The sequence below is a fragment of the Schistocerca americana genome, chromosome 7, assembly GCF_021461395.2.
Source record: "Schistocerca americana isolate TAMUIC-IGC-003095 chromosome 7, iqSchAmer2.1, whole genome shotgun sequence".
Taxonomy (NCBI): Eukaryota; Metazoa; Arthropoda; class Insecta; order Orthoptera; family Acrididae; genus Schistocerca; species Schistocerca americana.
Genome location: NC_060125.1, coordinates 428,408,869 through 428,460,298, shown reverse-complemented (window position 1 = coordinate 428,460,298; position 51,430 = coordinate 428,408,869). Strand labels below are relative to the sequence as shown.

General features: G+C 42.5%; 1 protein-coding gene across 1 annotated transcript; it reads left to right on the top strand.

Moving 5' to 3' along the window:
* Positions 1–6,980: 6,980 nt before the first annotated feature.
* Positions 6,981–44,717, top strand: LOC124622985 (juvenile hormone esterase-like). Its single transcript, XM_047148775.1, has 4 exons — positions 6,981–7,080; positions 25,468–25,602; positions 42,856–43,144; positions 44,389–44,717. Exons 1-4 carry the CDS (start codon positions 7,012–7,014, stop codon positions 44,715–44,717), a joined length of 822 nt encoding a protein of 273 aa, XP_047004731.1. The 5' UTR covers positions 6,981–7,011.
* The last annotated feature ends 6,713 nt before the right edge of the window (positions 44,718–51,430 follow it).

Genomic DNA, 51,430 nt, shown 5'->3' with positions numbered 1-51,430 from the left:
TCCATAGAACTATGAGGAAAGTTATTGGCTTCGTTCATCTGTTGTGGTTTAAAAACAGCGCAGTCCTCTGCTTCTGCAGCCAAAGGGTGCTGAGGTCAAGAACAGATGGAAAAATTTAATAATGGAAATAAAGAACACAGACACTGCTGTCCTGCAGTAAACTTCAACACGTATGGCGGGAACATTTCTACCGACATAATTTGTGTGTTGCTTGCCTATCAACTTCCTCTTTATTACATTTTTCTTCCTTTCGTGAAGTTTCTGCGATTTAGACCACTGAACATTGTGCTCGGAATTCATTACAGAAGTACAGATACTGAACTGTCTCTTGCCGAAGCGTAGACTGAAATAATCCAAAAAGTGTTATGAAGGCGACAATGAACACTGAGGTCCATTGTCGCATGCTTTCACACTAAAATAGTCGTTCTCAAATGACTAAGGCTGTTTTTGGCAGAAATTATTTTGACAGAACTTGTTTTTGTAGAACCATCACATTTTTGAGCTGCAGTAAGTCAGGAGAAGGGATGTAAGCATATCTGATTAGAACATATCGTCAGTCTCGTGGATGGCTACAAGATTTCGCTGAAATAACGAAAATGAGAAAAAAAAGTTAGCTCGGGTTTTTTTTGCAATGGAGTCTTCATTATAGTTGACAATGTGTAAGAAGGAAGGAAGATTAGGGTATAATGTCCCGACAACATCGAGGTCATTAGACACAGAGCATAAGCTAGGACTTATTTAAGGATGGGGAAGGAGATTGGCAGTGCTGTGTCAAGGGAGGAACCATCCCGGCATTTTCCGGAGTAATTTAGAGAAATCACAGAAAACCTAAATAAATCACGAGGCAAGGCGTGGGTTTTCACGAATCTACAACCTTGTTATGTAATGGAAGAAGTGGCCACTTATGATATTATTTGAATAGACATGGAATAAGTTGAGGCTGTATTACTGTCTTGGCACCCTAATGTCCCCGAGCAGGGCGACATTGGATATTTCTCTATTGATCATATTGGTCTTATAATCTCAGTCTTTCTTAACCACCCCTTAGTTAGAGAATTCTGAATGTGCATCTTGTCGTTCCGATACATCCTTAGAAGGGAGAGGAAGCCCCGTCAACTAACAAGATCGTCTAAATAGTGATAAATGTAGCCAAAATTTGGGTCCGAAATGACATTATCCAATACACGAGATAGCACCACCCCTTCTATTGACAGGCTGAGGGCATCTTGTTGTAGTCGAAAATATTCCAATCAGTCACAAAAGCCGTTACTTGTTTGACCCCTGAGCCAAGGGTAGTTGAAAATAAGCCTGATTAAGGTCAAAGTTAATAACAACTTCGGCTTACTGAAAAGATAAAAAAACATGGGTTTAAATGAGGCGCCAAACTATAGTGCAGAATGATCGTCGACCTGTGATATCATGACCAGAAAAGTAGGTGAAGGATACGGAGTCTTGAGGGGATCTATAACTCCATCTCACAGTATTCCAGGTAGTGTGACCATTAACTGCTTCATTCACAGGGAACACAGACGATATGGAGGATGTGTGACTGGAATATTGTCAGTTAGTACTATTTTACATTACCTGCAACTTACAAGTCCTAGACGATTAGTGAGAACGTCTCCAACCCTTTCGCAGAAGTTACCAAACTGTTCGTGCTGATAAAGCAATACCTTAGTGCCACTATCAGTGACTGCGGAATGCGCAACCGAATGCCTACCCCTCTGCAGAATTCAGTCAAATTTCTGGGAACAAAATCAGAGCTAAGCCTTTTCTCATTGCGTAGCGTTACCCGACAGACAAAATCCCCCCACCACCCAAGAAACGTAATTACCTTAAATAAAAGCACCTGAGTGACCAGGTCACACAACAACGGCCGTTTGCTTGAACTGGCCACCTAACATGGTTCACCTCTCGTGGATAATGCCACAAATTTACAAAGATCCTTATGCAATATATAAAGGTACCAGAACTGCTTATATTGAGCAGTGAAGATAATGGTTCTCCGTTAACACTAACATATATAAAAGGGTCCTGTAACACCCCAGGACTGCTTGCTGCACTCGTTTTCTCCACCATCACCTGCTGGCGTCTCTAACTTTATCTTGACAGTTCCTGGATAAATGTCCATGCCTCAACATATTCCACAATGTTGCAGGGTATACTTCGTGTTCCCATCTCTCCCATATGATGATACTCCAGCATTGTCTAATGAAGTATTGGCAGAAGAGCCAACACCGTTTTGCTAGAGGAGGCCCAAATGCACGCTTTTAAAGCTCACGCAGATTGGCGTGAGGTCTGGAACAGTTAAGGGAATTAATAGTAGCAAATGAAGTACATAGTTGATGTAATACTTAACTTTAATTCATAATTATAGAACATCGCTCTTGATGATACATGCTTCACATAATAAATATCAATTGAATACGGCGCCTTGTTAGGTCGTAGCAAATGACGTAGCTGAAGGCTATGCTAACTATTGTCTCGGCAAATGAGAGCGTATTTGTCAGTGTAGCGTCGCTAGCAAAGTCGGCTGTACAACTGGGGCGAGTGCTAGTAAGTCTCTTTAGACCTGCCGTGTGGTGGCGCTCGGTCTGCAATCACTGACAGTGATGACACGCGGGTCCGACGTATACTAATGGACCGCGGCCGATTTAAAGGCTACCACCTAGCAAGTGTGGTGTCTGGCGGTGAAACCACATCTTACATGATCGGTTTGGTGGTCCGGGTGTCATTGCGTGGGGTGCATAATGTTGGATGTTTTCAGTGACCTCCTAATCCATCAATACGGTACACTTGTGGTCAGCTTTAATGTGTCAAGATCCTTCTTCCCCATGAGCCAAAATTCGGGGGTCCATCCGACCCTGACTTCATGTTTGGAGTTCAGTACCTCAATCTTTACAAACTTGTACTTGTCCATCTGTCTGCCTGTCTGTCTTTCCCACGCTTATGACCTATTTTTCTCAGGAAAGGGTAGATGAATCAAGTCGAACGTTATGTCACGTACGTGTACTGTTCCTTGGCGGTGCAAAAAAATTTCAGCTTCTAAGTCAATGCAATCAAAAGGTATTGCAACTTCTTGATACTCGCAAACTCACTCATCAACGCCTATAGGGTACTTCATGTTGCTGTAGGTTCATGAAATTTGAAAATAAGCAATTATTCGCAGTACAAGTAACGGAAAATTGTAGCACATAAAAAATATTCCATTACAGAATTACATTGCATTCGCAATACGTTATGAATCTCACGAGCAGTTGCAGTGCTTTTGATCTGGCTTTCAGTAACATATAGAGTGATTCACGAGGAAGATCACAAAATTATTTAGATCTCCTTCATGCCAGCCGGCAGTACACAGCTGTGACTCCTGCACATGTTGGAACGTGCGGACACTCTCTTTCAAGATGATCGACGGATCACAACCAAACACCTCGCTGCTCAACTGGCCTCACTTAAGTGTGTGCACCCGAGAGGAACTCACAAAACTTCATTGGACTTTTCTTCCTCTTCCACACTACAGCCCGGATCTTGCACCTTCAGACTTTCATCTGTTTGGCCAAATTAGGGATGCTCTCCACGGGAAGCAGTGCTTGGATAATGGGGAGATTACTGACGCGACAGACGTTGGTTCCGACGTCAACCAGTGGTACAACGCGGGAATACAAGCCCTCGCAGTAAGGTGATTTAAGGTCGTCACATTGAACGGAGATTATGTTGAAAAATAGGGTTTCGTAGTCAAACGTGTGGAGAATAATATGGTGTATTGGAATTTTAAATAAAACAAATCCACTTAGAGAAAAAAATGTGTTGCCTTACTTATTGAATATATAATACACTAGTAATTTATCTTTACTCTAATGCTGCAAAATTAAACCGGCGCTGAATATTATGTTCCAGGATGGCGTACGCGTACACTCCTTCTCAGCCATTGCTTCACTGACTTCAAAAATGAGTTCAGGCACTCACTGCTGGATGACGTTGGAATTGTTTTTCTCTGCACTGCACAATAGTTTCCGTATAAGAAAAACAGCGGGCATTAGTTACCAATCACTTGATTTCTTTCTTCCTAGCTTAAAAAACAGGACATTGATTGCTTATCAAAATGGTTCATATGTGCAGAAGAAAATTGTCACCTTAAAAACTAAACTGAAGACTGAAGTTCTGAGATGCAAATGAAAATCAGTAGAACGGAGAAATCTGTGGTATATCAATTACAACAGCCATTCAGGAAGTACCATCACCTATACTCTTCAATACGTACGCAAGAAACAGGAGTAAAATCAAATACTGATATCACGTGCCACAAGTTAAAAGAAACTGTCTCCGCTGAGGCTAGGCAGTGTGTCGGTGTCACAGGTGAACACAAAATGCGGCATTACGTGTTATTTGCGTGTTTATCAATGTGTTCGTGTGACAGTTATTATGCTGGCAACAGTGATTTCAGCTACGTTGAATTTTTAGCAAACGCTAATGTTAGTGTCTCGTTTTGTTACCAACTCACAGATAAATCAAAATATTAATTAAGATTTTTTATTCTTCGGCTACATTAACAAAAAGATCCTCAAAAAACCTGAAGCCAAACCATGATCCAGCAGTTCTTTACAAGACAGGGAGATGAAATATTTAAACAATAAGTGCGATATCCACGGGCATCGTATGTTTGCCGGTCTACAAATTTTCGTTCATGGGATCCTCGAAAAAATGTTAGATCGCAAGCATTATCTTTAGAGTGATAGAAAGTGTCAGGTTCACACCAGTACCAGTTAAGGAAAAGTGGTTTCAGGGAAAGGAATCTCGACAGCAAGAGATACTACAGGCAAGGAGTGAGATATAAGAATGTGAAAAACTTCGAACAAAGGAGAGAGATTAAATTATAGTTGGGGTTTATCACATTGTCTCGTTTTGCTTCATACAGGTCGTACAGCAACTGCATTGCCTCTAGTGTGGAACCAGTGCGTATGCGGTACCACGCAATGTGTCAAAACAATGGTATGACTACTACCTTGCCTGCATGGTCTTAACGGACGGCTCTGCATCCCTATTGCATCAGGTTTTAACTTTATTTCTCCAGCCACTTGTGGTATCGCAAAGGTTCTGTCTCAAAAACTCAAAATACTCCCAGTAAGATGCGGTTACCATATGGAAACAATAACGCTCGATGTAACAAAATATCTTTGCTGCATATTCCTCCAAAATACGACGGTTCAATACCGAGTTTACTAACATAACATTCATATATCTGAAAGTATTTTCTTGTTTTGAAAAGGATAACAAGAATCTCGGAGAAAATGTCATATTGTTACGTATATAAATTACTACTAGCGCTGTAGCAACGCTGAGTTTATGAAAGTGATTGAAGAATATAGCACTGTTGTTGAATGCCTGTACTTTTCTAGCAGCTCAGGTCCAAAATCCAAAGTCACTCGATGAAAATCCAAGTCATTTTAGATCTTCACAATAAAGGTGAATTTCAGTAACGTTTTTGTAATGTATAAAGATTTTATGAATACGAGTATTCACGAACTAAGATCCATTGTCACCCTGGTGGAAAGGTAAGGGACAGGATGAAAGAAAATATGATCACTATATCACCCAATGGATCAAAGTCGTCCATCTAAGCTCTCGTTGCTCAGCAAAGTGGGACAGTTACATTGACAATGTCTTGCTGAGCATCCATCAAGAAGCTGCAATCTGTAACCTACTCATATAGTCCAAAGGAACATAAATGGCACAGATAACACCTAAGTGTCTTAGTGCCTTAAAGACTCGCCTAAAAATACTGATGCCCCTGCGCTAACGGGGTATGGAAACTACAGAAAGGAGGAACTTAGTTAGCAGAGAGAAAAATGTGATGTTTCAAAATGCATCGACCATAACCAGTGCTCCTCTTCTCTCAGCCTTTCAAGCAGTTCCAGCGTTAGTGACTGGACAATATGTGATAATATAACGTTTCCTGTTCCTGCTCCTAACGAATACTAGAGACCGTGAAATTTTCGATGATAGGTAAAACAGATCTTCTGACTATTTCTCCTTTTCGTGTAACAAGTTTTGGAGGTCATGCGGTAGAGTTGTTGGGAGCTCCACACAGAGAAACATCTAACATCCTCTGAAATGAAGTCGAGTATGCACTTCATCAGTTCCACAGGGCTGTTACCCACCACGTGTCTCTCCATACGGTCTCCCTCCCCCTTGAAGTACCTAAACGGACGCCTGTGAGGTAAACGTTACGCTGGTTAGTCAACCGATCCACTTCGCTATCACCATGAGCACCGAGGTTTCAGACGACCGAGTTTGATCCGTTGAGTATTTCACGCAAGACCATAAGGGTTTCTGTTTGTTTGGTTTTTGGATTCTTGGGTGGTAATGTGTAGCTTTCGATTCTTATATGGGTGCCTTTCCACTGTTTTGACCTCATTCATATTTTTATTGTTAGAAAAAAGTTGCTTGCCTTTCAATTTTGCATGTAGCTATCTCTGCTTTCCCATTGACTCTAATTTTACGTTGCAGTATGTGCTGTTGAAGAAAAATGTTTGACAATAGGTCAAGTAAACCTCAAAGATATTCTTAAAATGGGTACAGTTGATTGTGAATTATCATATCTGAAGCTTCTCATTAAAAAAAAAAAAAATGCGTAACAGCTTTTCCTGACAATGTAATTCAAAACTACAACACACTTCCGTGTGGTTCCACTTAGATTACATCTACGTGACCAAAGATCGGTGATGACCTCATGTTATTTGAGTTTGTGGTGTTCTTCGGTATTCCCACAGTTTTTCAAGATAGTGTTCAGATGATTATTTCGAGATGAGAGCGACATTAAAGATGAGCGTGATTGCTGAACGAAAACAACTGCATTATCGGAGCATCTAGTTCCCTATCTTTTAGTAGAAGAGCTATTCATCGTTTCCCACAATCTGTTTCTGAATGTGTAGATTTTGGGAAATTGAATAAAAGGCTGTAAGGTGAACGCACGTGAGCGTTTGCACCCTGCAGCACGATACAAGTACACAAATGAAGAGTGTGGATTTCCACTGGTTGCTGGCTGCCATTGTAGCAGTTTTTCCTGCCCTGCCATGTGATGTAAGTACTACTAATACATCCAAGTTGCATTAGGAACGAACATAAGAGAGGTATCATTATGGTTGATACACCATAAACTTTCATCCTCGTAGCGAGGATGGATCGATGTTCAAATATTCCTCTGGTGTTGCTCCTGAAAACGAAATCACGACCAATTTTCTTCCTCATTCTCGTATAGTTCAAGAGCAAGATATATGAATTATAGTCTGAACATGAACGAGACCTTAAAGCATAACCTCACTTCCTTCTGCCTTAAGCACGAGAAGTGTTATGCTCTCTGACGAGAAAGGAAGGTATTGTCGCATTGATTGACAGTTCTCGGTTTTAAGTACAATATTTTACACATTATGAATCAAAACACACACAACACTGGTGTTATATTCTACGAGATTCCACAAACCGGTTTTTCGTTTTTACGCCATCATCAGGTACAAAGATAAGTATGTGGTGCAATGAAATTTTCTGGGATCAAAGATTTTAAACTAGTGCACCTGTAGAATATCCCCATTTTCAGAGATGAGAAATGTTAATGTTGATTTGGGAATAAAACTAGAGGTGTTATTTCAGTGGAAATGAGATGTATGATTATTTGGCTTACATAAAATAAATGAAACACTAACTAATGAACTTTATACAAATTACAAAATTGTTCATAGAAGAAAATAAATTGAACAATAAACTTTGGTAAAGTGCTCCAAAGGCGTGGCTGAATACAATAACTTTTCCTTTAACAGGTTCTAAATTATAAGCAAATAAGATTATTAGTGAGATTAAGCAGGTAAGTGAAGCAGCTGTGGTTATACGAAACTAGTGAGATTAAGCAGGTAAGTGAAGCAGCTGTAGTTATACAAAGTAAAATTTTTTCGTACAGCAAGGGAAATTATAGTATTCAAACAGAGGAAAATGGGGTCTGCGCGTAAGAGTGGTACAACATGGCCTGGGCGGGATTATGAGTAGTATCTGCAGTCAGAAGTAGTGAATATATGAACTGTGTCTCGTCATTCATTACTAGGCTTCGGGTGAAGAATATACGTTTATTAATTTCAATTATTTCCAGGTAGTGCATCTCCATTACCTTATGGACGTGGTGTAATACATCGTGTTTCAACTTTTAGTTGTGGCCTTCTTTAAGCACGTGGTCTGCGAAAGTAGTGTCATCTTTCCTAAGTTTCCAACTTCTGTTGTGTTCCTTCAAGCGGGTGCATATGCCCCCGCCAGACCGACGTATCTAGAAATTGCCACAATTACAAGTGATTTCATATACACTGATAAGCCCAAAAAACATTATGACTACTGCCCATCGCGACGTTGGATGCCGTCTGGTGGAGTTGTGGGCACGTGAAATGTATAAAGAGTATGTAAGCGGAGCAGACACGGACGTGAGATCACCGCAGCGAAGATATGCCTGCAAATGTGGAAACCCATTGAGATAAACCACTTTGACACAGGGCAGATTATTACTACGCAGAGCATGTGAACAAGTATCTCGAAATCTGGTCGAATGTTCACGTGCTACTGTCGTGAGCATTTACGGAAAAATCTAGAACAATGAAAATACCACTAGGTGCTAAATAGTTCGACGTTCACAACCGTTCACAGAGCGAGGGGGTCGCTAGCTTCTCTGCTCTGTAAAGTAGGACAGATGGTGATCTGTGGCATCTCTGCCGAAAGAGCACGATGCTGGTGCACGCGCAAGTGTTTCAGAGCACACCGTTTATCGTACATTGTTGAACATAGAGATTCGCATCAGAGCACCCCTGCATGTTCACATGTTCACCCAACATCATTTACAACTGCAATGGGCACGGAACCATTGGGATTCGACCGCCGGTCAGTGGAACCGCGTTGGCTCTTCGGGTGAATGACATTATTGCTACACTAGGTTTATGGTCATCTCCACAAAGTTCTTCATCAAGGTGAACGGCGACTCGAAACGTGCAGCGCGCCACGCACGCAGACTGGTGGGAACAGTATTATGCTGTGGGAGAGATTCTCCTTCACTGGAATGGACCCTGTGATAGTGATCCAAGACACGCTAACAGCTGCGAACAACCTGCTGTCCCTTCATGCTTGATGTCTCCCCCGACGAGGATGTCGTATTTCAGCAGTGTAATTGTCCGTGTCTCGGAGCCAGAAACGTGCTGCAGTGGTTTGAGGAGCGTTATTGTGAACTCAAATTGCTGTATCGGAGAACAAATTCGGCTGACGTAAATCCTATGGAACCAATATGGGTCGCTATCGGACGCCATCACCACGTGCGAAAGTCAGCAGTCCATTATCTATGCATAGACGTCCGATACCACAAACCTATCAACAAACTGTCGGACGCCTGATACGCAGAATCGATGAAGTATTTAGTTCCAAGGACGGATAATCAAGCTATTGAGAAGGTGATCAAAATGTTTTGGTTCATCGTTGTGATCCACTATTTTCCAAAGTTGGAGTGCTATCTTTGACAAAAGCGTTCAGCCGTGTTGTGCACATAAAATGATGTTTCTAATTTCCGACATTGAAGCTCTCTGGCAACATGTAGTAAGATTTTTCCGTAAATATGTACCGTGCACCAATTATTGCATTCTTTGGGTGATGGTTCGAGAACAGGGTAAAGAAGAGAGTGCATCTCTTGTTTCTGCGTTTTGCGTACTAAGGAATCCACCAAGATAATATTTTAAAGCAACAAGAATTATCATTTCAGACATCTGAATTTATTTAAATCATCAAAATATCCACGGGTATGCTGCCGGTCTATAGTGTCCAACGGGCACAATATTTCGGCGATCAAACATGTCGCCATCATCAGGTGAACTGACGGACTGAGCTCCTGTGAACGTGCCGGCACGGAGATCCGTACGCTATGGCTGCTCAGAGGGAACTGGGTTCGGTCGCGGCGGCGGCCGGTTTAAATACCCTCCGCCCGCGGCGCGCTCCCTCCGCCGTCCGCGCCCAGCGCCACGGTCGCGCGGTGGAACAGATTGCGACGGCGTCTGAGATGACGTCGGTGTGATGGCTCTGTCCGCCGTGGTCGTCACAACTATACGTACGGATCTCCGTGCCGGCACGTTCACAGGAGCTCAGTCCGTCAGTTCACCTGATGATGGCGACATGTTTGATCGCCGAAATATTGTGCCCGTTGGACACTATAGACCGGCAGCATACCCGTGGATATTTTGATTATCAAATACGCCGGGAGAAACTCAAGAATCACATTATTTAAATCAGTTTATCTTCCAAGTTTGGAGGTCTGCTATATAACTGTGTTAAGCTTCCGTGTACATTCTAACACAAACTAATAATATTTTCTGGTGTAACAGAATCCCTTTCTGCGAAGAAATTTACTTTTGGGAAAGATGTCCAGAAACTCGGAGAGTGAAAAATGTGTGAGAACAGTCCAAACAGCATAAATGATAACTGTTTGATTGACGTTACTGTCAACAGTAAGATCTGCAGTTCCTAACAGATATACTACCGCACACAAGATTGGAGACTTCCTTACAAGACATTTGGAAATGGTTGGATCGGTCATTCGGAAAACAAGACATCCTCGACTCTCACCAGAGATGTACTGTTTGGAAAATTGAAACATGACGTTTATGAGTGAACGCTAAAGACTCTCTAACGCTCGGAAAGCCGTACAAAAGGGAAGTGTGTTCCGATACCTCCAGACGAAATTCGACGACCAGTATTGTCTGCTCAGAATCGGTTTGTAGCATGTGTCACTGCTCCAAGTCAACATCTTCAGCACTTGATATGACAGTCTTAGTCATAAACACTCGAACCTTATCTGAATTTGATGTTTGTCTACATCTGATACAGTAATGCAGACGTTTGTGGGACCTTTTCTCACGACGCTGGCGCTTTTATCTTGTTACTATTTTATCAAGTTCTAGATATTTTATACCGTTAAAGTCCGAACAGATAGTTCTTTATAATGCTACAGGGAAAAGTATATAGTGCCATTAAGAGAAAGTAGGTGCCTGTCACAACTTAACATTTATAAACAAAAAATTATGCGTACGTCCTAAAATTCGTGCCATTGTCCCTCATACCAAAAACCGTAATTTAGAATACGATGCACATTCAGAAAGTAAGAGTACTAGATTTTTATATTTGTTAGCATAAATGTATTTAGGGTAAGTTTTGAACTGAGTCAAAGAGCGTCTTAGTGGTTAAGTCAGTATGTGGACGAGCGTTGCCGTGCAGCAAGCACACTCCTCTTGTCAGCATTCCTCTCCTTTCGTTTCGAATGCTCCTTCTGAGTCTTTTAAAGCCTCGTCATATCGTTGTGCATTTATGGTCTCACTATGAGGCAGAAATTCGACCAAAATGATATCTATTCGGTCCCAAAACACAGAGGCCATAATTTTTTTTTACCCAAACTGTGGTTCTGAAGTATTTGGCAGGTGAGACATTGGTGTGATCCCCTTGTGACGACTGTCTTTCCATCTCAGGCGTGTAACGAGCCACACTTGTTTCATGTACAGTTATCAATAGCTCAGAAAAACCTCACCTTCCAATTCGAGTTGCTGAAGAAATTTGCCGGTCTACTGACCCGATTTTTCTCGTGCCGCTCATTCAACTGCTTTGGAGCCCATCTTGATCAAAGTTTTTGGTATCCCCGCGTTTATGTGAATGTCTGCTACAAGAGAGTTCTGCATAGTTGTGGAAACATCGTAGAAATTTCATCCACTGTCAGTCGGAGGTGTTCCTCGTTTTTTGCAGCAACTCATAAGTCAAAATGGAAGGTCTTCCACTCCTCTGGTCGTCATGAATCGTCATGAACTTTTTTTCTTCCGACACTAAGCTACCTACACCACTTAAACACACTAGTTCTGTTCGTAACACCTTCGCCACAAACCGTTTTTTAACGAAAAAGTTACAGTAGGTGTTATTCTTCTCGCGAGTCGGAAGCGGCTCACAGCACTTGCCTCGCTCTTGGTGGGATTTGTTACCAACATGATTCAAACAACTCGACACTAGAATTTGAATTTACGAACTACCGCGTGCCTGCGACGCTAGTTTTGGTGAGGGGATTCCCCTCCACCTCTACTACTCAGTGTGGCCAACGTTCAAAATCGAAAGAAAAAAAACAAAAACAAATAAAACACAGCCCATTATGGTCACAGCAGACTTACTATTTGAATATCCCTCGTATACACACGTTCTTGATATATTTAGGATGTCCTAACTGCGGCACCGTGTCTGTAGTCAGGTAATTTGCTGAGATCAATACACGTCATGTTGCCTTCTTGCGTGAATACTTTGTGATCCATTAGGTTTCTACTGCATAGTTTCTGTGCAACGGAAGATTTTTTTTAGATAGTATTCCATCCTCAACAAGAAAAAACAAAACAGGAATTCTACGGGTAGGAGCGTGGAATGTTACATCGCTTAATCTGATATGTAGCTTAGAAAATTTAAAAAGATAAATTGTTAGGTTGAAGTTACATGTACTGGGAATTTGTGAAATGTGGTGATAGGAAAACAGGACTTATGGTCTGGTGACAACAGGATTATCAACACATAAACAGCCGCAGGAGGAATAGGTCTAATAATGATTTAAAGAATGCATCATGAGATAAAAGAAATTATTCAGATTGTTAAAGTAGAGGAAAATTTGTGATGTGTGACTGAATTTCGATATTACGAACAGAAAAAGAAAATAAAGTAGTAGGATAACATGGACTGGGGGAAAAGTAAAAGAAGGAGCAGCCTGGTAGAATTTGCCCAGAGCGTAATTTAATCATCGCCAGTACTTATTTAAAGGATCACGAAAGAAGAATATACACATGGAAGAGGCGTGGAGACACTGGAAGATTTCAGATTGATTGAATAATGGTAAAACAGAGATTTAGAAACCCTATTTTAAACAGTAACACGTTTGCTGGGGACCCTGATAATAGTTTCTTATTTATGAATCGCGGAGTAAAACAGAAGAAAATGCAAAAAGGTACGAATTAGATGTTGTATAACCTGGATAAACTCAGAGAACCAGATGTTGAAGAGAGTTTCAGGGGGAGAATTAGCCTATGGTACACTGGAACCTGAGAAAGGAATACGATAGAAGATGACTGGATGTCTTTGAGAGATGAAATGGTGAAGGTAGCAAAGGATCACAAGAGAAATCTCTCTGTATAACACGCAAGTACTCAATCTAGTTTATGAACGGAGAAAATGTGAAAAAGGAGCAAATGAAGCAGGTGACACAGATTACAGACTTTTAAAAATGAAATTGATATGAAATGCCAAATGGATTATTAGGAACGACTGCAGGACAAACTCAAAGACATAGAAACATGTATCACCAGGGGAAATATAGATATCTCCTACAGGAAAATTAAAGAGGCCTTTCAAGATAGGAGAAGCAGCTGCATAAATATCGGGAGCTCACATGGCAAAGCAGATTAGGCGATGATGGAAAAGCTTAAAGGTAGAAGGAATGTATAGAATGGCTGTGCAAGGGAAATGAACTTGAAAGCAATACTATGGAATGGGAAGAGGAAGTAGAGGCAGATGAGATGAGAGAAATAATATTGCGAGAAGCGTTTGACAGAGCACTGACAGTCGAGGCAAGCAGGTATCTCAGACAGGCGAAATATCTTAGGGCTTCAAGAAGAATGTAATAATTCTAATCGAGAAGAAGGAGGTTTGTGATAACAGATTGATAAATCTCGATTATAAAGTATCGACAAGAAAATTCCCAAGCAGTGATACTGGAGCCTTACAAATTGGTAGAAGTCCATCAAAATCGGGAGAAGTTGAGACAATTAGATTAGCAAATTAGATACTAAGAATAGTACAGGAGTTTTGCTATTTGGGAAACAACTGATGGTGGACGGAACAGAAGGGAGAACGCCAAGTGGCTCTAGCATGAAAAGCATATTTTAAAAAGAGCAATTTCTTAACATCCAGTGTAAATTTACTCTTAGGTGCTAGGGAGTACTGTCTGAAGGTATTTTTCTGGAGTGTAGCATTGTACGTAAGTGAGTCATGGACGATAAGCGGTTCAGGCAGGAGGACAATCGCTTTTGAAGGAATGATGCAGAATGAATGGTAGATCGAAAAATTTAGGAGGAAGTAGTGCATTGAATTGGGGAAAATAATACATCTTGATTAAAAGAAGGCTTCGGTTGATAAGACATATTGTGAAACCTCAATGAATACACAGTCTCATAATGAAGGGAAATGCGGAAGTAAAAATTTTAGAGGGAGACCTAGGTATGAATATGGTTAGCAAGCTGAAATGGATTTTGGTTGCAGCAGTTATTCAGAGATGAAGATGTGAGTTTTGCAAACTAGTAATGTGTATACAGTTCGTTCCCGTTACAACCATGTTCATAAGCAACGTGTATTAGGGATACCATCAGATGGCGTTTCCTCAACACTGTTGTGTGGAAAATAAGATATGTGTATACAGTTTTTCCCTTTCACGTAGATATATATAATTTTTTTTATACATTTTTAACTTTATTTTACCATTCTTGAAGCAGCTGTAACTCCTGTCATTTGTTTCACTACCAGATAGTTTGAAAATGTCCAAAGGCAGGAAGTTAGCTAAGAGGAGAAAAGCATGAAATAAAGTGTTTGTTTGAAAAATAAAAGCAGCATAAGCAGGACAGTGAGTTCTCCCCAAGATGCACAGAATGTGCGAAGAACTGGAGCTAACCAGTTTTCGAGTTGAACACCACACAAAACATTTAATTGATTTATAGTTTTCGTTCTTCCTTAGCTATAGAATTTCGTCCAGATTTATTTTCAGACTGTCTTCTTTTACTCACACGAGTAGTTTATTTCGTGTTTGAGAATTATTTTGCCCTGTAAGATTGGTAATAGAGAGCTGGTTCTGAAGCTAACGTACAGCCAGCTGAGGTTAAAAAAGTATACTAATGAGTGTCTGTGACGAAAACAGCGTTATTTTGTAGCTGTAGTATCAGCTACTGTTGGGCGTGCTGGTGAATGCCTGACCTGCGTTCCCATAAGAGCACCTTACATGCTCAGTAAACATAATTTTGAAGTAGTACCCATCGAGGATCGGGGGATTGTAGTCGCCCACTCTCCACTAAAAGAGAGTGAGTTTGGAGAAGGCATCATGTAATTCACATTGACTACTAAAATTGTATTGAGAATCGTCAAAAGTCAAAAGCATTTCATCCGTCACCATTATTCAGCATTAATTAAAAGATGTATCTTTAGGAGAAGGCGATTTCTAGACTGAAAATTTGCCAGTTCCTTCTTAATTATTAACTAGTTGAGTGGTCAGCATTTCCCGTGAACGTATTTATTCCAATATTCCATTAGTTCATCTCCTCCTTTCAGTCTTTTTTCCCCATCTCCCACGCTCCCCTCTGTGTCAATCGCATCATTTTTATCCATCCCCTCTCTACATCTACATCTACATTTATGCTCCGCAAGCCACCCAACGGTGTGTGGCAGAGGGCACTCCACGTGCCACTGGCATTACCTCCCTTTCCTGTTCCAGTCGCGTATGGCTCACGAAAATAACGACTGCCGGAGAGCCTCCGTGCGCGCTGGAATCTCCCTAATTTTACATTCGTGATATCCTCTGGAGGTATAAGTAGGGGGAAGCAATATATTCGATACCTCATCCAGAAACGCACCCACTCGAAATCTGGACAGCAAGCTACACCGCGATGCAGAGCGCCTCTCTTACAGAGTCTGCCACTTGAGTTTGGTAAACATCTCCGAAACGCTATCACGCTTACCAAATAACCCTGTGACGAAACGCGCCGCTCTTCTTTGGATCTTCACTATCTCCTCTGTCAATCCGACCTGGTACGGATCCCACACTGATGAGCAATACTCAAGTATAGGTCGAACGAATGTTTTGTAAGCGACCTTCTTTGTTGAAGGACTACATTTTCTAAGGACTCTCCCAATGAATTGTTTAGCTTCTGTTTGTCTGAGAGGTTTTGTCTGCGTTTAAACTTGCAGTGAAGCTCTCTTTGCTTTCGCAGTAGTTTCCCAACTTTGTTCTTGAACCACGGTGGGATTTTCCCGTCCCTCACAGTTTGGCAAGTACCTGTCTAAAACGCATTTTACGACTGCCCTCAACTTTTTCGATAAACACTCGACATTGTCACTGTCGGAACAGAAAGTTTCGTTTTGATCTGTTAGGTAGTCTGAAATCTGCCTCCTATCACTTTTGCTAAACAGATAAACCTTCCTCCCTTTTTTATAATCCTATTTACTTCCATTTTCAGGGATGCTGCAACGACCTTATGATCACTGATTCCCTGTTCTGCGCTTACAAAGTCGAAAAGTTCGGGTCTCTTTGTTATCAGTAGGTTCAAGACGTTATCTCCCCGAGTCGGTTCTCTGTTTAATTGCTCGAGGTAATTTTCGGATAGTGCACTGAGTATAATGTCACTCGATGCTCTGTCCCAGCCAACCGTCCTAAACAACTGAGGGTCCCATTCTATATCTGGTGAATTGAAATCTCCACCTAAGACTACAACATCCTGAGGAAATTTACGTGAAATGTGTTCAAGATCTTCTCTCAGTTGTTCTACCACCAATGCTGCTGAGTCGGGAGGTCGCTATAAGGAGCCAATTATTAACCTAGCTCGGTTGTTGAGTGTAACCTCCACCCATAATAATTCACAGGAACTATCCACTTCTATTTCACTACAGAATAAACTGTTACTAACAGCGACAAACACGCCACCACCGGTTGCATACAATCTATCCTTTCTAAACACCGTCTGTGCGTTTGTAAAAATTTCGGCAGAATTTACCTCTAGCTTCAGCCAGCTTCCCGTACCTATAATGATTTCATCTTCGGTGCTTTCTATAGTGCTTGAACTTTCGGTACTTTACCAACGCAACTTCGACAGTTCGCAATTACAATACCGACTGCTGCTTGGTCCCCGCATGTCCTGACTTTGCCGTGCACCCTTTGAGGCTGTTGCCCTTTCTGTACTTGCCCGAGGCCATCTAACCTAAAAAACCGCCCAGTCAACGCCACACAACCCCTGCTACCTGTGTAGCCGCCTGCTGTGTGTAGTGGACTCCTGACCTATCCAGCGGAACCCGAAACCCCACCACCCTACGGCTCAAGTCGAGGAATCTGCAGCCCACACCGTCGCAGAACCGTCTCAGCCTCTGATTCAGACCCTCCACTCGGCCCTGTACCAAAGGTCCGCAGTCAGTCCTGTCGACGATGCTGCAGATGGTGAGCTCTGCTTTCATCTTACTATCGAGATTGGCAGTCTTCAACAAATCAGTGTGCTCCGTGCCGCTCGAAATGGTTTAAATGGCTCTGAGCACTATGGGACTCAACTGCTGAGGTCATTAGTCCCCTAGAACTTAGAACTAGTTAAACCTAACCAACCTAAGGACATCACAAACATCCATGCCCGAGGTAGGATTCGAACCTGCGGCCGTATCGGTCGCGCGGTTCCAGACTGCAGTGCCTTTAACCGCAGGGCCACTCCGGCCGGCGCTCCGTGCCGCCATTGGATAACCAGCTGAAGCAGCAAGTCGTATACTCCTAGCTCACTCATTTGTTACATAGTTTAATTCTTAATTTCTTTGCGTGTTTCTGGTACTTGCATTGTTTAATTCATAAATTTCGGGCGTATTATAGTATTTGAGAGTTGTAGCATCGCGTTTTAGTACCTCAATAGTGTAAAATCGCGTAGTCTCCTTCCGCCGCCGAGCAGTGTGTCAGCAGCGCGCAAGTAGCAGCATTACTGCACTTACTAGGCAATCTTGTATTTTAATAACCGTTTAAATTTTGTGTCGATTTTTTTGCGCTCTCAGTAGATTAGTTCAGACGTTCTTTGCACAACAGCTTTTAGCATGGATAGGGACTGCAACTGCTGTGTTCGGATGCAGGCTGAGTTGGCATTCCTTCGCTCCCAGCTTCAGACAGTGTTGGCTTCGGTCACACAGCTTGAGGCTGTTGCCAATGGGCATCACTGTGGTGGTCCGGATGGGGGTTTGTCGGGGACGGCCAGCTCGTCCCACGCATCCCCCGATCAGACTACGACTGTGGTTGCCCGGGATACGGCCCGCATTGAGGCTCATCCGTCATCTGTGGTTGAGTGGGAGGTCGTCTCAAGGTGTGGCAGGGGGCGAAAGACATTCCGGAGGGCTGAACGGAAGGCCTCTCCAGTTTGTCTGACGAACCGGTTTCAGGCTCTGTCTCAGGCTGATACTGATCTTCCGCCTGACATGGCTGCTTGTCCTGTTCCAGAGGTAGCCCCTCAGTCTGCAAGATCCGGGCAGTCGCAGAGGGTGGGCTTACTGGTAAATGGGAGCTTCAACGTCAGGCGCGTAATGGGGCCCCTTAGGGATATGGCAGCAAGAGAGGGGAAGAAAACCCATGTGCACTCCGTGTGCATACCGGGGGGAGTCATTCCAGATGTGGAAAGGGTCCTTCCGGATGCCATGAAGGGTACAAGGTGCACCCATCTGCAGGTGGTCGCTCATGTCGGCACCAATGATGTGTGTCGCTATGGATCGGAGGAAATCCTCTCTGGCTTCCGGTGGCTATCTGATTTGGTGAAGCCTGCCAGTCTCGCTAGCGGGATGAAAGCAGAGCTCACCATCTGCAGCATCGTCGACAGGACTGACTGCGGACCTTTGGTACAGAGCCGAGTGGAGGGTCTGAATCAGAGGCTGAGACGGTTCTGCGACCGTGTGGGCTGCAGATTCCTCGACTTGCGCCATAGGGTGGTGGGGTTTCAGGTTCCGCTGGATAGATCAGGAGTCCACTACACGCAACAAGCGGCTACACGGGTAGCACGGATTGTGTGGCGTGGGCTGGGCGGTTTTTTAGGTTCGATCGCCTTGGGCAAGTACAGAAAGGGCAACAGCCTCAACGGGTGCGGGGAAAAGTCAGGACATGCGGGGACCAAGCATCAATCGGTATTGTAATTGTAAACTGTCGAAGCTGCGTTGGTAAAGTACCGGAACTTCAAGCGCTGATAGAAAACACCGAAGCTGAAATCGTTATAGGTACAGAAAGCTGGCTGAAGCCAGAGATAAATTCTGCCGAAATTTTTACAAAGGTACAGACGGTGTTTAGAAAGGATAGATTGCATGCAACCGGTGGTGGAGTGTTCGTCGCTGTTAGTAGTAGTTTATCCTGTAGTGAAGTAGAAGTGGATCGTTCCTGTGAATTATTATGCGTGGAGGTTACACTCAACAATCGAGCTAGGTTAATAATTGGCTCCTTTTAGCGACCTCCCGACTCAGCAGCATTAGTGGCAGAACAACTGAGAGAAAATTTGGAATACATTTCACATAAATTTTCTCAGCATGTTATAGTCTTAGGTGGAGATTTCAATTTACCAGATATAGACTGGGACACTCAGATGTTTAGGACGGTTGGCAGCGACAGAGCAATGAGTGACATTATACTCAGTGCACTACCCGAAAATTACCTCGAGCAATTAAACAGAGAACTGACTCGTGAAGATAACATCTTGGACCTACTGATAACAAACAGACCCGAACTTTTCGACTCTGTATGTGCAGAACAGGGAATCAGTGATCATAAGGCCGTTGCAGCATCCCAGAATATGTAAGTTAATAGGAATATAAAAAAAAGGGAGGAAGGTTTATCTGTTTAGCAAGAGTAATAGAAGGCAGATTTCAGACTACCTAACAGATCAAAACGAAAATTTCTGTTCCGACACTGACAATGTTCAGTGTTTATGGAAAAAGTTCAAGGCAATCGTAAAATGCGTTTTAGACAGGTACGTGCCGAGTAAAACTGTGAGGGACGGGAAAAACCCACCGTGGCACAACAACAAAGTTAGGAAACTACTGCGAAAGCAAAGAGAGCTTCACTGCAAGTTTAAACGCAGCCAAAACCTCTCAGACAAACAGAAGCTAAACGATGTCAAAATTAGCGTAAGGAGGGCTATGCGTGAAGCGTTCAGTGAATTCGAAAGTAAAATTCTATGTACCGACTTGACAGAAAATCCTAGGAAGTTTTGGTCTTACGTTAAATCAGTAAGTGGCTCGAAACAGCGTATCCAGACACTCCGGGATGATGATGGCATTGAGACAGAGGATGACACGCGTAAAGCTGAAATACTAAACACGTTTTTCCAAAGCTGTTTCAAAGAGGAAGACCGCACTGCAGTTCCTTCTCTAAAGCCTCGCACAAACGAAAAAATGGCTGACATCGAAATGTGTGTCCAAGGAATATAAAAGCAACTGGAATCACTCAACAGAGGAAAGTCCCCTGGACCTGACAGGATACCAATTCGATTCTACACAGAGTACGCAAAAGAACTTTCCCCCCTTCTAACAGCCGTGTACCCCAAGTCTCTAGAGGATCAGAAGGTTCCAAATGATTGGAAAAGAGCACAGGTAGTCCCAGTCTTCAAGAAGGGTCGTCGAGTAGATGCGCAAAACTATAGACCTATATCTCTGACGTCGATCTGTTGTAGAATTTTAGAACATGTTTTTTGCTCGAGTATCATGTCGTTTTTGGAAACCCAGAATCTACTATGTAGTAATCAACATGGATTCCGGGAACAGCGATCGTGTGAGACCCAACTCGCTTTATTTGTTCATGAGACCCAGAAAATATTAGATACAGGCTCCCAGGTAGATGCTATTTTTCTTGACTTCCGGAAGGCGTTCGATACAGTTCCGCACTGTCGCCTGATAAACAAAGTAAGAGCCAACGGAATATCAGACCAGCTGTGTGGCTGAATTGAAGAGTTTTTAGCAAATAGAACACAGCGTGTTGTTATCAATGGAGAGACGTCTACAGACCTTAAAGTAACCTCTGGCGTGCCACAGTGGAGTGTTATGGGACCATTGCCTTTCACAATATATATAAATGGCCTAGTAGATAGTGTCGGAAGTTCCCTGCGGCTTTTCGCGGATGATGCTGTAGTATACAGAGAAGTTGCAGCATTAGAAAATTGTAGCGAAATGCAGGAAGATCTGCAGCGGATCGGCACTTGGTGCAGGGAGTGGAAACTGACCCTTAACATAGACAAATGTAATGTATTGCGAATACATAGAAAGAAGGATCATTTATTGTATGATTATACGATAGCGGAACAAACACTGGTAGCAGTTACTTCTGTAAAATATCTGGGAGTATGCATGCGGAACGATTTGAAGTGGAATGATCATATAAAATTAATTGTTGGTAGGGCGGGTGCCAGGTTGACATTCATTGGGAGAGTCCTTAGAAAATGTAGTCCATCAACAAAGGAGGTGGTTTACAAAACACTCGTTCGACCTATACTTGAGTATTGCTCATCAGTGTGGGATCCGTACCAGATCGGGTTGACGGAGGAGATAGAGAAGATCCATAGAAGAGCGGCGCGTTTCGTCACAGGGTTATTTGGTAACCGTGATAGCGTTACGGAGATGTTTAACAAACTCAAGTGGCAGACTCTGCAAGAAAGGCGCTCTGCATCGCGGTGTAACTTGCTCGCCAGGTTTCGAGAGGGTGCGTTTCCGGATGAGGTATCGAATATATTGCTTCCCCTTACCTATGCCTCCCGAGGAGATCACGAATGTAAGATTAGAGGGATTAGAGCGCGAACGGAGGCTTTCAGACAGTCGTTCTTCCTGCGAACCATACGCGACTGGAACAGGAAAGGGAGGTAATGACGGTGGCACGTAAAGTGCCCTCCGCCACACACCGTTGGGTGGCTTGCGGAGTATAAATGTAGATGTAGATGTAGATGTAGGTAGCCGCCGGAATCCAGAGAGGATTTCCTCCGATCCATAGCGACACACGTCATTGGTGCCGACATGAGCGACCACCTGCAGATGTGTGCACCCTGTACCCTTCATGGCATCCGGAAGGACCCTTTCCACATCTGGAATGACTCCCCCCGGTATGCACACAGAGTGCATATTGGTTTTCTTCCTCTCCCTTGCTGCCATATCCCTAAGGGGCCGCATCACGCGCCTGACGTTGGAGTTCCCAACTACCAGTAAGCCCACCCTCTACGACCGCCCGGATCTTGCAGACTGAGGGGCAACCTCTGGAACAGGACAGGCCATGCCTGGCCGAAGATCAATATCAGCCGGAGACAGAGCCTGAAACTGGTTCGTCAGACAAACTGGAGACGCCTTCCGTTCAGTCCTCCGGAATGTCTTTTGCCCCCTGCCACACCTCGAGACGACCTCCCACTATACCACGGGTCAGGGGTCAGCCTCAATGTGGGAAGTATCCTGGGCAGCCACGTTCGAAGTCCCATTGGGGTGTGTGTGGGACGAGCTGGCCATTCCCCGACAAACCCCCACAGTGATGCCCATTGGCATGCTAAATACTGTTGTACAAAGAACGTCTGAACTAATCTAGAGAGAGCACAAACAATTCGACACAAAATTTAAACGGTTATTAAAATACAAGATTGCCTAGTAAATGCAGTAATGCTGCTACTTGCGCACTGCTGACACACTGTTTGGCGGCATAATTAGACTGCGCGATTTTACACTATTCAGGTACTAAAACGTGATGCTACAACTCTCAAATACTATAATACGCTCGAAATTTATTAATTAAACTATGCAAGTATCCAAAAACACGCAAAGAAATTAAGGATTAAACTATGTAACAAATAAATGAGCTAAGAGTATACGACTTGCTGCTGGCAGCTGCTTATCCAACGGCGGCAGGGAGCACACTCTCTGATCACCTCCTCCTCCCCCTCCCACCCTCCGCCCCACCCCTCCTCTCTTGTCCATCTCCTTCCGATCCTCTTTCTGTCCACCTCTTCGTGTCCCTCTCTGTGTCCATCTCCTCCTCCCCATTTCTCTCTTCACGTAAATGCCCCCCCCCCCTCCCCCTGCCACCACAAAAGGTGACTCATCGCTTTTGCACCAACAGTATTTCTTTCCAGATCGCACCACATTTGGCTTAAATCTTCGAGGAGCTTAGGATGAGCTGTTTACCCTTGGCTTTGATCACTTACGCGCATGTTAAATATTTCACATATATTTAACATATTACATACCTATCTATACACATATTTCACCTGGTTCTCTGGCGAATTTCGAAACACATATTTACGATGCTCTATATTTATGACATCATATCTCCTGAACTACGTGTTGCACAATGATATTATTTTATAGGTATATTCAGAGACTTGTATGGATACTGCCTGATTAATACGTTGCGGGCAGAGTTAGTAGGAAAAATGTAATATGTTGAGACGTCAGCCATGATGCTGCAGTTTTTCACGCATCTCAGTGTTTATGACGTAATATCTCCTAAACCATATGTCTGATAAAGACATAATTTTGCTTTTACTTTCAGAGATATATGAGAATACCGTCTACAAAACGTGTCGTGCGAATACAGTTAGGAGTAAAGACGTAATAAGTTAAAACCTCATGCTCTATGCGTCAGTTTTACTGTGTGAACAACGAAAATGTAGTAAGCCATAACTTTTTTCCTGCCTTCAGTATGTGAGGGCTATTAGTGAGAAAAAGTGTCATAAAGATTTCAAATTATGTGTAAAGTTTGTTGGTAAGTGCTCTCATTCTTGAATGAAGGATGAGTAAATGGTAAGTATTTGCGCATCGTGGGGCACACTGGTGTTTCGCCCACTCCTGCCCCTTTGGTATGTGAAGCGGTTCTTACCCATACAGCGATTCTTTCCAGACACTAAGTGATAGGTGTGCCAATGGTTGAAGTCCTTTTAGTAGTTTAGGGGGAGATGTGGACAGACATACAGTGCTATGGAAGTTTTGCAATTCGACGCAGCAATAAGTCGCAGGAAGCCCATTGTTACTGTGTCCTGAGAATACTTCATACTTGCATTGTAAACTTTGTGCCAAGTTGTGGGGGAAGTGGTTCACTAGTAGGGTTAGTTTGAAGTGCTTGCTGTGGCATCGTGGTCACAAAGTGAGACTCGAGCAGTTTTGAGGCACAACTTCGAACGAGGTTTAAACATAGACCAGTACTTTAAGGAACTGACTCTTGCACTTAGTGATGTGTGTCCATATCGTAGAACTGTATTCAGGGGGTACAGAGAATTCCAAAGGCGAATTTTCACTCTGGAGGACTCTGAGAGGAAAACATTGATGTTGTGATGTAAATGCTAGACGATGACAAGCGAGTGACCTATAAGCGAATGCAGGATACCTTGGGGCTAAATGCACCAGCCCTTCGTTTGATTCTGCATGATCGTTTGCAAGTAAAGAAACTTGTTTGTCTCTGTCTACCGCATAGACTGACGGAAGAGCCAGATGGCACGACGAATGACTTGGTGCCGGGAGATGTTAAAGAAGTATTCTAAGGGACAATCTCAGTATGTGTATAAGATCGTGAGAGGTGAAGAGGTGTGGCTGTACTATTACGACGTGCCGACTAACACTCAAAACAAAGTTTGGGCCTTTGAAGATGACGACACACCCGTTGCTGTCAGAAAACCCCCGATCAGTAAAGAAGAAAATGATTTAATTCTTCAGGCTTTCCCGGCGATCTAATGACATCTTGGGTTGTCGCGTGTTCTGCCAGATATCAGCGTCGTACTTGCACGATATTTCGGTAGCGTAACTCGTTACCTTCATCAGGTGCGACCAGAGACTACTCCTCGAGTGGACCTGATCCAGTATTTACGCCTGTGGCCTTTCCCCTCCACCAGGCGCTCCCTCTGCGGTCCACGCCCGCTCGCTGCGATCCACTCGAGGAGTAGTCTCAGGTCACACCTGATGAAGGTAACGAGTTACGCTACCGAAATATCGTGCAAGTACGACGCTGATATATGGCAAAACACTCGACAACCCAAGATGTCAAGAAAATGATAGCTGCTCTTATCAAATCGAGTGGAATTGTGGAGCCTGTTTTTTTGGGCACACAGAAGACAGTCACAGCTAAGTGGTACTCTGAGCAGTGGCTGCGAAGAGTCATCCAGTCTTTGAAGAACCTTCGATCGAAGTAAGGGATGGACACTTGGTTCCTCCATGACGACAACGCTCCAGCTCACCGCACAGCACCGAATATTACAGTCTAGCCTTGCTCCTTGCCGTTCCCGCAAATGAAAATGAAGCTGAAAGGAGTGCAATTTTCAAGTCATAAAGACCTCCCGAGGGTTTGGCACAACGAGTATGCCTTACTCTGTAGAGAAACGTGGGAGAATTGGTTTATGGATTGGTTTCTGAGGATGGAGAGGTGTATTCAATGTGGAGGAAATTACTACGAAAAAATTGAGTAAATGAAACTGTATTGAGAAAATTTTCCTAGTATCCTTACTTTCGTATATCCATTTCTATAATAAGTATGTGTTCATCATTTTACATGCATCATGTCAGATATTTTAATTCATATGTGTATTTATTTATTTCTCTTACTATTCCAATTAGTTGGGAGTATACATTCAGTGACACACATGGAACACATCTTTATACTCCACCTTGTACTGACCGCAGGCGCAGTACGCGTACGCCACCGTGGAGCAGGGCGACCTGCGAGGCAGCGTGGAACAGACGGTGCTGGGGACGACCTACCGGCGATTCCTCGCCATCCCGTTCGCCGAGCCGCCGCTAGGGGAGCTGCGGTTCGTGGTAAGTAGTGCGATGCTGCGCCGCCGTGGACATTCATCTTCCATGCACTATAATCTGTAGAAATAGTCAGTCTGCAAATGGCAGATAACTACTGGCGGTTTGTGAAGCAGCAGCTCAATTCATTATACTCACGGAGGCGCAATAAAGTGCTGCTGACACGCCTCCGTGCTGAATAAATTCTGCTCATGCATAAGTTTATCTTCCAGTTACAGGACCAGCCAGGGTGCCATGCTTGTGACGTACCATTGACAGTGCGCCACATTTTTGTTGTCTGTTTTTCATCTGCTGACAGAAGGGCACCCATACAGTTATCTGTAAACTTCCACTCACTTTGAGATGACTGCACGAGTGTAAGCTAGGGATGGCGGCTATGACTGAAACAACCGGTTTTCTTTTCATCTCGAGCTTAACCTGACTACTAAACGAATATTCCTTTTTTTATTAATATTATTTGCAGTAATAAAGACAGACATCTACCAAAGATTGAAAAATTCTAACAGTCTGGCATAGATTTTTGCATTACCCATTTCATGATACGCAGAATCAAAATACCAAATGAAACAGATAAATAAAGGAAACTTTGTCCGTCCACCGTTCGCTACTTTTCTCTAAAAGTAATAAAAGATTGAATACTACTACTACGTTCAAACTTCTGACATTCCACTCACCGACGCGTAGAACGTTATCCTTTCGTTGGTTATTCAGTCACAGGGTGGGGCTGCCAAGTTCAGATAGTATAAGAAGCAAGTAAATGAATAAATAAAAAGCTTCTCTTGTAAGGAAACAGACTCGTGAAACCGTTTCCACCTGGTGGAACTACCGCCTCTTTCATGACCCGATTACACCGACTCTCCACCCGACAAGTAGCAAAGGGATGTCATGTTTAATGTGGATTTGGAACCACTGTGCGTTCCCTACATTGTTCAAGTTGCATTATCAGAGGTGAAGACGGTCTGTTTGTGCTGGTTAAAAGAGGTGAATCGGCTCCGGACATTCAGCATTCCAACAGACCACCAACGTACACAGAGGACTGGTTCTTGAATGTGTGGGAATGATGGATGCTTCACACGAAAAGAGACTTCTATTTCTCTTGAAGTTGACTACAACGAGTTCGTTGCATTCATTTGCTTGTTATTCCACAGCGATACTCACTAGGTGTCTACACAATTCGCATTTCTGGCCCGATTTTTAATCACTGAGATAAAGCCACATAGCACCTTGCTGCACGAACTGGCCACACAGTAGGATGGGTGAATTTTTGCTGAAGGATTTACTTTCCACTTGTGAATCTTCTCTGTTTTTGGATTATGGTTCTAGGGCTCAAAACTGATACGGTCATACGTGCCCATTCTGTAGCTTAGTGAAGGGTAAAAAAACGAAATTTAAATCTGCAGTATGGGAGCCAAACTCAAGAAGTAGGGAAACTAAAAATGGAAGAACATCTCAGGAAACTATTATTGACGGCGGGTTGTTTTCCACGAAAAGAGGTTCAAATGACCGATGTCATCTCGCTAACACCGGTACATTCAGGAAAGCGGTCGGCTGAGGGCGCGCCATCCGCTAAAAGGGAAGATGTATCAAGCGACAGCTGGAGACGGGCGCGTAGCGGAGTAAAATAGGGGCACTGAAGTAAAAGGTGTCACACCGTCCACGATTGAGAGCAGTGGGGACAAAGGTGGGGAGGCTCGCCCCTTAAAAGATATCGATGGCTAGAAAGACAGTGCCCAATCCGGAGTCTACTTAAAATTGTCCCCTCTCGACGACGAAACAGGGAGGAAGAGGTCCACACACACTCTCATCTTTAAGTTCTTAATCTTTAATTCAACTCACGTTATTACATAAGGGCTTAGTGACATTATGTGAACAGTACTGCTGTATGTAACCCACGAGAGCAAAGTTTAGCTAAATTCTGGACGACTGCAAGTAGAACTCGTTCTCTGAGACTTCCGTACAAGCCTGATTCTGTGTATGCATGATGATGATAATAATAATAATTTCGTGTGGTGCAATGCCCTGGTGCAAGTCTTTCAATTGGGCACCCCTGTTTTTTTAATATTTTTAGTTTTTTCGTTTATATTTTTTGTTTATCCACCTGTTTCCTCCGCTTTAGGCCTTCTTTATGCTCTCCATGAGCGCTTTCGTCGACCTGCTTCTTTAACATTATTATTGCCTTGCCTATAACCGAAGTGCCTCGAATGAACTGATTAAATGATCTCTTCTTAAAGTAAAGAATAATGCCTTCCCTGTGGGGAACAAAAGATAAATGCCCACTACATGAATAAAATGTGCCAGTTGTAATGATAAAGCAAATAAAAAATCTCTTGTTTGAAAATAAAAGCCGATGATCCGCTTAAAATAAATTCCTTGAAAACGTAAATAGCTACACTTTTATAACATGACAACAAAAGCTCTAGACTTGTGTATGCGTAACCAAACCCGTTGAACTAGCCAGGCAAAGAGGACCTAAGTTCAACGTGGACACTTCACATCGTTGAGAGGTGAAGGCTACTTTAGAACGAAGTTTCAGAAATCAGTGATCCGACCGAGACTCGTCCTCACCTCCTGCCATTCTGCGGACGCGCGCCTTACTGCTCTTCTCAGTATTTAGATCTTTAATAGATTTATATAATGTTTCATTGGAAACAGTATCTGTCAACGGTGTAACATAAGTATAATAGAGCGCTAAGTAGTTAAGTACAACATAAGCACGACAGGTGTTACTAAAGGAGCTGACTAAACGGTAAAACAGGAGCAAGTGTAGTCATCGTTGACCATTGTAAGTGTAATGCAGTCGCAAGATAATACAATGATGAAATGGATCAAATTGAACTATAGATTAATTCTCAGTGAGCTTTAAATAACCGGCCAGCCGGAGTGGCCGAGCGGTTGTAGGCGCTACTGTCTGGAACCGCGCGACCGCAACGGTAGCAGGTTCGAATCCTGCCTCGGGCATCGATGTGTGTGATGTCCTTAGGTTAGTTAGGTTTAAGTAGTTCTAAGTTCTAGGGGACTGATGACCTCAGAAGTTAAGTCCCATAGTGCTCACAGCCATTTGAACCATTTTAAATAACCAACCTTCGTACAAGACCATCTGAAGCATTTGCTGTTGTCATTGTGCCACTACAAAGTGGAAAACGCCACCACACAGATCAATCGTGATCTCTTCGCGCGTTTTCTGCCATCAGTGTTCACTTGATAAGTGTTATTGTGAAAGACGTCAGCTGATTTGAGTACATCTTTCGTTAGAGAACAGCCAATAAATTAGATACGGTATTTTATCATTTTCATATTACGTCTTTATCATTTTCTACTCAGACTAATGCTTGTGACAAGTGATATATGAGTTATGTGTTCATTTTCATTCTGACTCTCCGTTTATGATCAGCAGACACTATTGCATGAACAATCCCTATCTGGGATGAAAAATGAAATCCATTCTGTTAGTTCGGTTGTGGGGTAAAGTAAATTTTCTGCTCTCTTCAAGCTTAGAAACTAAGGACTGAACAATACGATGTGCAGGACTGTAGCAGGAGAGGGCTGGGGAGGGGGGGGGGTGAATCGTAGAACAAGGAGAGAGTTGGTGGCAGAGAACATCAGACTTCTCCGTCTTGTCGTGCATTATTTGGGGCACGTTGCTGGAACGATCTTTCCTGCAGAATTTGTGGGCGTGTACGTCCATTGCCAACTGTAAGTTTCTGGTAGAAGTTTAGATATATTTCGGGAGAGTCTGTCCGTTAAAACGGGCGAATCATATATTCATAGTGTTCGCTTTTGACGCGAACCGTCGTGTTACGTCAGCTAGGTACTGTGGCTGGCCGGAAGGTTCGCCAGAAAGTGCGAACTCTCGCGGGTGTAGTGGAGCAAGCGAGGCAGCTGAAGACGGGACGAGTTACAGGCGGCCGCGTTGAAGGTGCTGTTGGCGGGTGAGGACATGCTGTTCCGCTGTACCATGAGGTCATGACGGTGAGATGCAATGGAACTGCTTGCTAGAGTACCGATTGTTTGTCAGTGATCAGAGCTGGCTAGTAGTTCCAGTTCATTGTCCGAAGCACTTTCCGATTTCGTGAAAGTCTTTGGCACGTGTGTCTTAACCTAGCTTCTTTACAGCACCCTATTTTAGGTCGAACAGTGTATTCGGTGTTTCTTCAGTCACTAACTGACATCGACTTTTTTATAGCCATGCTCTTGCTTGTCCCGTGCAAATAGGTTCGTGAAGTTTTAAGATTATCAGAGCCGTGAATTTCAGTGAATAACTAATAAGTTATTAGTCAGCCTCCATGCTGATCACTTCGACATGCTGATCACTTCAAGTCCAAAGCTATTGTCAAGTGCGCATTTCGTATGTTCAGTAGCTTTTAAGAACATTACTTGTTACCCAATTAATCTTTCTGCATATAGAAAGCAACTGTAATAAATCGAAAGGTTTAATTCAATCTTTTACTTCAAGCACCCCAGGTCATTTTCAGATTATCAGCAAATGATTTAAAAAATATGTATGAGATAGGCTAAATATGGGGCTCGTCTCAATAAGGGGATTCTGTTCTACTTGTTTCCGTTGCATCATAATAAAGAAATTGTTTTACTGGTTTTCAGGGCAGAAATTCCACCTAGTTCCATTAATCATAGTGCGGCCATAGGCCTCGTTTGGTACGACAACTGTATCAGTGAACGCGATAAAAAAGACAATAGGGGTTAGTAGTTAAAAGTAATAAAGTCCCATTATTCCCTGCTGTAGACCCAAAAAACAGATTAAAATCACTAGTTTACCAACAGATCAATCAATGCTACCACAAATGAAAACACTGCCGGCACTTTATAATTGTATAATTAGCATATATTGAAACGTAAGACAATGTATAATATACTGCAGAAATACAAGATATGTCTGGAACATGCAGTAGTCTTTGTGCCACAACAAAATCGAAAATACCACAACACCGTTCAATTTTGACCACTTTCATCTGTTTCAGGTATCAATGTTCAGTTGAGACGTATTATTTCAGAAAGCTGCCCAGCATCTTCCTTGATAGGTAGCGCGAGCAGGTTCGTATGTAACTGTATTGGATAATTTTTCACACATTGCTTAGGTTTCGGGTAGTTTACGTAAACGAAACGACACAGCGTCTGAGACGAATTAGTACAGTGGATTCTGAATAGTAGAACCGTGAATTCTTCAATTGTAACAGTATGAAAGCTTTTTGAACAAGAAACACACGACCTGTAGGAAATTGTAAACGGCCGTTCCTGCGACACAGAACTGCGTCACGCTGGTTCTGACGTCCCGCAAAAACAGCCGGCAGACCAACCGGAGCACCTCCACCACCACCTCCACAGACTGCACCACCAGCCACGGCAGCACTATCAACGGGTTCCAGAGGACAGCAGCAACCAGCAGCAGGTGGTTCTCTAGGTTCAAGACGGCCAGCGACAGTCTGAGGTACCGCTCTGTCTCTGGGCTCACCAGTCTGGGCCGCCGCTCGCCATCCGCAGCCCTGCCGGCTCCGGCCGCCCCTTCCGTTTCCTGCGCACCGCTTTGCGTAACTTCCTGTACATCCGACAGCGCACACATTGCACTTATCATGCCAAACGCCGCCAGCGCCACGACACCCAGCGGGGTCCCCATGTAGTCCAGGAAGCACAGCTTCCAGTACATCGGACCGTCGTTCCTCGTAACCGGCCTCTGGAAAAGACTGTGGCTCCACTTCCTCAACATTGTCAAGCAAGACTGTTGCGACTGCTGCTCGATAGACTCGACTTCTGCCGCTGCTGTTCAGCAGATGCGAATTCGACTGCTTAGACTCCTACTTGGCGTGACAAAGACGAGAGACTAAAGGATCACGTTACCGAGCGACTGCAACAATACCTTTAGTGACGTTGAAAGTGTGACATTTCGTTGATTGTACCGTCACTGACAAAATTAGCTAGTCCCCTCCCATTTATTTATTTATTTATTGCTCCGTGGGACCAAATTAAGGAGAAGTGTCCATGGTCATGGAACGAGTCAATAAATAAAATTATAACGCGATAGTAGAAACAGATAAAATGAAATACAAGAAACGTATTCAGGGGACAATTCGTAAGTTTAAATAAAGAAAATCAAGAATGTAACACTGGAATTTGCTTAATTTTTCAGCTCTTCCAGGAACTCCTCGACAGAATACAAGGAGTGAGCCATGAAGAAACTCTTCAGTTTAGACTTAAAAGCGTTTGGGCTACTGCTAAGATTTTTGAGTTCTTGTGGTAGCTTATTGAAAATGGGTGCAGCAGAATAGTGCACTCGTATCTGCACAAGAGTCAAGGAAGTGTATTCCACATGCAGATTTGATTTCTGCCTAGTATTAACTGAGTGAAAGCTGCTAACTCTAGGGAATAAGCTAATATTGCTAACAACAAACGACATTAAAGAAAATATATACTGTGAGGGCAATGTCAGAATTCACAGACTATTGAATAGGGGTCGACAAGAGGTTCTCGAACTTACACCACATATAGCTTGAACAGACCGCTATTGAGCCAAAAATACCCTTTCTGAATCAGAAGAATTACCCCAAAAAATAATACCTTATCACATAAGCGTATGAAAATATGCGAAGTAAACTACTTTTCGTGTTGAACTTTCACTTATTTCAGATACTGTTCTAATGGTAAATAAAGCAGCATTTCGTTTCTGAACAAGATCCTGAACATGGGCTTTCCGCAACAGCTTACTATCTATCCGAATGCCTAGGAACTTGAACTGTTCCGTCTCGCTTATGATATGCCCATTCTGTCTGATCAAAATATCAGTCCTTGTTGAATTGTGGGTTAGAAACTGTAAAAACTGAGTCTTACTATGATTTAGCATCAAATTATTTTCCACAAGCCATGAAATTATTTCATGAACTATATTATTTGATAATGTTTCAGTATTACACACAAGATCCTTCACTACCAAGCTGGTGTCATCAGCAAACAGAAATATTTTTGAACCGCCTGTAATACTAGAAGGCATATCATTTATATAAATAAGAAACAGCAGTGGTCCCAGCACCGACCCTTGGGGAACGCCCTACTAAACAGTGTCCCATTGGGACTGAACATCACTACCACTCTCAATATTACGGAGAATTAGCTTCTGCTTTCTGTTCTTAAAGTAAGAGGCGAACCAATTGTAAGCAACTCGCCTTACTCCATAATGGTCCAACTTCTGCAGTAATATTTTGTGTTCAACACAGTCAAAAGCCTTCCTTAAATCAATGAAAACACTTAGCGTTCGCAAACTTTTATTTAATCCGTCCAAAACCTCACAGAGAAAAGAGAATATAGCATTGTCAGTTGTTAAACCAGTTCTAAAACCAAACTGTAAATTTGACAGCAAATTATGTGAATTTAAATGCTCCAGTAACCTTGTATATACAACCTTCTCGATAACTTTAGCAAACACCGATAGCATATAAATAGGCCTATAATTGTCAACATTATCCCTGTCTCCCTTTTTATAAAGTAGCTTCACTATCGAGTATTTTAATCGGTCAGAAAACCGACGACTCCTAAAGGAAAAGTTACAGATATGGCTAAGTACTGGGCTAACATACGTAGAACAATACTTCAGTATTCTGATAGGTACCCCGTCATATCCATGAGAGTTCTTGGTCTTTAGTGATTTAACTATTAACTCAATCTCCCTCTTGTCAGTATCATGGAGGAGCATCGTTATGCTCAAACGCATATGTTTACTGCCTGTTACAGAGTATATAATCAGGGTCGAAAGACTACATCCTTTTCAATCCTTGCACTTCATTCATGGTCATACCTATCACTTTTCCTTCTTGGCTCTTAGTATATTGTATATTACTCCTCTTTCCTTATAGGTTGCCCCTATTTTTCTCAGAATTGACAACATATTTGCACCTTTATAAACCGCATCGTCAGAATTGTCTCCCTTGTGCCCTCATCTACCTCATCCTCAATTTTGTTTTCTAATAGTCTGCATATTATTCTTGCCACCAACTTGGATGCACGAGCTTTTAACCTGATTTCGTGACAATTCCCGCACTTACCGTCTCTTGAAATATTTAGACTCGAGTTGATGTTGCTTTTCCGAAAGTCAGATGGTATATCGCCAGACTCATGCACACCAACGTAAATAGTCGTTTTGTTGCAACTTCCCTCAATCGTTTTAGAAATTTTGATGGAATGTTATCTATCCCTTCTGCCTGTTTTGACATCTGAATCTCTTTTAAATTCAGATTCTAGTACTGGATTCCCTATCTCTTTCCTGTCGACTCCATCACATCGTCACACAAGTCGTCCCCCTCATGGAGGCTTTCAATGGACTCTTTCCGCCTATCTGCTCTCTCTTCGGCATTAAATAATTACTACCCTTACTTTTCGTGTTATCGGAGGTTATTTTGACATTAATACGTGGTGAGTCAGTCCTTCCGACAATCATTTGCTCTATTTCCTCACATTTTTCATGCCACCATTTCGCCTCAGTTTCCCAGCACTTCCTAATTATTTCATTCATGAGCGACTTGTTATTCTGGCCGGTCACAGTGGAACTAATCGCAGTGAAACTTTAACCGAATGACGAAATTGCCATCCAAACAAACGAGAACACACCACCAATGATGTTACAAACCGACTCTGACAACAGTTTGTGGTTACGGACGGCAAGAACAATTCTAACCGTTGGACTGCCAACACACATCCGACATGTGTAACTAATCCCTGCTCGCACGTCACAGCGGGGCCACTCCGCATTGAGTTATACTCAATTCCTGAACACACAACACAGAACAGACCAGGAACACACAAGTCTTTTGCTATTCCTACAAAAACACACCGACAATTGCATGTGAGTTGCCAGGCAGAGGCAACAACTGTTGTGCTGCTGGTAGAAGTTAATATAGGTTACACAGAACTTCCGCATTTCAAAGTAAGTCAAAAAATGATATGACAGTAGACAGCTCAATTCAAAGTCACTTCCACTTTTGGCAACGTACTTTAATGCCAACACATAACTTTCTTGGAAAAGCAAACTCTTGCGACAGAGATATTAGAAGTCCAGCGGAACACTTCAAATACATTGATCATAGTGTCGTGACATGATTCCTGTCACACGAACAGCTAAATACAGCATTCGATGCCACCTGTGAGAATCAATCTCAAGACCCCAGTAAAACCACACGCGCTTCTTTGACGCCAGCACAATCGGCTGCTGAGTGGGAGGACCGGATCCCCAGGTCTAAACATAAATTCTCTCAAACTTAGTTAATATAAGTATTACACAATTTTGGCTCAATAAGATACGGGCGACAAATCCATTACTGAAGGAACGTGCACTTACAATGACACCAAAACTGGTGATAATTTCAAAATGTTATACTCTGAAATGGATAGCTTAGAATGGTAAATTCTACTGCACATACGTGGTTAGAATACCCGGTAAATACCGCTCCAGACGAGCAGGTTATACAGTCAGATAGTGCATGATAAATACCTACAGAAGATGGCCGAGATCAAACAGTTGGCCGTTAGGAGACAGCTGCCAGTGAAAAAAAAAAAAAAAAAAAAAAAAAAAAAACATCAAGTGCATCTAGTGCGTTCCAACCCGTCTTACAATAGTATTACATCCCACTCTACACGGCCCCAACATACGGCTCACAAAAAATAAAATATTATATTTACTCGAAATCACTTGAGAATTTACTATTCAATTTTAGAACAGCAGCATTTACCATCGCCATATTTTAACCTCTATATGGCGCTCCCTTTAAATAACAGACAGTACTTCACATGCGCCAATGAATGCTTTTACAAATAGCCCAATAGTTATTGCAGCACAATCCTGAATGAGGCAGAATTTTCGTAACAATGTCTCTTAACTAAGCGCACTAACGACGAGGTATTAATATCGGTACACCCAAGCTGCCAAATCCTTAAGTAAATCACAGAAAGTACTTACGGCTTTTTATGACAGCCGTGAATACAGAAGCGGTCTTCAGAAAGCTTACAATTCCAGTTTCTCTCTCAATAGGTGCAACGTACCGCTGTATGTCTTTGAATAAAACAGGTGTTAAACTGCACGCTACCCCGGCGGAAAATGATCAAACCATGCCACTCACCACCATTTTCTTAGTACAATCCCAGCAGTCCCAGAACTTGCAAAACAAATCACTATTTGCGCTACTTGGGGGTATTTTTGTTCTGTCGTTGCAACTACAAAACTTGGTGATTTTTCCCACCAGGTGCGTTTCTCTTTATTGAGGTATGCTATGAAGAAAATCTTCGCTCATTTTCAAACAAAAGAGATTTTTATTTGCTTTATCATCATATGTGCCACATTTTACTCATGGAGAAGACATTAATTTTTTGTTCTCTGCAAGTGAGACATTATTCTTTATTTGAAAAGGGATCATTTAATGATCTCATTCGAGACATTGCTGTTGCAGAAACACGAATAACAATGGCGAAGAATCAACGCCGACGAAGGAGCTTACCGCGAGCGTAAGGTAGGGCTGAAGGGGAGGGAGAAGAACAGAAAAAACACCTTGCACCATGGCAGTGCACCAAATGAAATTACTAGTACTATTATTATTATTGTTATTATCATTATTATTATTATCTATAAATAAAATCAAGTTTGAACGGAATTCTCAGTCCTACTCGCACTTGGTTGCTTTTTGAAGTGAACTTTTAGCTGGTAGATTGCATACATCAATACTCTTCACATAATATGCTGCATGAGAAAAGGTCACTAAGCCCTTATCTACGTAATTACATCAGACGAAACGCGATTTATAAGCTTGACGATGAGGGTGCGTTCCATATCTGGCCTTTTCGTTTACACTGCGCTGTATTTATGAGTAGATCTTAAATTCATACTTCAGCACATAATCACAAGTGGAGGGGAACGCTTCCAACAGAAATTTCCGCATTCTACCGTGTTGTCAGTTCTTGCACCTGGCTAATATATGATTTTACGTCAGCGGTTAAAAAAGCAAGTCAAAAACACGCATGGGGTTGGTTGCTCGCAAATATCGATGGAGACGATCAAGAAAATGGCGGAACAGGTTGTAGTGAACTTTCAGAGCATCAGAATTCTCTTTCCGAGTGGAGCATCCTTCTTTAAAATATAGTCAGGAACCAACCTGTAAGTTGATGGTCTGTTAGAATAATTATAGATGTGTATGCTTAAGGTCCGTGATCGATTCACGCATCAGGCAACCATTTTTAACAACCACCAGCAGACCCTCTTCCCCTCTGGTAACGCAAGCTGAATAATGTAGGGAACGCACAGTTGTTCCAAATCCGCTTTAAATATGACATCACTTCGCTGTCTACTTTAGGAGAGTCGCTGCAGGTTGGCCCATGACGGAGGCGGTAGTTACGCCAGGTAGAAACTTTTGTCACGACTTTGCTTTCTTACACGATTTTTTTTTTAAGTTAATAAGCGATTAGATGTGTAAGGTCAACGGACACTTATTTCTTATTGTATCTGATATGGAGTTGTTTGTATTGTTAATGCTGGTCTGGGATTCCAAAAAAATATTCAAATGTGTGTAAAATCTTATGGGACTTAACTGCTAAGGTCATCAGTCCCTAAGCTTACTCACTACTTAACCTAAATTATCCTAAGGACAAACACACACACCCATGCACGAGGGAGGACTCGAACCTCCACCGGGACGAGACGCACTGTCCATGACTGCAGCGCCCTAAACCGCTCGGCTAATCCGGCGCGGCCGGGATTCCAACTCAGATCTCTCCTCTCGGTGGGTTTGGCCTCTTCGAGACGGTGCAGTTCTCTCGTTCCATTGTTTCCGCAAGAGTCCGAACTCCTCAACGTCTCCATAAGAGCGAGTGTCTCCTACGAATCCTAGTGTGGCACAAAAATTTTCATCGTGCCATTCAAGTTGCAGCACACCAAGCTGCAGGTGACAGCCGGCCGGCGTGGCCGTGCGGTTCTAGGCGCTTCAGCCTAGAACCGCGTGACCGATACGGTCGCAGGTTCGAATCCTGCCTCGGGCATCGATGTGTGTGATGTCCTTAGGTTAGTTAGGTTTAAGTAGTTCTAAGTTCTAGGGGACTGATGACCACAGATGTTAAGTCCCATAGTCCTCAGAGCCTTGTGAACCTTTTTTTTTTTTTTTTTTTTTTGCAGGTGACAAATTGTTACGATTTTTAACACCTCTCTGTGAGTTTTCAGCAACAGCGACTGGCACCAGTTTTGACTTCCAGTTAGCCACACAACTTTTCGCCATATCATTTCAGATTCAAAGTGCCTGTCTTAGTTACTGGTGAAAGGAATTCGATAGTCAATGACGATGATATGTGCAGTGTTCGATCCCAACCAGCTCAGAATTTTACTTCATGTTACTTCCAGTTCAGACATTTCTACATCTCGATATTGGTGAAATAAACCATTTTTAACGTCTATTCGTGACTAGACGTCAATGACGATACGTGCTCCATTCTAAATTTGGTTGGTCAAAATTTATTCGTCTTGTCATTTCAGTTCCAATCAGCACGTCATTGGTAAAAAATTCCGATTTCTAACATTTGATTGCGCTTTGTTAACATTCCGATAAGGTTCTGGGTTGAATCCCAGCCCATCAGAAGAGGTTATGCCTTGTTATTTAAAGTTTAAACCTTGCGCACACAGTGATTGCAAACATATGTAGGATCTATCGTGGTTAGTTGACTGGAAAATAATTGCTAATTGGAGAGCCGGGTCTCAGCCCAGTACAAAAATGCTGCTAAAATAATTTCAAGTTGAAACTTGCTTTTTGAAATGTCATTTATTGCAATAATTTTTGATTTCACAGGCGTAATGGATGTCATCCCTAAAAACGCGTTTACTGTTATTTACGTTATTGTGATTTAATTTGCATCTGGATTGATAGGCTTACAGAACCGTTATCTCATGTGGCCTCTTGTAGTAGCCATTTTGTATAGTCAAACGACCGTACAGAAAAGAGATCAGAGGACCTGCAAGACTGTCAGGTAGTGTGAGTTGCATACAATTCAGGCGAAACGCACTTCAGGTCGTTCAGATACTGTTGAACACTGTAGTACATGAATGCTGACCTAACTATTACTGTTCTTAACCAAAATTCGAATAACTGTCTCTTTACTGTACTACTGACTGATTAGAATAAGACAGAATTTAATTAATGTCTGCTCTGAACTAATATGTGGCCAAGTCTCGCATCTCCACTTGCCAATAAAAGGTAGACCTAAGTTCTCACACACATACCGATTCATCGATACATAGACAGGCACCACAGCGACACAACGAACAGCTACAAATCGCTTACTCCAAGTACAGCTCCCATCCAGACGTCCTGTAGCGTGTTTTCCACTGACTCCAAATCACCGACATTTGTAACTTTAGTGATGTCAAGGAAGAGCTCATTGGAGGGCAGCATGGAAGTTCTTGTGCTTATGATGAAACATGGTTCTGTCTCGGTGCTAGTGATGGCCATGTGTTGGTTAAAAGGAGGCCAGTTGAAGGGCTGAAACCAACCTATCTGCATGCTAGACTCACTGGAACCAAACCTGAAGTTTTAGTCTGGCATGCGGTTTCGTATGACAGGTGGGGCACTCTCGTAGTTATCCCACACATCCTGACAGTAAATTTGGACGTCAGTTTAGTGATTCGACCAGCCATTAATGAGAAGCAATACATGGGGTGTTTGCCAACACGATAATACTCGCCCACATAGCGCTGTTGTAACCCAACAAGCTCTACAGAGTGTCGACACGTTGCCTTGGCCTGCTGGATCAGCATATCTGTCTGCAATCGGGTACATATGGGACATAATCGGCCGACAGCTCCTCCATCACCAACCATCAGCATTAACCATCCCTGTACAGGCCGACAAAATGCAACAGGATGGAACTCCATGCCATAAACTGATATCCGACACATGAACGACACAATTTATGCATATTTTCATGCTTGTATTCAACACTCTGGTGGCTACTACTGTTATTAATGTACTAGCACTTCAGATTTGCAGTGGCGTATCTCGCTCTTACATTAAACTATGATCTTGCAATGTTAATCACTCAAATATGTTACCAAGACAAAAATGTTTCCGAAATTTTATTGCTCTACGTTAAATATATTTTAGAGTTGTGATTTTTTTCCCGTCACTGTATATGACAAGTTCCGCTAATTAATTTTATGACAAATTACAGCAATTTTCAGAGAAAAAAAAACAAATTGAGCAAAAAACAGCGAAGTTTGATGACTGTATGAGGCAATATCATGTTAAAGAAGTTAATATTCAAGTGAGACACATCTTGAGACCAGTAGGCTACAAAGTAGTGTGGATATTTTTATCTGCAGTATCTGCTGTTAAAAGTTGTGAACAAGGAAACAGAATATGATCGTTCAGTAGCAAGTTTGGGCAAATAGCCACGAGTTTATTAAATTGCGGTATTTCAAGAATGATTCACCTTCTCAAAATCTGACATATATCGGTAAGATGCACGTGAGTCTCCTCTGGGCATGCTGTTGCGATGTCATCCTGAAAGTTTCAGTAACACACAGTAGCCGTGATGTACGCAAACTTTCTTTCTGATGTTGGAATGGCTTTTTTCTGTAGTGGGAATAAACTCTTATAAGGATGAAGCTTAAGTTAACATAGCCAACAGGCATGTGAAATCTAAAGTACAAGTTAAGTGGCGTTTGGTGTTCACAGTATAATATATCCCATTACCCGCTACAGAATGGTGAATAATGGAAGTGTATTTGTCCTTTGTAATCCGTGGGCACCCAACATAACACAACTTCCGACAGTTGATATCAACCTGGTCTCTGCCTACAAGAGGATCAAACCCGTTTGATAGGATTTCCGCATCTCGTTCACAGATTTCTCACTCCGTCTTGGATCAACTTTACTCCCTCTGAAGACCACTGCAAATGATGAAATTTGTTAAATTCATTGTTTGATTTACTAGGGATTGTCAAAAAAGCGAGCTGAGGTAAAAACCAAGTTTGTCAAGCTTTATTTCAGTTTCGAAGTACTTCAGGTCTCACCTTATATGTATCCCGTAGCGAAATATGAGTATTTTTACAGTACTTCCAAAGGCAACGAATGAACCACGAGCGTTTCTTGCACTGAGTTATCACTGTGTATAAAAAAGAAACAGAAAAAAGTCGCTGGCTGAGTAAAAAGTTGAAACTGAGAGCTAAATGTACCCATGAAATTCTGATAAAGGAAATATTACACCCAGAAACTGATGGTTATATCGAAAGTTTCTCCGAATGGACAATAAAACTTTTAAAAACTTTTACTTCGCTATCAGATTTAAAAGTAAAACGTAAACTTTTCCAGATATGTGAGAACCGGATAATGTTTTATGACTCAATGCACCTCATAGACTGATTTATAATGGAAATATCTCCTTCTCCTTCTCTTTCTGTTTCTTCTTGCTTAACAGTTACTGTTTCCCTACGTGGTTGCGGAGATGTCATTGGTACTTGATGGCCGGATGACACTGACGTCACCGATCCGCCTGGGAGGGGTCTTTGTACCTTTCTGTCTGCGTTTCGAGTAAATCACATGCGCAAGTGCGAGAACGATTTCCAAATGATTGTGTAGCGTTTATTTGAAGCCGGACGTGGATACTAGCCCTGCATTTACCTAAGTGAATGTGGGAAACAGCCTAAAAGCCTTCGTCGTTAATCTGCCAAGCGTATTCGATTCGGATCATGCTCTCCTCTCCGAATCCCGGAAGCATCACGTTAATGCGCTATGCTCCCAGAGCGAATTTTTGTTATAGTAACATGTAATGGAGCAAAAGGGGTATGGCGCGTCGTACTTTGAATATTCATGCTCTTTTTTTTTCTTCTTTTTGCGTCCTCGTGTTTAACATATGTATGTAAAGGATGTAACATCTCTAGTATTTTGATAATGGCCTGAGATTTTTTTTTCCTTTCTTTCCCTATGACTCTTTTATTTTACGAGGATTGTTCATTAAGTAAAGCAATACTTTTGTCTGGAAGCAGGTTGGTTTCATTCAGCATTCGAATGCACCACATTATTCCCCACTCTTTTGGCTATTTTTAGACATAATATCCGTTCAATGTGACGGCTTTACGCCACCTGCATCCCTGAATGGTACCATTCCACTGACGAACTTGGGAGCCAATGGCTGGCTGTATAAATAAACTTCCCATTAGCCACGTACTGGTTCCCTGGAAGTGCATCCTTCATTGAGCCAAGCAGAGGGACCTCGGAAGTTGCGAGATCCAGTTTGTAAGTTGGATGAGGAAGGACAGTCAGATGAAGTTTTGTAAGCTTCTCGCGGATGCTCATACTTGTGTGGGGCCTTGCGTTGTCATGGCGAAGGAGACGCTTGTTCGTATTTTTGTGGCGGAGAACAAGCTCAAGTCCTTTTTTCAGTTTCCAGAGAGTAGCACAATACATTTCAGAGATCATCGCTGCACCATGGCGAAGGACATCATACAGAATAACCCCTTCATAGTCCCAGAGGTCCGTCGCTATGACTTTACTGGCTGGGGGTGCGACTACGAAGTTTTTCTTCGGAGGAGAGGTGGTGGGGCCCCACTCCATGGTTTGCCTCTCTGTTACCGGTTCGAAGTGATAAACTCATGATTCGTCTCCTGTGACGGTACTCGACAAAAATTGACACAATCAACCTCATGACGCGCAAGCAATTCCACACAGATAGTCCTTCGTTCCTCGTTGTGGTCTTGTGTTATGCGGCTACGAAACCAGTGGGTACACCCCATTGGGTACTCAACTGGTGAAAGAGTGTGTCAGCACCACCAACAGAGACGTCCTCTTGAGCAGCGAAGTGTCTGGTTATGATTCGTCGATGGCCCCGAATGAGAGTGTCAGCACATTCCACCATTATGCGGCCGGGTGGCACGCCTGAGATAGGAAAGGTCTGCGCGACCTTGTTGCGTTGATCACAATCTACTCAGAGTGATTTTATTGACTGGAAGGTCTCCGTCAAATCGGCCGATAATAAAAGATCAACATTTCTTCCAAAATTTCATTTGTCTTCTTCCAAACATGAAACAAGCCAGTACACCGGAAAATAATTTGACAGACACGGAAAATGAGACAAATTGTTTGAACACCCTCGGGGCTGAAGGGTAGAGTAACTTGTAACTGAGAAATACATAATTAAGAGCATATATACCGCTCATTTCGCCATCCGACTTCCTAGCCCACCAGTGAAGGGGACAATGCCGAGTGAGTCAGGGGAACAAAGTGTTGCCTGTTGCAGAAATCCCGGCCACCTGTCGCCTGGGAGGGCGTACGGGACGCCCTGGAGGAGGCGCCGCTGTGCCTGCAGCCGGACAAGGGCTCCGAGGACTGCCTCTACCTCAACGTCTTCGTGCCGGAGGAGGCGGCGGCGGCGGCCAACGCCTCCGGGGAGCTGCTGCCCGTGCTCGCCTGGATACCAGGCGGCGGCTACCAACATGGAGGGGCTTCGCTTGCTGGTTTCGGCCCAGACTTCTTCCTCGACCGCGGCATCGTCGTCGTTACCATGAACTACCGACTGTCCGCTCTGGGTGAGTACTCACGACCTGCCACATCTATACGCTCCGAGATCACAACAGCAACCATACTGCAATAAGGACGTTTCTGTACAGATGCACCAAACGGCAAGATCTTCTTTCCTATTCCTCCAAAATACAGAATGTGATTAACTGCGGTATCTTGTGATACACGGTCAAACGCAGTGGGTGCTTAGGGAGTGGAAGGACCGATTAACGGGAAACTGAACATAGTTCGTAGCAGTAACACAGTTTATTAGACCTTCCATGTTACGGTAAAGTGACGAACAAGATAGCAGTTTTAACAATGCAAAAACAACGACCAGCTGCTTCAGCAGGACACACTTAGCCCACTTCACAGTGACGCACCGTGAGACATAAATCAAATTCCTGTATCTCCCACTAGGCTGGACGCGCCGCAGCACTCACTGGTCTTGTATCGCAAGCACCAGGCACCTCTAGAACACACATATATAAAGATATCTTAAAATACGTATAACAAATTCGAATACTCTGAACCGATCAAACTATTAATAAAAGAAACAATATAGAAAGGTAATGAGTTTCCCTCAGACAAATGGTACCTCTTTTAAGTACCCAGTATTAATTTGATGACACAGAATAAAATCAAAAACCCCTTTCTTGAAATGAAAATACACAATTGTTTCTTGAATGAACATTACACAATAGAATTCAAATGTCAGGCAGGTACCAAGGTCACAAGGTAGCGCCAGACATTTAATGAATGAACGAGGACAGTTCGTTATCGTTCGGCACGGTTCCTGATGTACAACAATTTCTTAAAGCAGCCACAATTTTCTCACCAACAAGCAAAACATAAATAGATGAACAAATTAGTCGCACATCTAGTCTCGTTCTGGAAGTAAAATTACATGAGCAAGTCCTGTTATCTCTGGCACACAGTAACAGCCCAATTTAAATAACCCTCAAAAGCTTATTATAAAACACGGTAACAAAAGAATAAAACTCATGAATAAGTGAACTGTAAGGCTGATCACTATCTTTTGAGGCTTTCATATCAATGCTGGTTTAACCAAATGGCATTAAATGTGGCTAACACAACGCTATACAATTCTGAGTGATACTAGGAGTGAGTCACACAACATTCCCGCCAAAACTACATGCCGGGGTGTAATCATTTCATTCGAGTTCACATAATGCAGAAGAGCAGCCACAGTGTAAATTACTTTAAAGACGTGCTCATCTTGTACAGTGTTTTGGTAGGGTCTTGCCTGTAGTACCAGACCCGCATGGGTGTTGCGGTCGTACAACCACGGCCAACGAGTCCCACCTTCGACAGCTGCTTTCCACACCATATCCTGTCCGCAACTCGCTGACGGGACGCTGCCGATCTGATGTCTTCCGGGTGTCGGTGAGATCACCCGCGCTCCAACACCAACTGAGGCTGCGTGTCCGTTCCCCTGGCGGAAAATCTACTGCCTCCGCTACTAAGGCGGACTCCTGGTGCCGCCCAGACGACTCAGTACTGCTCCATCCTGTCGACCGCACGCTGCTCTTTAGTTCCTCACAGCCACAGTGCTCGCTGAATACGGGCAGCGATTCCTGAACTCAGCTGGATGAAGCGTCCTCGGACGGCGGAAGACTGTCTTCTTCCAGCGAGCATGTTCTACCCTAGATTAAGTCCCTCCTCGATCTCCGACCACGCTATGAAACCACGGCACACGGACTACGAGGCTCCTGGCGGCAGACGCTCTTCTCTATGGTGTAGAATCTTTGGATCCCAGCAGAGTGCCGTGACTTATCGATCCTCGCGGCACGGCTCACTTTGTAGCAAAACACAGTTTGGTATTCGTTTTAACTCACATGTTTTCGAGACATCGTCCGTGGGCGTTAGTTTACATTCCTGGAAAAAAATAATTCTAGAAATGCTGTGTACTTGCAATATGTGGACACTGGTTGTTGCTATCGTTTACAAGATTGCGTCTTTTGTATGGTACGTTCAGACTATATTTTTATTTGTCAGCGATTACCTCAGATCTGTAATACAAGCTTCACGCTATCTGCCACACAAGTATATTCGCATAATATCTCTATCGAAAATTAGGCCTAAACTGTGACACCAGAAGAAAGACGCCGTTAGGTAGGACGTAACCTCCGACACATTTTAAAATCCAGTTTGGTAAACAACCACCGCGCAGCTATCGCCGTGCTGCGACGTCGACTCATGCCGTTGAAACAACTTAGCCATCAGTACGGATGGGTCTGTTTTCGGCGGCAGCGCAGTAAGCATACACCACCAGCAAGAAGGCTGGCACTAGGTCGAAATCGAGGGCTGAGCAGTTCTGCTGGGTGCAACCGCTTGAAATTTCTACCGTGGTCATATAGCAGGCATTCTCATACAAAACTGTCATCTGTTCGCTGATTACAAGGTTGATTGTTGTGGCCTTTTTGGTGAATAATCTAATGCCTTAGGACGTGTTATGCAAGTTCATCCGCTCTTCTACTCAAGATGTGCCATTAATACTCTTGTTTTCCTCAACTCAATTCAATTCTTCTTTATTAGTAACTGGTTCTACCCATCCAATCTTTAGTATTTTTCTGTAGCACTGTATTTCAAAAACTTGTATTCCCTTCATGTCTGTTCTGTTTATCGTCCTTGTTTCACCTCCATATGAGGCTACACTCCACAGATACACTTCCACAAAAGGTTTCCAAAGACTAAAATTTATATTCTACACTTATATATTTCTCTTTACCACAAAATTTTCTGTTTCTTCCAATGAATACAGGGTGGTCCATTGATAGTCACCGGGCCAAATATCTCACGAAATAAGCATCAAACGAAAAAACAACAAAGAAGGAAACTCGTCTAGCTTGATGGGGGAAACCAGATGGCGCTATGGTTGGCCCGCTAGATGGCGCTGCCATAGGTCAAACGGATACAAACCGCGTTTTTTTAAAATAGGAACCCACATTTTTTATTACATATTCGTGTAGTACGTAAAGAAATATGAATGTTTTAATTGGACCAGTTTTTCCACTTTGTGGTCGATGGCGCTGTAATAGTCACAAACGTAGAAGTACGTGGTATCACGTAACATTCCGCCAGTGCGAACGGTATTTGCATCGTGATACATTACCCGTGTTAAAATGGACCGTTTACCAATTGCGGAAAAGGTCGATATCGTGCTGATGTATGGCTATTGAGATCAAAATGCTTGTGCTATGTAAGCTGCTCGGTATCCTGGACGACATCATCCAACTGTCCGGACCGTTCGCCGGACAGTTACGTTACTTAAGGAAACAGGAAGTGTTCAGCCACATGTGAAACGTCAACCACGACCTGCAACAAATGATGATGCCCAAGTAGATGTTTTAGCTACTGTTGCGGCTAATACTCACATCAGTAGAAGACAAACTGCGCGAGAATCGGGAATCTCAAAAACGTCGGTGTTGAGAATGCTACATCAACATCGATTGCACCCGTACTATATTTCTCTGCACCAGGAATTGCAGGGCGACGACTTTGAACGTCGTGTACAGTTCTGCCACTCGGCACAAGAGAAATTACGGAACGAAGACAGATGTTTTTTAAGCGTTCTATTTAGCGACGAAGCGTCATTTACCAACAGTGGTAACGTAAACCGGCATAATATGCACTATTGGGCAACGGAAAATCCACGATCGCTGCGACAAGTGGAACATTAGCGACCTTGGCGGGTTAATGTATGTTGCGGCATTATGAGAAGAAGGATAATTGCCCCCATTTTATCGATGGCAATCTAAATGGTGCAATGTATGCTGATTTATTACGTAATGTTCTACCGACTTTACTACAAGATGTTTCACTGCGTGACAGAATGGCGATGTACTTCCAACATGATGGATGTCCGACACATAGCTCGCTTGCGTTTGAAGCGGTATTGAATAGCATATTTCATCACAGGTGGATTGGTCGTCGAAGCACCATACAACATTGCCAGAACGTTTGCAGGATCTGACGTCCCCGGATTTCATTCTGTGGGGAAAGTTGAAGGATATTTCATACCGTGATCCACCGACAACGCCTGACAACGTGCGTCACTCCATTATCAATGAATGTGCGAACATTACGGAAGGCGAACTACTCGCTGTAGAGATGAATGTCGTTACACGTATTGCCAAATGCTTTGAGGTTGACGGACATCATTTTGAGTATTTACAGGTAATCACGCTGTAACAGCATGCGTTCTCAGAAACGATAAGTTCACAGAGGTACATGTATCACAATGGAACGACCTAAATAAATGTTCAAACGTACTTACGTTCTGTATTTTATCATATTAACAGAATCTTCCGTCGGTTCTTGGTAGAACAACATTATAATCATAAATGAAAAGCACCAGTTTGCTTTTGTTCTACAATATTATTTTTATTGCTAACCGGTTTTCGGCTTACAAGGCCATCTTCAGGCATTTACTGAGTATTATCACCAAAGAAGTTAAATGTTAGCAGACAACACTGGAAGAGAAGTAACACATCTAGAGTGAAGTAGAAACATACAGTGAGTAACATCTTTGCAATGAAATAGTAAAAACTGAACAGTACATAAATAACAATGGAGTTGACAGAAAAACATTTAGCACAATATAAGAATAACATGCCTACATAACGGTATCTATTGATAAACAAAACTATTGAAATAAGATAAACTTAGTACTAGGCAAGGCTGCATCAAGAGGTATGAAACATGGAGAGTGATACACAACCAATTAAAAAAGAAGAGACAGTTGTCAATGTAAATACAGAATACACGAAGAACTTAAGCTATATCAATACGATAAACAGAAATTAATAAATGCAGGAAAATTGAGGTGTTTGAGGGAACCTACAGTTTGAGAGTGTGGTGGTACTGCATTTTAACATTAACTTTATAATCAAAGCAGTGGCTGTATACCAGTTAACATTAAATAAATGAGCAAAGTAAAATATGAACAGTATTTGATGAGACAACTACAAGGGGAGTTAAACATGGACAGTAATACAAGTACAAGTTAAAAGCAAACCCTTAACTATTGAAACTACAGCATATGTGGAATACAAAGACAACTGCAACAAATAAAAACAACTTAATGACTACAGGAAAATGGGAATATGTAGGAAGAGAGGGTGTGGGAAGTAATGAACAACAAAGATGATTATATGAAGTTTAGGAGAGGGGAAGTGTTGAGTTGTGTCTGGTCATTTAAGATGAGATCTGGACTGTGAGCAAGATGTTTGTTAATTTCCAGGGCTTCCAGCAGGTTGAGTTTATGGCCTTTGTTTGCTAAGTGAAGTACATGGGACACTGGCTGGTAGTTGTGACCCTCACTCAGTACATGCTCAGCAAATGCAGAGTCTGAATTCTGCAACCTCCAGCTGCGTTCATGTTCAGCCAGCCTAGTTGATATGTCTCTGCCTGACTGACCAATGTAAAATTTGTCACAATCAGAACAGGTGATTTTGTATACCCCACTGTTGGCTAATAACTGGATCTTATCTTTGCTATTAAAAACACACTGGGCTGTAGTGTTCCTGACATAGTAGGAAACCCTATACTTGCAGGATTTCAGTGCTTTGGCTATAGTCTGTGATACCTTACCTAGAAATGGTAGAGTACACCATTTCTTGCAGACAGTGGATGGGGAAGCAGGTGGGGCATAGAGGAGGGGTATAATTTTCCGTTTTTGTTTCCTGTGCAAGATGTGGTCAATAAGAACTGGATTGTAGCCATTGGCTGAGGCAATAAATTTTATTGTATCTAACTCTGCTTTAAAATCATCTCTGGACATGGGGATGGATATGAGACGGTGTACCATTGAGTGGAAAGCTGCATGTTTGTGAGCTATGGGGTGTTGTGAGCAAGAAGGTATTACTGTGTCTGTAGTTGTTGTTTTTCTGTAAATTTTGAAACAATGTGTGTGTGTACTGATGTCAATGGTGAGATCTAAGAAGTTTATGGATTTGTTGCCAATTTCCATAGTGAACTGGATATTTTTATGTTGACCGTTTAGGTTTTTCAAGAATGTGTTGAGTTGTCTTGTAGTACCAGTCCACATACACAGGACATCATCTACATATCTAAACCAGTATTTGATGTTTGCACTCAAAGGTTCTGTTTTTAGAAAATTTTGTTCAAAATGGTCCATAAATATTTCAGCCAACAGTGGACTAAGAGGGGAACCCATAGCTAAGCCATCTAATTGTTTATAAAGAGTGCCTTGGAACTGGAAATAGTTCTGTGCAAGGCAGGTCTGTGTGGCAAGTCTCAAGTCATTCAATTCCACAGGATTGACATTAGACTTGTGCATCAGCTCTGTCAGAATGTCTATACATTCTACTACTGGTATGTTAGAAAACAAACTGCTGACATCAAAGGATACTAATTTATCACTGTGTGAGACAGATATACCTTTTAACTTGTTTACTAGGTCCACAGAGTTTGAAATACCATGCTTTGGTTTAAATTTAGTCTTGCTCTTAATTAGGACATCAAGTTTACTGGCTAGTTTGTAAGATGGAGCAGTGAATGATGATACAACTGGACGAATAGGAATATCTTGTTTATGCAGTTTAGGAAGGCCGTACATTCTAGGAGGCATTGGGTTCATGTTAGTTAACAGTTTTACTTCAAATTCAGAGATACACGTGGATAAAGGAAGAAATGAAGAAATGGTATCGTGTTCGTGACAACGTGTGTACACATCTAAAAGTGGTACATATGGCAATCACATCTAAGTTACACCCGTGTGAGTTCGATGTTTTCGATCGAGAAGTTCGTCAAAGTGTAAGTGATCTTATTCACGACGTATTTTTGCGTCAGAACAAGAAATTATCTATGATTAGGAAGGTGAGTGAACCTCTAACCTCAAACTGTAAACAAAATTTTTCGCAACGTGTAATTAACTTATCGAACTTGGTTCTGTCCCCAAAGGAACAAAAAGTGCTTGAAAAAGGTTTTAAATATGCTCCTCCCCACCCTCCATCAGAAAAACAACTGGATGTTATGAAAGTTGATATTGAATATGCCTTAACGAAAGACACCACTGCAAAATATATAGTTGCCAATGCACTAAAGAACGAAACCAAATTCGTGTGTAACATCCCACGGTCTATTGACTTTCACACCCTCAAGTCCTTAAAACAGAAGTTACAACACCAAGGTATCGTTGCCACAAAATCTGATAAAGGCAACAGCATTGTGCTTTTGAACAAATGTGATTATGTGGATAAAGTTAATGATTTTCTGAATACCACAGGCTTCCAAGTCTGTCCTAAAGACCCTACTAAATTGTTCAAAGAGGATGTTAAATATGCAATCATTTCATGCAAAAGCATATTCTCTGAATTTGAAGTAAAACTGTTAACTAACATGAACCCAATGCCTCCTAGAATGTACGGCCTTCCTAAACTGCATAAACAAGATATTCCTATTTGTCCAGTTGTATCATCATTCACTGCTCCATCTTACAAACTAGCCAGTAAACTTGATGTCCTAATTAAGAGCAAGACTAAATTTAAACCAAAGCATGGTATTTCAAACTCTGTGGACCTAGCAAACAAGTTAAAAGGTATATCTGTCTCACACAGTGATAAATTAGTATCCTTTGATGTCAGCAGTTTGTTTTCTAACATACCAGTAGTAGAATGTATAGACATTCTGACAGAGCTGATGCACAAGTCTAATGTCAATCCTGTGGAATTGAATGACTTGAGACTTGCCACACAGACCTGCCTTGCACAGAACTATTTCCAGTTCCAAGGCACTCTTTATAAACAATTAGATGGCTTAGCTATGGGTTCCCCTCTTAGTCCACTGTTGGCTGAAATATTTATGGACCATTTTGAACAAAATTTTCTAAAAACAGAACCTTTGAGTGCAAACATCAAATACTGGTTTAGATATGTAGATGATGTCCTGTGTATGTGGACTGGTACTACAAGACAACTCAACACATTCTTGAAAAACCTAAACGGTCAACATAAAAATATCCAGTTCACTATGGAAATTGGCAACAAATCCATAAACTTCTTAGATCTCACCATTGACATCAGTACACACACACATTGTTTCAAAATTTACAGAAAAACAACAACTACAGACACAGTAATACCTTCTTGCTCACAACACCCCATAGCTCACAAACATGCAGCTTTCCACTCAATGGTACACCGTCTCATATCCATCCCCATGTCCAGAGATGATTTTAAAGCAGAGTTAGATACAATAAAATTTATTGCCTCAGCCAATGGCTACAATCCAGTTCTTATTGACCACATCTTGCACAGGAAACAAAAACG

Bases quoted from the DNA above. Each gene is read 5' to 3' on its own strand.
- LOC124622985 (XM_047148775.1), top strand. From the start codon at position 7,012: ATGAAGAGTGTGGATTTCCACTGGTTGCTGGCTGCCATTGTAGCAGTT. The intron at 7,081-25,467 runs GTAAGTACTACT...TACTGACCGCAG, and splicing joins TTCCTGCCCTGCCATGTGAT to GCGCAGTACGCGTACGCCAC. The intron at 25,603-42,855 runs GTAAGTAGTGCG...TGCCTGTTGCAG, and splicing joins TAGGGGAGCTGCGGTTCGTG to AAATCCCGGCCACCTGTCGC.